At 36.5% G+C, this 72,089-nt stretch overlaps 5 protein-coding genes and 2 pseudogenes across 5 annotated transcripts; all 7 read left to right on the forward strand.

The window, feature by feature from the left end:
• Window positions 1-9,849: 9,849 nt before the first annotated feature.
• Window positions 9,850-10,812, forward strand: LOC122431009. The gene has a single exon (XM_043452033.1). It carries the CDS (start codon window positions 9,877-9,879, stop codon window positions 10,810-10,812), a length of 936 nt encoding a protein of 311 aa, XP_043307968.1. The 5' UTR covers window positions 9,850-9,876.
• A 17,080-nt stretch (window positions 10,813-27,892) lies between these two features.
• On the forward strand, window positions 27,893-28,861 carry LOC122431055. Its single transcript, XM_043452103.1, has one exon. It carries the CDS (start codon window positions 27,926-27,928, stop codon window positions 28,859-28,861), a length of 936 nt encoding a protein of 311 aa, XP_043308038.1. The 5' UTR covers window positions 27,893-27,925.
• Window positions 28,862-40,976: 12,115 nt separating this feature from the next.
• LOC122431018 (olfactory receptor 8G1-like) lies at window positions 40,977-41,938 on the forward strand. The gene has a single exon (XM_043452041.1). The coding sequence runs from the start codon at window positions 41,003-41,005 to the stop codon at window positions 41,936-41,938; it is 936 nt and encodes a 311-aa protein (XP_043307976.1). The 5' UTR covers window positions 40,977-41,002.
• A 4,662-nt stretch (window positions 41,939-46,600) lies between these two features.
• LOC122431408 lies at window positions 46,601-47,525 on the forward strand (annotated as a pseudogene).
• A 4,829-nt stretch (window positions 47,526-52,354) lies between these two features.
• Window positions 52,355-53,327, forward strand: LOC122431008 (olfactory receptor 8G1-like). Its single transcript, XM_043452032.1, has one exon. It carries the CDS (start codon window positions 52,386-52,388, stop codon window positions 53,325-53,327), a length of 942 nt encoding a protein of 313 aa, XP_043307967.1. The 5' UTR covers window positions 52,355-52,385.
• Window positions 53,328-56,815: 3,488 nt separating this feature from the next.
• LOC122430708 (olfactory receptor 8G1-like) lies at window positions 56,816-59,594 on the forward strand. The gene is made up of 2 exons (XM_043451543.1): window positions 56,816-56,857; window positions 58,656-59,594. Exon 2 carries the CDS (start codon window positions 58,659-58,661, stop codon window positions 59,592-59,594), a length of 936 nt encoding a protein of 311 aa, XP_043307478.1. The 5' UTR covers window positions 56,816-56,857; window positions 58,656-58,658.
• A 5,012-nt stretch (window positions 59,595-64,606) lies between these two features.
• Window positions 64,607-65,527, forward strand: LOC122431294 (annotated as a pseudogene).
• Window positions 65,528-72,089: the final 6,562 nt, after the last annotated feature.

A 72,089-nucleotide genomic window follows, 5' to 3' on the forward strand; every position in this document is an offset into this window, starting at 1 on the left:
CTCTCCTCTTTCACATAAAAATTAATTTTTAAAAATAATCAAAAATAATCAAAATATTTCTAATTTACCTAATCAAAGCAATAAAAAGGAGACTTACTGTAGTCTCATATTGGAGATTTGAAAAAGTGAAAATGAAATCGCTCAGTCGTGTCCAACTCTTTGCCACCCCATGAACTGGAGCCTACCAGGATCCTCCGTCTATGAGGTTTTCCAGACAAGAGTACTAGAGTGGGTTGCCATTTCCTTCTCCAGGGTATCTTCCCAACCCAGGGATTGAACCTGGGTCTCCAGCATTGCAGGCAGATGCCTTACTACCTGAGCCACCAGGGAAGTTCCAATTAGAGACTTAAATTACTATATTTGATAGAAAAAGATTTTTATAAAAGCAGTCTCAATAACCTTGACTTATCTTCTTAGCAGTAAAGCTATAGCTACTTACAGAACAACTGCTGATATGCTAAGTTCTATCACTGTGATGTGATTAATGCTCTTTTGATCCATAATATACAAATAATTTTCAATTCATGTTGACTTTGTCTTTGAAACATCTCTTCTCCCCTACTTGAATTATGGCTTTTCTGTTTCTGGACATTTCTCTTGTAACTATGAATTCACATGATATTTTAGATACTCAATTGTCTTCTGTCTTTTCCCAAATAAACCATCTTACTCATTAAGATAATGTTCTTTGGACAGTGTGCTATCTTATTCATCTGATATAAGAAGTTGTAGTGTCTGTCTATAGTACCCATATATAGTACAAATATATATAACTTTACTATCCTTTTATTCCATTATCCATTTATTCGTTGATGTCAGACATTCCTTTTCAAAGAACCCTCTCATTTATTGTTTGACTTAGTTTTCATTGGTCCAGGAGAAGAGTGGAAAGTGGCTACAATTTCAAGTCTTGTCCTAGGGATGATTCCCAACTCAGCACTTTGTCCAAAAGACACAAGTGGGATAACAGAGGACAAACATACAGAGTCCTGGTAGATAGACCCTTGAATTACTGGGGTTTGAGTGCCTAAATAAAATATAGGCTAAGTGATGAAAAAATGGTCTTATTAGAGATGAAGAGCCTATGAGGATCCGGAAAAATCAGGTCATGTTTTAGGCGATATAATCAAGTCACGAGGATAGAAAAGTGGACAGAAGACGGTTCATGAATCATGTGTGGATCACTGTAAGCATCACTCTTATTTTAGTGAAGGGAGCTGCTAAATGTTTTTTTAAGCAAGGAAGTGATCCAGTTTTCTGCATTAGCAATACCACAATTAAGTTGTATACAACATGGATGAAAAGAGGATGAACCTGAATTCAAGATCACCAGTCGGCATCCACTTTGTTATTTTAGGCAAGATATTGCATGTCAGTGAGAGTGGAGATTTTTCAGACCTGTCTGAGTGAAGTGAGTTGAAGATACAGGAAAGCTTGAAGATGAATGCAAGTGTCTAGCTTGAAATCCTAAATAAAAGATGGATGACAGTGAAACTCTCAAGATGAAGCTCAATAATTCTAGGAGAGAAGCTACAGCAGTACAATTGGGTCCCATCAGTCAGTGTATAGCTCAAATTTTATGTTTCTTTGTCTCATATATACAGATATATGAGACACATATACATATACATATTTTTTCTCTCCTGTTAGTACACATACACTGACAGAATTGAAACAATGACTTCTGTGAATCTCTAAGATGCTATTATTTTTATCTGAACACCATTATTTTTCTAAGAAGCCATTATCTTTATTTGAAGGCTGATATTTCTTTTTCAAATTTATTGAAGCAATAGCTTCTATGAGTCTCTAAGAAGCCATTATTTTACAATTTATTATTGTATAATGATTTATAAAGGCCAGTTTATATTCTTCCCATTTTTGTCCTCAACCAAGTTCCAGCACTCAAAATGTTATTTCCAAACAGATAAAATAATTTAATATTTATATAGAACCAAAATAATTTGTATAACACATACATCTCTATAGTTTTCCTCACCATTTCCCATTTAATAGTAGAGGAAGATAAAGTCATCAGTTTCATGGTTAGTCTTTTTAAAAGCTTTTCATGGAGTGTCAATATCCAGCTGATGCAGCCCACACATTAAATATTTTTAATATTACTATGTGTCAAGTCTTATGAATACATTTTAATATCTAGAGTTAACAGAGATCAATGAAAATAAAAAGTTCTAAATCTGACACCCAAAGGTTTTTCCTTCTATTTTCTATTTAGTGCTCGTGGGCAATTACTTTAGAAAATTCCTTTAGTATATGTCTTTAAAATTTCCTAAAGATTTGAATTTTAAGTTAGCTAGACAGGGAAGTCCCTGGAACTCAAACAAAATCTATTGCATCCTTTTTTACAATACATAATCTGACAAAAGCAAGGCACCATACCTATTAAACACTGGTGAGTCAATGGGGAAAAGAGAAATTCTAATTGTTTCTAAAGAGTTGATACTTGTGGGATAAGATTCTAGTGGGAGATCATTATCATTATTTATTCATCAGACTCTTAGCATCAGTACCAGAGAATATAAAACCATCACTCATAAGAACCAGCATTTACAGAAGGCTGCCGACATACTGAGAGATCAGGACCAGTGAGTCACAGTAGAGACTATTAGACCCTGGGCCTCAACAACAAGGAGTCGTGCAAGGTTAGTACTCAGAACTCTCCACCAGAATCACCAGAATAAGTTTTTCCTTCAGAAAAATGGGGGAGAAAAATACAAGGTACTGACATCTTGGAGAGTAGCTGGGCTGTGTCTGAATCCCAACTTTTAACTATCAAAATTTAGAGTCCTTTAATTTGGCTCCCTCCCACAGCATTTAGAGATGCTCACAGTTATTTATCTATCTCTACCCGTCATCACTCTAATATTCACACTCCTTCATGAACAGAGATTTCCTCATTATCTACTTGTTCCTGCTGATAAAATGATGCAAAGACTTCCTTGTTTACTCACTTCAACTCAGGCAGGGTAAGCATTTCATTCACTTCTGTTTAGACTGTAACTTATCTCTAACTTTCTTTCAATATTTGTATTAAAAACACAAGCTTATTAGTGCTTGTTGTAAGTCCAGAACTGTGCCAAACACTGTGTTGAGTGTACAGTTTAATACAAAAGAAGAGCCAATTAAAAAATAAACTCATAATAAGTATATACTATTAAGTGTGTGCTTAATGTAATCATAAGAAACACATTCGTGGGCACAGAGTAAGATTTTTGTGACTGTTATACTATTAAAGCCCTTAACTAAGGGGCCTTAACTATGAAATATATTGCAAAGGATAAGGGGAATAGGATGAGAGGAAAGTTAAAGAAATATGATGAATTGTAGGTGAAAATCTAATTTTTTTAAATAAAAATAACAAAATGTGATACTTCTTGAAACATAAAAGTAAAAATTTTTTGTTGTTATTAGGTGATATACATCTTCAAATGACAAAGAAAATCATTTAAATTTATTTGGGGACCATGGATAATATCTATATTTAGGAAGTTAACATTTACTTAAAAATTTCCAAATCTCTGTTTTACTGTTTCTAATTGTGTACAAAAGAACAACAAGAAAGTGTGCTAAAGAAAGGGAAAAATTAAATGATGCTATAATTAATGAATGAGAATGTTGACTAAGTAAAAGACAAAGCATAGAAAAATGAGAATATTGTTTCAGTAAGATAAAACAGAAAAATGAAAGGAACTGACATTCTGGAGAGCAGGAGGGGTGTGTCTGAATCCTAACCCTTAGCTATTAAAATTTAGTAGTTAAGTTATCTCTGGCTCCCTCCCATGGCAGTCAGAGATGCACATATTTATTTATCTATCTCTGTCAGTCATCAGTCTAATATTTACACTCAATGGATACACCAATGTTCATTGTAGCACTATTTACACCTATTCATTGTCACTATTTATTTTCACCCTGCTCACTTAACTTATATGCAGAGTACATCATGAGAAACACTGGACTTGATGAAGCAAAAGCTGGAATCAAGATGGTCGGGAGAAATATTAATAACCTCAGACATGCAGATGACACCACCCTTATGACAGATAGTGAAGAACTAAAGAGCCTCTTGATGAAAGTGAAACAAGAGAGTGAAAAAGTTGGCTTAAAACCCAACATTTAGAAAACTAAGATCATGGCATCTGGTCCATCACTTCATGGCAAATAGATGGGGAAGCAATGGAAACAGATACAGACTTTATTTCCTTGGGTTTCAAAATCCCTTGCAGATGGTGACTGCAGCCATGAAACTAAAAGACACTTGCTCCTTGGAAGAAAATTTATGACCAACCTAGACAGCATATTAAAAAGCAGAGACATTACTTTGCTGAAAAAGTTCTGTCTAGTCAAAGCTATGGTTTTTCCAGTAGTCATGTACGGATGTGAGAGTTAGACTATAAAGAAAGCTGAGCGCCAAAGAACTAATGCTTTTGAACTATAGTGTTGGAAAAGACTCTTGAGAATCCTTTGGACTGAAAGGAGATCCAACCAGTCCATCCTAAAGGAAATCAATCCTGAATATTCATTGGAAGTATGATGTTGAAACTGAAACTCCAACACTTTGGCCACCTGATGCAAAGAACTGACTCCTTGGAAAAGACCCTGATGCTGGGAAAGACTGAAGGCAGGAGGAGAAGGGGAGACAGAGGATGGGATGGCTGAAAGGCATCAGTGGACATGAGTTTGAGTAAACTCCGGAAGTTGGCGATGGACAGGGAGGCCTGGCATGCTGCAGTCCGTGGGGTCAATAATAGTCAGACTCAACTGAGCGACTGAGCTGAACTGAACTGATTTACAATAGCAAGGACATGAAAGCAACCTAGATATCCACCAATGGATGAATAGATAAAGAAGCTGTGGTACATCTATACAACAGAATATTACTAAACCGTAAGAAGAATATATTTGTGTCAGTTCATATGAGGTGAATGAACCTGAAGCCTATTATACACAGTGAAGTAAGTCAGAAAAAGAAAGACAAATGTTGTATATTAATGCAAATATATGGAATTTAGAAAGATGGCACTGATGAAACTATTTGCAGGGCAGCAGGGAGATGCAGATGTATAGAACAGACTTGTGGACACAGTGGGATAAGGGGAGGGTAGGACAAATTAATAGAGTTGCATGGAAACATGCCTGTTGCTATATGGAAAATAGATAGCTAGGAGGAACTTGCTATTATGATACAGGGAGCTCAAATCCGGTGCTCTGTGACTACTTTAAGAGGAGATTTAGAGTGGAAGGTGGGAAGGAGGTTTAAGAAGGAGGGGACACATGTATACCTATGGATGATTAATGTTGATGTATGAAAGAAACCAACACAATATTGTAAAGCAATTATCCTGCATTTAAACATAAACAAGTTTTTTAAACACGGGTGGGGGGCGGGGGAAAGCCATTGTTTAGTTCTTACCAAAAACCAGGAACTGTGCTAAACAACAAGTTCACTTCAGTTCAATCACTCAGTCATGTCCAACTCTTTGCGACCCCATGGACTGCAGCACACCAGGGCTCCCTGTCCATCACCAGCTCCCGGAGTTTATTCAAACTCAAGTCCATTGAGTCAGTGATGCCATCTAACCATCTCATCCTCTGTTGTCCCCTTCTCCTGCCCTCAATCTTTCCCAGCATCAGGATCTTTTCAAATGAGTCAATTCTCATGAGGTGGCCAAATTATTGGAGTTTCAGCTTCAGCATCAGTCCTTCCAATGAATATTCAGGACTGATTTCCTTTAGGATGGACTTGTTGGATTTCTTTGTAGTCCAAGGGACTCTCGACAGACTTCTCCAACACCACAGTTCAAAAAAATCAGTTCTTCAGCGCTCAGCTTTCTTTATAGTCCAACTCTCACATCCATTCATGACCACTGGAAAAACCATAGCTTTGATTAGACAGACCTTTGTCAGCAAAGTAATGTCTCTGCTTTTTAATATGCTTGTCTAGGTTGGTCATAAATTTTCTTCCAAGGAGCAAGTGTCTTTCAATTTCATGGCTACAGCCACCATCTGCAGTGATTTTGGAGACCAAAAAGATAAGGTCTGTCACTGTTTCCACTGTTACCCCATCTGTTTGCCATGAAGTGATGGGACCAGATGCCATGATCTTAGTTTTCTGAATGTTGAGTTTTAAGCCAACATTTTCACTCTCCTGTTTCATTTCCATCAAGAGGCTCTTTAATTCTTCTTCACTTTCTGCCATAAGGGTGGTGTCATCTACATATCTGAGATTATTAATATTTCTCCTGGAAATCTTGATTCCAGCTTTTGCTTCATCCACTCCAGTATTTCTCATGATATAATCTGCATATAAGTTAAGTAAGCAGGGTGAAAATATACATACTTGACATACTCCTTTCCCAATTTGGAACCAGTCTGTTGTTCCATGTCTAGTTCTAACTTTGCTTCTTGACCTACATACAGGTTTCTCAGGAGGCAGATGAGGTAGTCTGGTATTCCCATTTCTTTAAGAAGTTTCCACAGTTTGTTGTGATCTACACAGTTAACGGCTCTGAGATAATCAATAAAACAGGCAAATTTGGCCTTGGAGTACAGAATGAAGCAGGGCAAAAGCTTGTAGAGTCTTGCCAAGAGAATGCACTGGTCATAGCAATCACCCGCTTCCAACAACACAAGAGAAGGCTCTACATGTGGACATCACCAGATGGTTAATGCTGAAATCAGGTTGATTATATCCTTTGCAGCCAAAGATAGAGGAGTACTACACAGTCAGATAAAAAAAACAAGACCCAGAGCTGACTGTGGCTCAGATTTTGAACTCCTTATAGCCAAATTCTGAGTTAAATAAAGAAAGTAGAGAAAACAACTAGACCGTTCAGGTATGACCCATATCAAATCCCTTACAGTTATACAGTGGAGTGGCAAATAGATTCAAGGGATTAGATCTGATAGACAGAGTGTCTGAAGAACTATGGACAGAGGTTTGTGACATTGTACAGGAGGCAGTGATCAAGTTCATCCCCAAGAAAAAGAAATTTAAAAAGGCAAAATGCTCATCTGAGAAGGCCTTACAAATAGCTGAGAAAAGAAGAGGAGCAAAAGGCAAAGGAGAAAAGGAAAGACATATCCATTTGAATGCAGAGTTCCAAAGAATAGCAAGGAGAGATAAGAAAGCCTTCCTCAGCAATTAATGGAAAGAAATAGAGGAAAACGATAGAATGGGAAAGACTAGACTTTTTAGAAAATTGAAAGACTCTAATTTTCCTCAAGAAAATTAGAGATGCCAAGGGAACATTTCGTGCAAATATGGGCTCAATAAAGGACAGAAATGATATGGACCTAACAGAAGCAGAAGATATTAAGAAGGGGTGGCAAGAATACACAGAAGAACTGCACAAACAAGATCTTCATGACCCAGATAATCACGATGGTGTGATCACTCACCTAGAGCCAGACATCCTGGAATGCGAAGTCAAGTGGGCCTCAGGAAGCATCACTACGAGGAAAGCTAGTGAAGGTGATGGAATTCCAGTTGAACTATTTCAAATCCTAAAAGATGATGCTATGAAAGTGCTGCACTCAATATGCCAACAAATTTGGAAACTCAGCACTGGCCACCGGACTGGAAATGGTCAGTTTTCAATCCAGTCCCAAAGAAAGGCAATGCCAAAGAATGCTCAAACTACCACACAATTACACTCATCTCATGCTAGCAAAGTAATGCTACAAATTCTCCAAGCCAGGCTTCAACAGAACGTGAACTGTGAACTTCCAGATGTTCAAGCTGGTTTTAGAAAAGGCAGAGGAACCAGAGATCAAATTGTCAACATCCATTGGCATCCATGGCAAAAAAGCAACAAGTAAGCAACACTTAATTTAGTTTTCAAACAAAGCAGACATTTAAGTTTTTGTTTTTCAGAGAGTTGAAGGAAAGAAGGGATTATCCCCAGGTCAGACAGCAAGTATAATGTTGAATTAATTTTTCAATTCACTACTGTGCAACTTAGTATAATAACCAATAAGAATTATGAAATCATGAAATTTGGGAACTGGAATAAATGTTAAACCTAAATGAATTCAACCAGGTGCTTGTATCTTTAAACAATATTTGCTATGCAATTGACCATTCGGGATGACCACAAACATTTTGACTATAAGATCATAGTCTGATGATTGGAATGTTAAACCTTTGTCGTGAAACCAAATAATTCTTCCTATGGTTTCAAGCAGTTAATGTTACTTTAAACTCTTAAGACATACAAAGACATACCTCTAAAATAAGTCAATACATTTAATATTGAGATGACTGTTATGTGCCATGTGCAGTTTTGCTCTGCTAAAAAAAATGTCTTCAGCTATTTCAGTCATTCTAAAATGCCTATTTCTATATCATTTTTATGAAGCTGTCAAGTTTTTCCCTATCATATAAACTAGTATACCTCAAATTGAGCACACTAATCCAACTATTGCTTGAGCATTAAGTAAGAACATGAGTTTCCATTTTCTGTGATCCTATTAATCTTGGCATCACCAATTCGATGGACATGAGTTTGAGTAAGCTCCAGGAGTTGGTGATGGGCAGGGAATCCTGGCCTGCTGCAGTCCATGGGGTTACAAAGAGTCAGACATGACTGAGTGACTGAACTGAACTAAAACTTCTTCGTAAATTTAAACTAAAAACACATTGCTTTTTTTTTTTTAATACTCTAGTTAATATAACTGTTGCTAGTTAATGTAACTCATTGGTCTTTATAAAAATAATCTATTTAATGTTGACTAATGTTTACCAAAATTTCTACTTGTGTTTTTCATATGTTCTACTAATTCATATCCCCACCATCTTTGATTTCTATGGAGAACATATGCAAAACACATGATTATTGAAAAAAAAAAACACATCATAAGTGACCCTTAGTGTTTGTCTTCAAAAGCCATTATTATATTTTGGAAATATGAATAATTATCTGACTGCCAGTACTTCAACCATGAAGCTCAAATCGCCTAAACCATTCTTAGTGCACTGCTCCCAGGGTCAGAGTGGTGGAATATATGACTTAAATTTATGCTGTTACATTATGTTCCCTTGGAGTATCCAAATTAGAAATAGGAGCAGGGTTCCTGGAACTTGGAAAAGCTGTTGAGATATAAATACTATGCCTGCTAATCAGTTGTGTTTCTAAACTCCTGGGTCATGGTCCAGGCTGGAAGAAGGTGACCACTAAAGCAGCAGATCTCAGATGGAATGAAGCTGATAGTTGCCTAGTCCTTTTGAAATTATAGAGCTCCCCTGGTAGCTCAGCTGATAGTCTTCCTGCAATACAAGAGACCCTGGTTCAATCCCTGGGTCAGGAAGATCCCCTAGAGAAGGGATAGGCTACACACTTCAGTATTCTAGGGCTTCCCTTGTGGTTCAGCTAGTAAAGAATCCATCAGCAATGCAGGAGACCTGGGTTTGATCCCTGGGTTGAGAAGATCCCCTGGAGAAGGGAGAGGCTACCATTCTGAGTGAAATGAAAATACTGGCCATTTGACATGCATTATATTAATAGAGACACATTGGATATGAAAGGAAAAGAAAAACTCCTCAGAAATAAGAGTAGTAACATTTGTTCTGACTGACTTTAAAAATCCAGGATTGGTGTCTTCTTTTAAAATAGTATTCGATATCTTCATTATAATTTTCTTGAAGTCTATACTTTCTATTCTAGTACAACCAGAATCATTGATTTTCATGAGAACCCCACATTATGAACCTTCTCTGATGAGGGATGAAGTAATGATCTCTCCAGAATTACTCTCCCTCACGCACACACATGTACATACATACACACACACAGAGGAACACAAAAATACACTCATCTTTTTTTTTTTTTAATACTTAGAATTACGGAGAGAATAATGGATGCTGGAAATCACTCCTCAGTGACTGAGTTCATCCTCGCTGGGCTTACAGAACAGCCACGACTCCAACTGCCCCTTTTCTTCCTCTTCCTAGGAATCTATGTGGTCACGGTGGTGGGGAACCTGGGCATGATCACACTGATTAGGCTCAGTTCTCACCTGCACACTCCCATGTACTATTTCCTCAGCAATTTGTCCTTTATTGACTTCTGTCAGTCCACTGTCATTACCCCCAAGATGCTGGTCAACTTTGTGACAAAGCAGAACATCATTTCTTACTCTGAATGCATGACTCAGCTTTACTTCTTCAGCACTTTTGCTATTGCAGAGTGTCACATGTTGGCTGCAATGGCATATGACCGCTATGTTGCCATCTGCAACCCCTTGCTTTACAATGTCATCATGTCTTATCACATCTGCTTCTGCCTCACAGTAGGAGTTTATATTTTGGCCATCATTGGATCCACAATCCATACAGGATTTATGTTGAGACTCCTTTTCTGCAAGAACAAGGTGATTAACCATTATTTCTGTGATCTCTTCCCACTTTTGGAACTATCCTGTTCCAGCATCTTCATCAATGAATTATTGGTTCTAGTCTTGAGTGCATTCAACATCCTGACTCCTGCCTTAACCATCCTAACATCCTACATCTTCATTCTCCGCAGCATCCTCCAAATCCACTCCCCTGAGGGCAGGTCCAAAGCCTTCAGCACCTGTAGCTCTCACATCTCAGCTGTTGCTGTTTTCTTTGGATCTGCAGCATTCATGTACCTGCAGCCATCATCTGTGAGCTCCATGGATCAAGGAAAAGTGTCCTCTGTGTTTTATACCTGCATTGTTCCCATGCTAAATCCTCTAATTTACAGTCTGCGTAATAAGGATGTCAGATTTGTCCTGGAGAAAATTCTGGAAAGAGGAAAATATATATGATTAGAATCAATAGCATGATATCATATAACTCATTTGGTTAGCTGAGATATGCAGTGTGTTAGATTTATTGTTCAAATTTTTGGAAATTTATTGATACTTCTCTATATAATTCACCTCCAAAATTCTCCTCCTGGCAACTTCTTTGAACATACATTACAATGATTATATAAGGAGAAATACAATAATAGATTTTTTTTTGGCAGATATCAGAGAGTTTAATCACAAGTTATAGCAAATTGACACTTCGTTAGTGAGGGAGAGACTCAAACTTTTAGACTCAGAAGAAGAGCAAATTGTATTGAAAACCACCAGGTACAGAGGTCTGACTACAAGCTGGTTTCCTCCACATTCTTGCTGCGGCCATAATTCTTAAAAATACCTGTAGCTACTTATCATCTTGCCAGTTTACCCATGTAGGTTTACCCATGTAGGTTAAATGGAGAAATATTTTTAAAATCAGAACAAATTAGAATCCTTTTTGTGAACTATTTAAACTTTTCTTTGGAAGTGTGAACTTAGTAACTCAATTTTAATGTTTGTGTTTCCAGGTTCACAGAGCTTAACGGTGTCTTTTTTTTTTTTTTTTTTAACTTTCCAGGTACCATATGCATTCTTTATTCTGAGGAATTCTTTATTCCTATCTTGTCTTACCGTCATGCTCTCTCACTCTTTCTAATGAAAAAGAGTTCCCTTTGAGGGTTTTGCTTAGGCAGCAGGTTAAAGTGTTCAGAGAAAAACATGGATTTGCCCTTTAGATATCTAGACTAATTTCATTCTATCATGATGCTGCAACTTTGAGTGGTAATTCCGGGAGCAGCCAGGGGTCTTAAAGGGTTATATGATATTGAGAAGTTTGCATCCCTCCCCACACCGCGCCCCACATTCTTTTAAAACTAACTCGTTTCATAATGAAACTACATCTGAATCATGCCTAAATAAAATGTAACAATGCCCTTAGATATTCAGAGACTCCTTTACTTTCTAATAAAGTGGTAAGAAACTGAATACAGTTGACCCTTGAACAACATGGGTTTGAACTGCATGGGTCCACTTAAATGTGGATATTTTTCAGTGGTAATTACTAGAGTGCTACATAATCTGCAGCTGGTTGAATCCACGGATTTGGAGGAACTCTGGGTATGGAGGGCTGACTATAAGTTACATGAAGATCAACCTCTGCCTTATTCAACAGCCAAATGTAGTTTATTTTTTCAAATAATTTTGAATAATTTTTTTTCAGAGTTGAAATTCTGATTAAAATTCTTATTTATTTATTTATTTTACTTAACAATATTGTATTGGTTTTGCCATACATTAACTTGAATCTGCCATGGGTGTACATGTGTTCCCCATCCTAAACCCCCCTCCCACCTACCTCCCTGTCCCATCCCTCTGGGTCATCCCAGTGCACCAACTCCAAGCATCCTGTATCATGCATCAAACCTGGACTGGCAATTCATTTCACATATGATAATTTCCATGTTTCAATGCCATTCTCCCATATCATCCTGCCCTCGCCCTCTCCCACAGAATCCAAAAGACTGTTCAATACATCTGTGTTTCTTTTGCTGTCTCGCATACAGGGTTATCATTACCATCTTTCTAAATTCTATATATATGCGTTAGTATACTTTATTGGTGTTTTTCTTTCTGGCTTACTTCACTCTGTATAAGAGGCTCCAGTTTCATCCACCTCATTAGAACTGATTCAAATGCATTCTTTTAATGGCTGAGTAATATTCCATTGTGTATGTGTACCACGGCTTTCTTATCCATTCATCTACTGATGGACATCTAAGTTGCTTCCTTGTCCTGACTATTATAAACAGTGCTATGATGAACATTGGGGTACACGTGTCTTTCAGTTCTGGTTTCCTGGGTTTGTATGCCCAGCAATGGGATTGCTGGATCATATGGCAGTTCTATTTCCAGTTTTTTAAGGAATCTCCACACTGTTCTCCATAGCGGTTGTACTAGTTTGCATTCCCACCAACAGTGTAAGAGGGTTCCCTTTTCTCCACACCCTCTCCAGCATTTATTGCTTGTAGACTGTTGGTTAGCAGCCATTCTGACTTGCGTGAAGTAGTACCTCATTGAGGTTTTGATTTGCATTTCTCGAATAATGAGTGATGTTGAGCATCTTTTCATGTGTTTATTAGCCATCTGCATGTCTTCTTTGGAGAAATGTCTGTTTAGTTCTTTGGCCCACTTTTTGATTGGGTCTTTTATTTTTCTGGAATTGAGCTACAGGAGTTGCTTGTGTATGTTTGAGATTAATCATTTGTCCATTGCTTCGTTTGCTATTATTTTCTCCCATTCTGAAGACTGTCTTTTCACCTTGCTTATCGTTTCCTTTGTTGTGCAGAAGCTTTTAATATTAATTAGGTCCTATTTGTTTATTTTTGCTTTTATTTCCAATATTCTGGGAGGTGGGTCATAGAGGATCCTGCTGTGGTTTATGTCAGAGAGTGTTTTGTTTATGTTTTCCTCTAGTTTTACAGTTTCTGGTCTTACATTTAGATCTTCAATCCATTTTGAGTTTATTTTTGTGTGTGGTGTTAGAAAGTGTTCTAGTTTCATTCTTTTACAAGTGGTTGACCAGTTTTCCCAGCACAACTTGTTAAAGAGGTTGTGTTTACTCCGTTGTATAGTCTTGCCTCCTTTGCCGAAGATAAGGTGTCCATAGGTGCGTGGGTTTATCTCTGGGCTTTCTATTCTGTTCCATTGATCTATATTTCTGTCTTTGTGCCAGTACCATACTGTCTTGATGACTGTGGCTTTGTAGTAGAGTCTGAAGTCAGGCAGGTTGATTCCTCCAGTTCCATTCTTCTTCCTCAAGATTACTTTGGCTATTCGAGGTTTTTTGTATTTCCATACAAATTGTGAAATTATTTGTTGTAGGTCTCTGAAAAATACCCTTGGTAGCTTGATAGGGATTACATTGAATTTATAGATTGCTCAGGGTAGTATACTCATTTTCACTATATTGATTCTTCCAATTCATGAACACGGTCTATTTCTCCATCTGTTTGTGTCCTCTTTGATTTCTTTCACCAGTGTTTTATAGTTTTCTGTATGTAGGTCTTTTGTTTCTTTAGTTGAATCTTGAGCTTTTGAATTCAAATTTGAATTCAAATTTGAATTCAAATCTTGAATCAAAATCTTGAATATTAAAGTAGCTTAGCTTTATTTTTAATAATAGTATATCTAGGAAGAACAACAACGCTTATGATGATTATGGTGAAAACCACAGCAATGCATGTTATCAAGATTTATGAAATGTAAAGCACTATGCCCAGTAGTTAAAATGTATAGCTTTACTTACTGTATTCCTTCAGGACAAATTCTAGTATTATTTTCCTTTGAAAAGAAGAAATAGGAGGCTTTTTCATTTGTTTATATGCCACAGTCCCAAACATAATAAATTATAGATCAAAACAAGTGTACTTTTGCACAAGAAGATTGTGAGTAGATCCAATGCCTCCCTGAGAATTCCCTTTTATATATCAAGCAACATCACTTTCCTATAAGACTGTGTTTCTTTCCTGTAGATATCTTCTATGCTATTTTCACTTTTATTTCCTTTAATATAATGAAAGTAATCAAATCTTTCAAACTGGTCAAAGCAAAAAAAAAAAAAATGGAGATTAATCACAGAGATTCACAGTAGAGAGTCATTAAAGAGATTCAAATTATAACTGATATGAACAAATTTATAAAAGCAGCATAAACAACATTGCCTTTTATTTATACCAACAATGCTATAGATATTTATGAAACAACTGTTCATGAAAGCCAAAAATCCTGCTGAGTTATATCCCTTTCATGTTGTTAATGCTCTTTTGCCCCATAATTTACACAGTTGCCATTTCATGTTCAGTTCAGTAATTCAGTTGTGTCTGACTCTTTGTGACCCCATGGACTGCAACACGCCAGGCCTCCCTGTCCATTGCCAACTCCCAGAGTTTACTCAAACTCATGTCCATGGAGTCGGTGATGCCATCTGACCATCTCATCCTCTGTCGTCCCCTTCTCCTTCAATCTTCTGCCTTCAATCTTTCCCAGCATCAATGTCTTTTCAAACGAGTCAGTTCTTCGCATCAGGTGGCCCAAGTATTAGAGTTTCAACATCATTCCTTCCAATGAATATTCAGGACTGGTTTCCTTTAGGATGGACTGGTTGGACCTCCTTACAGTCCAAGGGACTCTCAAGAGTCTTCTCTAACACCACAGTTCAAAAGTGTCAATTCTTCAGCACCCAGCTTTCTTTCTTTCTTTCTTTCTTTCTCTCTTTCTTTCTTTCTTTCTTTCTTTCTTTCTTTCTTTCTTTCTTTCTCTCTTTCTTTCTCTCTCTCTTTCTTTCTTTCTTTTAATTGGAGGCTAATTACTTTACAATATTGTAGTGGTTTTTGCCATACACTGACATGAATCAGCCATGGGTGTACGTGTGTTCCCCATCCTGAACCCCCCTCCCACCTCCTTCCCATCCTTATAATCCAACTCTCACATCCATACATGACTACTGGATAAACCAAAGCTTTGGCTAGATGGACCTTTGTCAGCGGTAATGTCTCTGCTTTTTAATAAGCTGTCTAGGTTGGTCATAACACTGTTTCCAAGAAGCAAGCGTCTTTTAATTTCATGGTGGCAGTCACCATCTGCAGTGATTTTGTAGCCCAAGAAAATAAAGTCTGTCTATTTCCATTGTTTCGCCATCTATTTGCCATGAAGTGATGGGACCAGATGCCATGGTCTTAGTTTCTTGAATGTTGAGTTTTAAGCCAGTTTTTTCACTCTTCTCTTTCACTTTCATCAAGAGGCTCTTTAGTTCCTCTTCACTTTCTGCCATAAGGGTGGTGTCATCTGAGTTTCTGAGGTTATTGATATTTCTCCTGGAAATCTTGGTTCCTGCTTGTGCTTCATCCAGCCCTGCATTTCACAGGTTGTACTCTGCATAAAAGTTAAATAAGCAAGCTGACCTTATACAGCCTTGGCGTATGTTAATGCTCTTTTCATGTTATGTTCTCCTTAAAACATCTCTTCTTTTCCCTCATACTATTGCTTTTTGATTGTTTGTCTTTAACATCTTGTAGTTATAAATTCTCATGTTATTCTAAATACTCAGTTGTCTTCTGTCATTTCCTAATTCAAATAATCCTATTCATTATTGCCATATCAATATATTTTAGATAGTGTGCTGTCTATTCACCTGATAAAACAAGTTGCAGTGTTTACTTATAGTATCCAAATATGGGATAAAATATATAATATAGCTTTGCTGGTGTTTAGCCACTAAGTTCTACCCAACTCTTTGCAACCCCATGGACTATACCCTGCAAGGCTTCTTTGTCCATGGGATTTCCTAGGCAGAAATACTGGAGTGGGTTACTATTTCCTTCTCCAGAGGATCTTCCCAGAGGATCTTCCCAATGTATTGGAAGATGCATGTCTTCTGCATTGACAGATGGATACTTTACTGCTGAGCCAGCAGTGAAGCCCATAAATAAAACTTTACCTCCTTGTATTTTATTAAACATCCATTAAATATCAGATAGTCATTTTCAAAGAACACTCATATCTATCATTTGACTTAATTTTCATCAGTCCTATGGCCTCTGTTGCTTAGTTGTGTCTGACTCTTTTTTGCAGCCCTTTGGACTGTAATCCACCAGGCTCTTCTGCCGATGGAATTTTCCAGGCAATAATAATAGGGTGGGGTGCCATTTCCTACTTTAGGAGATCTTCCCAAATCTGCATCTCCATCTCCTGCATTGGCAGGGAGATGCTTTATCCCTAGAGCCACCTGGGAAGCCGGTCGTGTAAAAGAGGGGAGATGGCTACAATCACAACTCCTGTCATAGGCATGATTCCTACTCCAGTGCTTTCCCAACAAACACAAATGAATTAGTGGAGGACAAATGCTAAGAGTCCCGGTGGAAAGATCCTTGAGCTACTGGGGCTTAGGCTCCTAGATAAAACACAGACCAAGTGACAGGAAATGGTCTCACTAGAGAAGAAAAGCCTATGCAGATCCAGAAAAAACAGGTCACGTTTCAGATGATATGACCATTCTACCAGGCTAGAAAAGTAGATAGCAGACTGTTCATGAATCACTTGTGGATCGCTGTAAGATGTCACCATTTTATTTATTTATTTATTGTGAAGGGAGCTGCTAAATGTTTCTTTTTTGTTTGTTTGCTTGTTGTAAACAAGGAAGTTATGCAGTTTTGAATGTTAATAATATCACACCTAGGTTGGGTAGAGGACAATGGATGGAAATGATAACTTATGGTGAACAATGTCGAATTTATGATTTTCAAAGATAAAGATGAAGATGAAGATTTAGCTTCAGGACCAGGAACAAGACTTGATTACTCAAAAGCTTTTGTGCAGCAGAGTTTTATTAAAGTAAGAAAAGGTACTGAGAAAGCTTCTGACATAGACATCAGAGGGGGAATGCCATGATGATCAGGATGGTGTGATCACTCACCTAGAGCCAGACATCCTGGAATGTGGAGTCAAGTGGGCCTTAGGAAGTACTACTATGAACAAAGCTAGTGGAGGTGATGGAATTCCAGTAGAGCTATTTCAAATCCTAGAAGATGTTGCTGTGAAAGTTCTGCACTCAATATGCCAGCAAATTTGGAGAATTCAGCAGTGGCCATGGGACTGGAAAAGGTCAGTTTTCATTCCAATCCCAAAGAAAAGTAATGCCAAAGAATGCTCAAACTACCACACAGTTTCACTCATGTTACACACTAGTAAAGTAATGCTCAAAATTCTCCAAGCCAGGCTTCAGCAGTACGTGAACTGTGAACTTCCAGATGTTCAAGCTGGTTTTAGAAAAGGCAGAGGAACCAGAGATCAGGTTGCCAACATCCGATGGATCATTGAAAAAGCAAGAGAGTTCCAGAAAAACATCTATTTCTGCTTTATTGACTATGCCAAAGTCTTTGACTGTGTGGGTCACAATAAACTGTGGAAAATTCTGAAAGAGATGGGAATACCAGACCACCTGACCTGCCTCTTGAGAAATCTGTATGCAGGTCAGGAAGCAACAGTTAGAACTGGACATGGAACAACAGACTGGTTCCAAATAGGAAAAGGAGTACATCAAGGCTGTATATTGTCACCCTGCTTATTTAACTTCTATGCAGAGTACATCATGAGAAAAGCTGGGCTGGATGAAGCACAAGCTGGAATCAAGATTGCCAGGAGAAATATCGAGAACCTCAGATATGCAGATGACACTACCCTTATGGCAGAAAGTGAAGAAGAACTAAAGAGCCTCTTGATGAAAGTGAAAGAGGAAAGTGAAAAAGTTGGCTTGAGGCTCAATGTTCAGAAAACTAAGATCATGGAATCTGGTCCCATCACTTCATGGGAAATAGATGGGGAAACAGTGGAAACAGTGGCTGACTTTATCTTTTTGGACTTTATCTTTTGGACCAACATCACTGCAGATGGTGATTGCAGCCATGAAATTAAAAGACGCTTACTCTTTGGAAGGAAAGTTATGACCAATCTAGACATCATATTAAAAAGCAGAGACATTACTTTGTCAACAAAGGTCCGTCTAGTCAAAGCTATGGTTTTTCCAGTGGTCATGTATGTATGTGAGAATTGGACTGTGAAGAAAGCTGAGCGCCGAAGAATTGATGCTTCTGAACTGTGGTATTGGAGAAGACTCTTGAGAGTCCCTTGGACTGCAAGGAGATCCAACCAGTCCACACTAAAGGAGACCAGTCCTGGGTGTTCATTGGAAGGACTGATGCTGAAGCTGAAACTCCAATACTTTGGCCACCTGATGTGAAGAGTTAACTCATTGGAAAAGACCCTGATGCTGGGAGGGATGGGGGCAGGAGGAGAAGGGGACGATAGAGGATGAGATGGATGGATGGCATCACTGACTCGATGGGCATGAGTTAGAGTAAGCTCCGGGAGATGGTGATGGACAGGGAGGCCTGGCGTGCTGTGATTCATGGGGTCACAAAGAATCGGACACGACTGAGTGACTGAACTGAACTGAACTGATTATTACTACCGGATGTTGCTTCCTTCTCAATATTTTAGAAGGAAATCTATAAGATTACTTTCATTAATTTCTTCAACTAAAGACCAGTGAAAACATTTGAAATGGTATTGTAGCTTGAATAATGAACCTACATGCAAATAATTTTGTAAAGTGCATACAAATAACTTTTAAAGTTTCTATGTGCCCTTAAGAAGAATACATGTCAATTAACTGCTGCATGCAATGGAATTATGCTTGTATTCAAATTTATGAATCTTGTTGAGATTCTCCTTAATCCTTGCCAATTTTTTTTAGATTTTCTATTTTAAAATTAATATTATTAATTTATTTTAAAATGTATTTTGGTATGTTAATATTTTTTCATGCTTATATCAAGATACAACATTATCAAGATTATTTAAAGAATTATGTACTCATTCTAAGAATAAATTTCACCTACAGGAGTTTTGAGAGTTGCATACTCTCTGCACTGGTGAAAGCAACATCTCAGTAATGACATGAAATATTTTTATCATCTTAAAATCTTTTCTCATGGCCTTTGCCAGTTATTCTCCCATGCCCTGTGCTGTCAGTTACTGATCTCATTTTTATCTCTTTATAGATTATTCTCCTTCTCTAGAGCTTTATATAAATGGAAATATACATTTTCTCTTTTATACATATTGGCTCTTTTGAAGATACTATTTTCAAGATTAATGTGCATATATTTGTGATTTGTTGCATTTTGTCGGTGAGTTGTATTCCACTCTGTGTGTATACATATCACAATTCATTTATTTTTAGTTGATTGAATACTTGGGTTTTTTCATGTTTTTGGTTGTTAGTAACAAATACTTTATGCCCATTTTTGTACAAGTCATTGTGTAGGCATATGTCTATTTTTATCTTGGGTAAAACACCAAGAATTAGAGTTATTAAATTATAAGTGTTATCTTGACTTTCTAAAAATTGTTGGTTTTCCAAATTCATTGGAAACATTTATGCCTTTTTTAACTATCTGTATTTGAGACCTCTGGTTGCCTTACATTGTCTCTAAACTTTGGGCTGTAAGTTTTCATTTCTATGTTTCCTTTCTTTTATTTTATTTTTTATTTTTTGTAGATATGTAGTGTTTTTTATTAATGTTTTAGTTTAGTTTTAATTTCCCTGATGAATAGTAATTTCAGTATCTTTTCATATGCTGATTAATTATTCTTTTATCTTCTGTGATAATATCTGTTCAAATAGTTTTCTTCTTTTTTAATTTGCTTGATTGACTTCATTTTATTATTTTCAATATTAATTTATATTTTTCAATAACAGTCTGTAGTCAGTGGTTTGCTTTTAGTGTTCTAATAATGCACTTTGGAGAACAATGTTTAATTTGGATGTAACAGATCAATATTGCATAATATTGTATAGTTACCATGTGTTCTGTTAATTTGTAGGCTCAAAGATTAATAGAACACATACTAACTATACAATGTTGTAGTTTAGTATTTAAACTATAATTTATACTTTAGTGTTTTTCCCAGAAGTTTAATAGTCTTTTACTTAGAATTAAAATTCATTTCAATTATATTTTTATTTAGCTGTGAGGTAGAACATTTTAGATTTTGTTTCTTCTTTTTAATTTTAATTCAAGTGTAATTTATTTCTAATTTGCTTTGATCCATATGTAAAGATAAAAATAATCTATTACTTAATAGAATAGGAAACTGCATCTAGTATTCTATATCCTCTAATTTTATGGCTGTTTTTATACCCCCGTAGTTAAAGAAAGATAAAAAAAGTTTAAACATTACAATCGCTTTTATTGAAGTGTATAATTATTTTGAAGTGTATAATTATCTTTTGTTTTCAATTGATAACATGTTGTAACAACAATAACAACAACTATTATTATTACCATTTTCAGAGTGTTCAGTTCAATTCATTTCAGTCACTCAGTCACGTCCGACTCTTTGCGACCCCATGAATCGCATCACGCCAGGCCTCCCTGTCCCTCACCAACTCCCAGAGTTTACTCAAACTCATGTCCATTGAGTTGGTGATGCCATCCAGCCATCTCATCCTCTGTCGTCCCTTCTCCTCCTGCCCCCAATCCCTCCCAGCATCAGGGCCTTTTCCAATGAGTCAACTCTTCGCATGAGGTGGCCAAAATATTGGAGTTTCAGCTTCAGCATCAGTCCTTCCAATGAACACCCAGGACTGGGATCTCCTTTAGGATGGACTGGCTGGATCTCCTTGCAGTCCAAGGGACTCTCAAGAGTCTTCTCCAACACCACAGTTCAAAAGCATCAATTAAACATTGCTAATTAAATAATGAGTTTATTTTACTTGTCCAGGTTTATCAACTGTAAATGACAGGTCAGTAGAAGAACACATACACTTGGACTTTAAGGCATATTCACTTAAGCACTATATTTCTTCTCTCAAGCAAAGCAGAGGCATTTGAACCACAAGCAAGCTAACAGTGGAACAATTCAGGTATCACATCCGCACAATGAATGCTGTTTGTGTTACTTTAATTCAAGAACAATATTAAAAATCTGATGATTTTATGTATAAACCCAAATTTTTGATTCTCAGAAAAATAATTATCAAATCTAATAATAATTTGTCTCTTTTCACCTCTGGCAGAAATCAGTTGTTGGTGAATAAAAGATTCTGCACTTACATGGGATTTGCTTTCTCTAGGTTGATGCTCAGTCAGCTTCTGTCATTTTTAATAGGTCTTCTAAATTTTCAAGTCTGCAAATTTCACTTTGGAAAAAATGTTTAAACATAAGTGAAAAAAAAAAAATAAAGATAAGTGAAATGTTCAAACTAGGGAGTAACCACTCAAATTTTTAAACTGGTAATCAGCCAGAAGGCTGAAATACTTTTAAATTAGATAATTTAATACCTTTAATATAAAGGTGTGAAAACATTTAATTAAGAAAATATTACTTATTTAATTAAGAAAATATTACTTAATTAAGAAAATATTACATATTACTTATGTAAACTTATCCAGAGTTAAAATTATTCACAGAAACCAAGAGAATATTCAAATGACTAATTTTCTATATGATATACCATTAATAAATGGGGCAAAACAAAGCCATGAGTCCAAAAACTGTCCCTTACTCTCTCCCCTTCAGAAACCACCCAGAGAGAAATGGCTGCAGGAAATCAGTCCTCAGTGACTGAGTTCATCCTTGCTGGGCTGACAGATCAGCCACGACTCCAGCTGCCACTTATCCTTCTCTTCCTAGGAATCTATGTGGTCACGGTGGTGGGGAACCTGAGCATGATTATACTGATTGGGCTCAGTTCTCACCTGCACATTCCCATGTACTATTTCCTCACCAATTTATCCTATATTGACCTCTGTCCATCCTAAAGGAGATCAGTCCTGGGTGTTCATTGGAAGGACTGATGCTGAAGCTGAAACTCCAATACTTTGGCCACCTCATTCTTTTTAATGGCTGAGTAATCATTTTATTGAAGATATATAAGCATGTGTTTCTGCAAATAAGGTACCCTTGTTTCACTCGAGACTTGGGTCCCCTGCATCCCTCTTCTCCTCGACTCCAGTCCCCAGATCCCGGTCTACAAACACCATGACATCCTCCCACCTTCATTCTTTCCCAGCATCAGGGTCTTTTCAAATCAGTCAGTTCTTCGCATCAGGTGACCTATGGTCTGCAGAATAAAGATGTCAAATTTGCTCTGAGGAAAATTCTGGACAGTAGAAAACATTCATGAATAGAATCTGTATCATGATGTCATACTAATCATTTGCAGTGAGTTAGATTTATTATTCAGATGTTTACAGTTTTAGTGACACTTCCTCATATAACATCTCCAACATTCTCTTCCTGGACACTTCTTCAAAAGTATATTACAATGACTATGTATGGACAAATGGATTAATAAAATAAAATGTTCTTAAGGATTAACAGAGCCTTTATTTTATTTTTAATGAACTACAATAAAACAAGAACTACAGCAATGATGATGATGAAGAAACTTATAGTAATATATTTTATTAAGCTTTTATTTGTAGAGATGTGGATTGACCTAGAGTCTGTCATATAGAGTGAAGTAAGGCAGAAAGAGAAAAACAAATATCAATTGCTGTAAAGGAAAAACTAACACAACATTGTAAAGCAATTATACCCCAATAAATATAATAAATAATAAAAGATTTTGTGAAATGTAAACACTATGCCCTATTTTCAAATGGGTAACTATTTACTGTCTTCCCTCAAGGCAAGCTCTAGTATAATAGAAGCTTATTTCAGTTGAGTAAATGCTTGAGTTTTTCCAGTTTCAATGTGGAAAATTGATTGAGAAGCACTGTGTCACCCAACTGTAAATTCTTTCAAAAATAATTGAACCTAATTCATTTAATCATATTTTATAAGTGCTCCCTGATGTGAGTTTCCAATTTATCTTACATCATGCTACAGTCTAAGACTACTACAATCTAAATTATTCCAGCTTTGGAAAAAAAGTAAAAGTATATAAAAAAGAAGAATTATGAAACATAATTACCTAATAATAAACTATTTCATTAAATACACAGTTTAACAAGTAAAATTATTATTAGTGACCACTTTTTAAAAATTGCATCAATATTCTGAATTCTTGCCTCATAACTCTAAAACTCAGTTATATATAGATTTCATTGGAACAGGATGAGAAACACATGTAAATCCACGGCTGATTCATGTCAATGTATGGCAAAACCACTACAATATTGTAAAGTAATTAGCCTCTAATTAAAATAAATAAATTAAAAAATAAATAAATAAAATGAGTAAAAATAATTTTTTAAAGATTTCATTTTTGAATCAATTATTTATATTATCTATTTGTATAAAAATTAAGTATATTTACTACATGAAAAATGGCAATTCATTATTAAAAATGTCTGCCTTTATTAACAGTAGGATACATTTTTAGAATATGTCCTGATCCTCTAAATCTACTATTCACAGTCTAGATGGTGAATCCACAGCATTGGTAGGAGCTTGTAATAAATGTAGAATCTCAGATCCAACTTAGACTGGCTGGATCAGAATCTGCATTTTAACAAAATCCTTAACAGAGACTATGAACAAATCTTTGTTGCTAGTTGATAAGTTCAGGATTGATAATTCTAACAACAACAACAAAATACTATGTTTTGAAAGAAAATGTTTGACAACTGGGGACACGTCACCTGCAATTGCCTCTTTCCTCAAGAGCCAGTCTCTTGAGAAATGAAAATCCTTGGAGAGAATTTGAATCTATGTTATTTATTGCCTGCCATAACTAAATCCAGGACACACCTTCATAGCACGGTGATCGCAATCGCTCAGGGGAGAACTGAGAAAGTTCAGGATGTTTGCTACCTTGAAGCTAAAAAAATGTACACTGAAGACTCAGAATTGGAGATGCTGATCTGTGATGCACAATGGCTTCAAAAGTGACTCTTGAGACCAGGGCTGCCAGGTCCGCCCTCCCAAAACTAAAGACAACAGAATGCTGGGTACCTATCACTCCCCACACTAACACTAGTGCTATTCTTCTCTGAGAAGACATTGTGAAGCAGATTTGGTGTTGAGATTTCCAGGAAGAAAAAAAGGTGAGTGTGTTGATTTTATACTTGGTATTTGAGACTTATGAAAGTAATAACCATTGACATTCAGGCAAACATTCCACAACATCTTCATTCATAAAATTATCAGTTTATTCATAAACTATGGTTTTAAACTTGTTGTGATGTGCCAGATGTGGAATATTTTCTTGGATACAGAGGAGACTAAGTCAGATTTGTTCATCATTTTGATTTATAGTGCAGCTGGAGTCTGAAAATGTGCTGTTTAGAAATGGAAGTTTATTGAGCTTGTAGTAAAAAAGTCTAATCAATTGGGAGGAATTTGAGGTTTTCATGATTATATTCTGCTTTTCTGGTGGCTCAGGAGGTAAAGAATCTGCTTGCAGTGTGGGAGACCTGGGTTTGATGTCTGGGTTGGGAAGATACCCTGGAGAAGAGAATGGCGACCCACTCCAGTATTCTTGCCTGGAGAATCCCATGGACAGAGCAGCCTGGTGAACTACAGTCCATGGGGTCCCAAAGAGTCGACATGCCTGAGCAAGTAACACTACTACTGCTATGATGACATTAATTGTAAATGAGATTAGTAAAGAAGAACTATTTAGCAGATAATAAAGATGAATGGGGTTGGTGAGACTATTATTTCACATGAGTAAGTAAAAATCTAGATAAGTTGAGAGAATTTGACTTATTCCAGAAAATGAACATTTTCTGAATTTGAATGTAAGTTTCTGAAACTGGGAGGAATCAGATGTGAACTGAGTCTGATTGAGTGTATTCAGTGATTAAGAACAGACATTTCTAAGAACTCAAAAGTTTAGAATATTTCCCCTTGCATTCTTAGATCTTTCAAATGCCGTACATAAAATGTCTTTTGTCTCTTTAGAGTCCCTTGAGATATATAACAACATCTGTTAATTATCCCAACACCCTCAAATATTTTTCAAGTTTTACACAGTCTTTATTTGCCTTTTATCTTGTCAATATCTCTCCTTAAAAAGAATAGCCATAACTAAACTCCAAACTCATTTATAATTTAAGTGTGGCGTAGTGCTTCCTAACCTAATCACACTCACAGAAAATGATAATATTTGTGTGAAGTGACAGGTTAAGTGACTCAGGCTGCATGTGGCCAGTGGGGATCAGCTTAACACATGAGGAAGTATTGGTTCTATCACACTTCCTCGTATCTGTGGCTTTGTAGTTCCATGAACTAATATTAGAAAATCATGTTACTGGAATTATTACTGATTATACTCTAGACATTGTGTTTCTACAAGTGCAATCTGAAACTAACTTGTTTATTAACCAGTCACTTACTTTGTGAATTTTATTGAGTTAGTAAAGAATTGACCCCTCATTCTTTTCAAGTGAATGGCACACAAAGCTATATCCAGTGTTCAAAGGATCAGGGTCTTTTTAATCTAAATTTTAAACATAAATACTCTTTACTTTGCTAAATTTCAATTTGTTTGCTTTAACTGTTTTCAGTATCTCTATTCATTTTTCCAGTTGCCGTCACCCTCAGGGTCTAAGTTGTACAAAGTTGGAAGTTTTTGTTGACCACAGAGTGTGCACTAATCAGGGGGCACTGGCAATTTTCAAGCCCAAGCTTCACTGAGAAAAGAAAAATTTCAGCAGAGAGTTTGAGTACCAACTGCTCTTTTCTAATTGTATTCCTACCTATCCCCATTAAAAGTCAAATAAGCTAAGGCCAGTAAGTAGTAACTTTGTCATTTTTAATATTCAGTGATACCATCTTATATTCTGATAAATGACTCAAACCCCACATAAACAGGGTTTATGTCATTGCTATATACACCTAATTCTTACATTAGGTGTATAAGATGGACACTGGATCAAGACTAATAAATAACAGAAGACATTTTGAAACAAAAATTACAAAATATTCAGTTCCCTAGCTCTGAATCCATTAAGAGAGCTGTTCAAATTTGCATACCCCTCTGAGTTTCCATTCCAATTTTATTTTCATATTATGCTTCTTTATAATGAATATTAGGCCTTCTTACTATCAAAATTTGAATTTCATGAGGTAAATAACTGTGTTTTTTTAATTTTTATACTCTAGACTAAGTGTAGACACTTCATTTTGAAGTGAAGGGTTCAGCAATTTTTGCTAAACTATTGAAGAAAGAAAGAAGGAAGGAGGTAGGGGAAGAAGGATGAAAAACAGGAAAGGGAAGAAAGGGGGTAAAGAAATAAGACGATAAAAGGAAAATAAAGGATAAAAAAACACCTCTCAAGTTCTCCACCTAAAACACGCTGCTACATGAATGTTGTGTCTTCTAACCCAGTACTTCCCAAACCTCGCTGATCATCAGAATTACACTGGCAGTTGTGTTGGCTTATTTGTCTTATATTATTTTGATTATAAATGTTGATATAGATGTTAAGATCTTTAAATTCTTCCAAGATTCTAAACACTTTTGAAAACATTTTTAAAGATAAAGAGCAAAAAGGAAAAACATTTTTTAAAAATACAAGTATCAAATATTAGACTAGAAAGGAAGCAGTGGCAATGATTTAACTAAAGTAACAGCATATATAATAAAAGAGAAATTTGATAAAATGTTCATGCTTGGTAATTCTGGAAGTACCAAGGTTTGTGAATTATTTAGAGTTGTAGAGGCAATCTTTTGAAGAGACAGAAACAAAAATGATTTATCAGAGCTATTCTACAGAGATTAATCTATCCCTGGAGTAAAGAATGTTAAGGAAGATGATCCAAGACTTTCATTTTTAATTATATGTTTACATTTTAACTCTCATTATTTTTATAAATGTTGTAATCTCTCTAGGTGACTCTGATGATCAACCATATTGGGGAATCCTGAATTAACAGACCATCTTTGTGTTCAGATATGTTCTTTTACATCTGATTGTAAAGTGACCAGCCCATAGAACTCCATCTTACCCACGAGCATATCATGAGAGCCAGTGCCACTTGACTATGTGAAGTGATGATGTTATTATATCATTTCATGTTCATAAACTAAAATCTTGGCCTTGATGTAAAATTCTTCTGACTTAAAATAGGTTGGAATCCAGAAATTTGGAGGAAAGAAGAGTGCTCAAATAATAGTAGAAATGTTTATTTTGACTGCCTTTAAAAGTCCAGACATCAGTGTTTCTCTTAAACTTTATGAAATATCTTAATTATAAGATTGTTGAAGTCTATAATTTCTATTCTAGTTCAACAAGAATCATAGTTTGTCCTAGAATGACAATAGATGCTAAAGAAATCCCCACATTATGCATGTCCTCTGATGACCATTAAAGAATTATCTCAGCAGGATTACTCTCTGCCTCACACACATGCACATGCATATGTTCATAAGTCTCTCTCTCTCTCTCTCTCTTTCTCTTTCTCTCTCTCTCTCTCTCTCTCTCTCTCTCACACACACACACACACACACACACACACACACCAACACAAAAGTACACTCATTTCCTTACTTTTAAATTTAGAACCTGCTGAGAAGAAAATGGACCCCGGAAATCACTCCTCAGTGACTGAGTTCATCCTCGCTGGGATCACAGAGAAACCAGAGCTCCAGATTCCCCTTCTGGTCTTCTTCCTAGGAATCTATGTGGTCACGGTGGTGGGGAACCTGGGCATGATCACACTGATAGGGCTCAGTTCTCACCTGCACACCCCCATGTACTATTTCCTTACCAATTTGTCCTTTATTGATTTCTGTCAGTCCACTGTCATTACCCCCAAAATGCTAGTGAACTTTGTGACAGAGAAGAATATCATCTCCTACCCTGAATGTATGACTCAGCTCTATTTCTTTATTGTTTTTGTTCTTGCAGAATGTTATATGTTGGCTGTAATGGCATATGACCGCTATGTTGCCATCTGTAACCCCTTGCTTTACAATGTCGTCATGTCTTATTATAACTGCTTCCATCTCACAGTGCCAGTTTATCTTTTGTGCATCTTTGAATCTGCAATCCATACAGGCTTTTTGTTGAGACTTTATTTCTGCAAGGCCAATGTGATCAATCATTATTTTTGTGATCTCTTCCCACTCTTGGAGCTATCCTGTTCTAGCATCTCCATGAATGAATTACTGGCTCTAGTCTTTAGTGCTTTTAATGTCCTGATTCCTGTTTTAATAATCCTTGCTTCCTACATCTTCATCCTCTCTAGCATCCTTCAAATCCACTCCACTAAAGGCAGGTCCAAAGCCTTCAGCACCTGCAGCTCCCATATCTCAGCTGTTGCTGTTTTCTATGGATCTGTAGCATTTATGTACCTGCAGCCATCATCAGTCAGCTCCATGGACCAAGGGAAAGTGTCCTCTGTGTTTTATACCTGCATTGTACCCATGCTAAACCCTCTGATCTATAGTCTGCGCAATAAAGATGTCAAATTTGCTCTGAAGAAAATTCTGGACAGTAGAAAATGTAGATGAATAGATTCAAGGCCATAGTGTCATATCAGAAATATCCTTTTTTTGCTGAGATATGCAATGCTTTAGTTTTGTTGTTCAAATTTTTGGAAATTCAGAATCATTTTCTCTTATAATACCTTTCCCAAATTCTCTCTGGGCCACTTCCATTGAACCTGTGTTACAGTGACTATGTATGGAGAAATAACAAGAATAAAGTAAAAGATTCTTAAGAATTAAAGAAGTTCCAGTTTGATTTAAAAAAATACAAACAATTATGATGATCATCATAAAATAATAACATACATGATTGAGATGGTATAAAATATCAAGTACAAAGCCCAGTACTTGAAAGTAGATAATGCCATTTAATATTTACAGTTTTCTCTCAGGGCAAGCCCTAGTATTATTTTATTTTAAAATCTGAATAAACTGACATTTAGTTTCAGTAAATGTCCAAGTTCCCAAACATAATAAATGACAAGAGTCTAGAATGTCTGGCTCCAGGATCCGTGATTTGACTCAAAGTGATATATTGGCCCCAAGTAATCATGGGTAAGTCTAAGGTCTTCCCAGTAATTTTCTTCTGCACTTTAATCTACAGTTCCTTATAAAACTGTGTCATTTTCTTCTCTCTCTCCAATCTTAGTATCACTTTTGTTTCATTTGATATAATGAAAATAATCAAAATATTTCAAATCTGTCCTAATCAAAGGAAAAAGAAATCAGTTGGAGAGTTACTGCAGAATCTTATGATAGAAACTCACTAAAAAGACTCAAATTTTCATGCTCAACACCAACAATTTTTATAAAAGCAGCCCAACACATTTTTATCTCTATACAAGTAATGCTGTATTATTTATGGAAAAACTACTCATAGGAGCCAAAAAAGCCATAATTTACAAATAATTGCCATTCCACATCAGTTTTATCTCAGAAACATTTCTTCTTTCCCCTTATATGATTCCTTATTTGCTTCTGGGCATTTTACTACCTGGTTACTATAAATTCGGGTCTTCCCTGGTGCCTCAGTGGCAAAGAATCTGCCTGCCAATGCAGGACAAGTGAGTCTGATCTCTGGGTCAGGAAGATCCCTTGGAGAAATAAATGGCAATCCACTCCAATATTCTAACCTGGGAAATTCCATGGACATAGGAGCCTGGTGGACTATAGACTATGGGTGTCAAAAAGGAGTCAGACATGACTCAGAGACTAAACAACAGCAACTATAAATTCTCATGAAATTCTAAACACTCAACTGTCTTCTGTCTCTTCTCAGTTCAAAATATTTACTCATTAATAACAGGTCAATGTTCTTTGGAAAGTGTTTAACCTTATTCACCTGTAGTGTCTGCTTATGGAACAAAAACTTTTATAACATAATATTATTTACCACCCTTGTATCCCATTATCCATTAATTAATTGAGGTCAGACATTCATTTTCCAAGTTCTCTCATTATTTGACTTAATTTTAATCAGTATTTTAAAAGAACATAAATGGCTACAATTAAAACTCCTATCCTTCCAATTAAAATTAATTTTTAAAAAAAAAACCTATCTCAGACATGATTCCTACTCTGCTATATATGTATTCTAGAATATATACGTGTGTATACACACACACACACACACACATATATATATATATATTCACATACATATATATATATATATATATTCCTTCAGCTTGTGCAATCTTGATTCCATAAGCTGGAAGCACAAACTTAAGAACTGATGCTTTTGAACTGCTGTGTTGGAGATGACTTAAGAGTCCTCTGGACTGCAAGGAGATCAAACCAGTCAATCCTAAAGGAAATCAACCCTGAGTATTCACTGGGAGGACTGATGCTGAAACTGAAGCTCCAGTAATTTGGCCCCCTGATGCGAAGAGTTGACCTATTAGAAAAGACCCTGAAGCTGGGAAAGATTGAAGCCAGGAGGAGAAGGGGACTACAGAGGATGAGATGGTTGGATGGCATCACCAATTCAGTGCACATGAGTTTGAGCAAGCTCTGAGAGATGTGGAAGGACAGGGAAGCCTGGTGTGCTGCAGTCCATAGGGTCAGAAAGAGTTGGACATGACTGAGCAACTGAACAACAACAATATATATATTCATCTAAGTCAGAGCATATAGCTATTAGAACTGAAAGAAAGGAGTCTATGGGTATCTTAACACTTTTCAGGATGTACAGTAACAGAAAAAACATCTGTTTTTACTTTTTGTTTACATCTTTTCTGTGTCTGACTTTTTGTTGTTGTTGTTGTTGTTCAGTTACTCAGTCATGTCCGACTCTTTGTGACCTCAGGAACTGGAGCACGCCAGGCTTCCCTGTCCTTCACCATCTCCCGGAGCTTGCTCAAACTCATGTCCACTGAGTCAGTGATGCCATCCAACCATCTCGTCTTCTGTTGTCCCCTCCTTTTTCTCATATGTTCAATCTTTCCCAGCATCAGGGTCTTTTCCAATGGGTCAGCTCTTCACATCAGGTGGCCAAAGTATTGGAGCTTCAGCTTCAGCATCAATCCTTCTAATGAATATTTGGGATTGATTTCCTTTACGATTAACTGGTTTGATCTCCTTGCAGTCCAAAGGACTCTCAAGAGTCTTCTCCAACAACACAGTTCAAAAGTATCAATTCTTTGGCACTCAGCCCCTATGGTCCAGCTCTCACATCCATACATGACTACAGGAAAAGCCAAAGCTTTGACTAGACAGATCTTTGTCAGCAAAGTAATGTCTCTGCTTTTTAATATGCTCTCTAGGTGGGTCACAACTTTTCTTCCAAGGAGTAAATGTCTTTTAAATTTGTGGCTACAGGCATCATCTGCAGTGATTTTGGCATCTACTGTTTCCATTTCTTCCCATCTATTTGTCATGAGGTGATGGGACTATGGACGGAAGTTCATGACATTGTACGAGAGACAGGGATCAAGACCATCCCCATGGAAAAGAAATGCAAAAAAGCAAAATGGCTGTGTGTGGAGGCCTTACAAATAGTTGTGAAAAGAAGAGAAGTGAAAAGCAAAGGAAAAAAGGAAAGATATTCCCATTTGAATGCAGAGTTCCAAAGAATAACAAGGAGACATAAGAAAGCCTTCCTCAGTGATCAGTGCAAAGAAATAAAGGAAAACAACAGAATGGGAAAGACTAGAGATCTCTTGAAGAAAATTAGAGATACCAAGGGAACATTTCAACCAAAGATGGGTTTGATAAAGGACAGAAATGGTATGGACCTAACAGAAGCAGAAGATATTAAGAAGAGGTGGCAAGAATACACAGAACTGTACAAAAAAGATCTTCATGACCCAGATAATCATGATGGTGTGATCACTCACCTAGAGCCAGATATCCTGGAATGTGAAGTCAAGTGGGCCTTAGAAAACATCACGATGAACAAAGCTAGTGGAGGTGGTGGAATACCAATTGAGCTATTTCAAATCCTGAAATATGATGCTGTGAAAGTGCTGCACGCAATATGCCAGCAAATTTAGAAAACTCAGCTGTGGCCACAGGACTGGAAAAGTCACTTTTCACTCCAATCCCAAAGAAAGGCTATCCCTAAGAATGCTCAAACTACTGTACAATTGCACTCATCTCACCCACTAGTAAAGTAATGCTCAAAATTCTCCAAGCCAGGCTTCAGCAATACATGAACCGTGAACTTCCAGATGTTCAAGCTGGTTTTAGAAAAGGCAGAGGAACCAGAGCTCAAATTGCCAACATCAGCTGGATCATCAAAAAAGCAAGAGAGTTCCATAAAAATATCTATTTCTGCTTTATTGACTATGCCAATGCCTTTGTCTGTGTGGATCACATTAAACTGTGGAAAATTCTGAAAGAGATGGGAATACCAGGCCACCTGATCTGCCTCTTGAGAAGCATATATGCAGGTCAGGAAGCAACAGTTAGAACTGGACATGGAACAACAGACTGGTTCCAAGTAGGAAAAGGAGTATGTCAAGGCTGTATATTGTCACCCTGCTTATTTAACTTATCTACAGAGTACATCATGTGAAACACTGGGCTGGAAGAAGCACAAATTGGAATCAAGATTGCCAGGAGAAATATCAATAACCTCAGATATGCAGATGACACTACACTTATGGCACAAAGTGAAGAACTAAAGAGCCTCTTGATGAAAGTCAAAGAGGACAGTGAAAAATTTGGCTTGAAGTTCAACATTCCGAAAACTAAGGTCATGGCATCTGGTCCCATCACCTCATGGGAAATAGATGGGGGAACAGTGGAAACAGTGGCTGACTTTTTTGAGGGGTCTCCAAAATCACTGAAAATGGTGATTGCAGCCATGGAATTAAAAGATGCTTACTCTTTGGAAGGAAAGTTATGACCAAACTAGATAGCATATTAAAAAAACAGAGACATTACTTTGCCAACAAAGGTCTGTCTAGGTCAAGGCTATGGTTTTTCCAGTAGTCTTGTATGGATGTGAGAGTTGGACTGTGAAGAAAGCTGAGCACCGAAGAATTGATACTTTTGAACTGTGGTGTTGGAGAAAATTCTTGAGAGTCCCTTGGACTGCAAGGAGATCCAACCAGTCCATCCTTAAGGAGATCAGTCCTGCCTGTTCATTGGAAGGACTGATGCTGAAGCTGAAACTCCAATACTTTGGCCACCTCATGCCAAGAGTTGACTCATTGGAAAAGACCCTGATGCTGGGAGGGATTGGGGGTAGGAGGAGAAGGGGACGACAGAGGATGAGATGGCTGGATAGCATTACCGACTGGATGGGCATGAGTTTGAGTAAACTCCGGGAGTTGGTGATGGACAGGGAGGCCTGGCGTGCTGCGATTCATGCGGTCGCAGGGAGTCAGACACGACTGAACGACTGAACTGAACTGAACTGATGGGACCAGATGCCATGATCTTAGTTTTTTGAAAGTTGAGTTTTAAGTCAGCTTTTCACTCTCCTCTTTCACTTTCATCAAGAGGCTCTTTAGTTCCTCTTCTCTTTCTGCCATAAAGGTGGTGTCATCTGCATATCTGAGATTATTGATATTTCTCCCAGCAACCTTGGCTCCACCTTGTGCTTCATTCAGCCAGGCATTTTGCATGATGTACTCTGCATGTAAGTTAAATAAGCAGGGTGACAATATACAGCCTTGACCTTTACAAAACTCCAAAATCTCTTTCTCACTTTTTTCATTTGGCACAGTGAAGTAACTGTAAACCATTGCCTGCTCACCTATAAGGTGGCATTCCAGACACACATATTGCCCTTCAAACAGCCCAGAATCCTGCAGCCACAGCAAATCCAATGCTAAAGAAACCTTTTAATTGGGGGCACTTTGCTTGAATCTGAAAGAACTCTAGGGAAGTTATTCAAAACAAGAGATCTTCTACCCTTCATTTCTCTAAGAAGTCCATAGACGAGCAGTGACAAGATCTGAGAGATTTTCTTTAAAACGCATAATATCAAGCCATTTATGAGACTTACTGTCACAAACTGCTTTTGATCAAGATTCTTAGGTTATTCCTGTGCATATTAAAGTTTAGAAGTTTTCAAAAAATACTGATATCTTATGTTATACTCTTTTTTTTTTATGTTATACTCTTAAAATTTTGACTTTATTGACATGGGGTATATCCTGGGTATTGAAATAATAATAAAATAAACTCCCTTGTTAACTTGAAATGAGTTTCCAAAATTGAGAAACACTAATGCATGAAAATGTAAACTGATAATAATAATTGAACTGATATATTTAACTATATTTTATAGTATTTCTCCTCTCCTGAATGCCCAATTTACTTTGATTCAGTTAAACCTTATATTATTTCCCATTTTCTTATTTTGGAACAAAAAATGAAAATATACAAGAAAATGCAAAAATAGAAGGAATAAGAAACAAAGGTGCCTAATAAAATGTTTCTTTATATATAGCAACTAGAATTTTTAATAGTGAGGACCTCAAAAAACCAAGTATAACATAAATATTCTGAGTTCTTACCTGAAAACTTTAAATCCAATTATATACAGGTTTGACTTTTGAATCAATATTTATATTTGCTATTAACAATTAAATGAATTAAATGCATTTTTATACAAGCTTAATTAATTTACTTCATTATTTTAAAATCTATTGTCCTATTACCATTAAGACAACTTGTCAGGAGGTTTTCCAGGTGGTGCTAGTGGTAACGAACCAGCCTGCTAATACAGGAGATATATGAGATGCAGGTTCAATCCCTGGGTCTGGAAGATCTCCTGGAGAAGGGCATGGCAATCCACTCCAGTATTCTTGCCTGAAGAATCCCAGGGACATAGAAGCCTGGCAGGCTATTGTCTGTGGAATTTCAAAAGAGTCAGACACGACTGAAGTGACTTAGCATGCATGCTTGCAACTTGTCAAGATGAGCCATGATCCTCTAAAACCTTTTATTCACAGAGTGAACTGGGAACCAGTAGCATTGGCAAGGAGTTTGTAAGAGATGCAGAATCTCAAAATCTCAAATACTCCTCAGAACCACTGGATGAGGATCTACATTTTAAAAAGCTCCCCAGCTGATCCTGTCTAGAAATCTTTATCACTAACTGATGAGTTCAGGATTGACAAACAATCCCTGTTGAAGGAAAAAATTAGACAACTGGGATCATGTCAACGGCAATTGCTTCTTTTCTCAAGAGCTTGTCTCCTGAGAAATGGAAATCCTTGGAGAGTATTTGACTCCATGCTATTTAGGTTGCCTGGCATAGCTAAATCCAGGACACACCTTCATAGCACAATGATCACAACTACTCAGGGGAGAACTCAGAAAGGTGTAGATGTTTGCTACCTTGAAGCTAAAAACACACACTGAAGACTTAGAATTGGAGATGCTGACCTGTGATGCAGATCAGCTTCAAAAGTGACTCTGAGACCAAAGTTGTCCCTGTCCCCTCAGCACTAAAGATAGCAGAATGCTGGATACCTATTACTCCCAACACTCACACTAGTACTATTCTTCCCTAAGAGCACGTTTCCAACGAGATTTGGCATTATAGTTTCCAGAAGAAAAAAGGTGTGTTGATTTTACATTTTCTTTTTGAGACTTTAACTATGAAAGTAATAACCATTGGCATTTAGGCAAATATTCCACAATATAGTCATTCACATAATTATCAATTTATTCATAGCATATTTTTAACTTGTTATGATGTGCCAGATGTGGGCTGTTTACTGACCAGAGGAGAACAAGTCTGATTTGTTCATCATCTGATTTATAGAGCAAATGCAGTCTGAAAACATGCTATTTAGAAATGGATGATTTGTTGAGCATGTAGTAAGAAAGTCTAATCAATTTCAAGGAATTTGAGGTTTTATGATGATATTAATTGTAAATGAGATTAGAAAAGAAAAAAAATATTTAGCAGACAATAGAGATAATGGGATTGTAAGACTATTTTTTTTCATGTGAAATAATGAAAACATGAGTAAATAAAAGTCTAGATAGGTTGAGAGAATTTACTTATTCTAGAAAAAGAAAATTTTCTGAATTTGAATATAAGTTTCTGAAACTGAAAGGAGCTCGATAAAAATTGAGTCTGGAAAGTGGAAAGAGGTGGTGTAGATATTCATACTTTGTCTTAAAAGCCATGAATAAAATCCTTTCCCTAATGTCCCTGAGTGGTTCATTATCTGATTTATTGTTGAGTGTATTCAATGATCAAGAACTGCCATTTCTAAGAACCCCAATTTTTAGAACATTTTCCCTTATATCTAGTGAAGGGTATATTCTTTGATCTTTCTTTTTAAATTAATTAATTAATTAATTTTACTTTACAATATTGTATTGGTTTTGCCTCCATACATAAAATGTCTTTCTTCTGTTTAGATCCCCTTGAGAAGTTGTTGCTTAGTTGATAAGTCCTATCCAACTCTTTGTGGCCCCATGACTGCAGCATGCCAGGCTTCCCTGTCTTTCACTATCTCTTGGAGCTTACTCAAATTCATGTCCACTGAGTCAGTGCTGCTATCTAACCATCTCATCCTCTGCCACCCCCTTCTCCTTTTGTTTTCAACCTTTCCCAGCATCGGGGTCTTTTCCAATGAGCTGGCTCTTCTTAACAGGTGGCCAAACTACTGGAGTTTTGGCTTCAGCATCGGTCCTTCCAATGAATATTCAGAGTTGATTTTCTTTAGGATGTATCTCCCTTGAGCTATATCTGCTAAGATAGACAGATAGACAGATAGATAGATCTGTTAAGTATCCCATTACCCTCACATACTTTCTAAGTTCTTCACAGGTTTTATTTGCCTTTTATCTTGTCAATGTCTCTCCTTAAAAAGAATTTCTATAACTCCAAACTCCAGATATAATTTAAGTGTAGCACAGTGCTTCCTAACCTAATTGCACACATAGAAAAGGGTAATATTGTGTGAAATGGCAGGTTAGGGATCAGGCTGCATATGGCCAGTGGTGACCAACTTAGCACATGAGGAAGTAGGTTCATCCCCACTGCCAGATATGTTAAGAACCCAAGACCTTTGAACCCATATGATGATTTGTGGCTTTGTAGTTCCATGGAACTAGTGTTAGAAAGCTATATTATTAGGTTACTACTGATCATACTGTAGATATTGTGTTTCTACAAGTGTAATCTGAAACTAATTTATTAACCAGCCACTTACTTTGTGGGTTTTATTAAGTTAATAATGAATTGACCCCTTATTCTTTTCAGGTGAATTGCACCCAAAGCTATAACCAGTATACAAAGAATTGGGTTTTTTAAAATCTAAATTTTAAACATAACAACTCTGCTTGCTAAATTTCAGTTTATTTGTTTTAAGTGTTTTCAGTGTCTCTATTCATGTTTCCAGTTATTGTCCTTCCTCAGGGTCTAGGTTTTGGGAACTTCAGCAGTTTTGTTGACCACAGAGTGTGCGCTACACTGGAGGGGATTGGCAATCTTCAAGCTCAAGCTTCACTGAGAAAAGAAAAATTTCACAGACAGAGTTTGAGCCCCAACTGCACTTTTCTACCTTGACTCCTTCCTATCCCCTTTAAAATTCAAATATTGAAAGGCCAGTAAAAAGTATTTTGTCATTTTTAATGTTTAGTGATCTCATCTCATATTTTGACAAAAGACTTAACCCTACTTAAGTGGCCAGCTACTTAATTGGCATTGCTATACATATCCAATTCTTAATTTTTCTACTATATCTAATCTATCTATATACAATAGGGAAATCTCTATCTTTAATTGATTCTTATGTAAGTAGGATTTAATAACTTGTTTCAAAAGAAATATAATATTCAGACTCTCAGAGGTAGATCCTACGGACGTTGTGTCAGGACTAATAAATAACAGAAGACATTTTGAAATAAAAATTCCAAACTATTCAGTTTCCTAGCTCTGAATCCATTAGGAGATTTATGCAAATTTGCATGCCCGTCTGAGTTTTCACTCCAGTTTTTGCATATTATGCTACTTTATGATGAATATTAGGCCACCTTAATATCATCTTTAATTTTATGATATTAGTAACTATGTCTTTGTAGCTTTCATACTCTAGAATAGACCTTGCTGTGTGGTAAAACGCTGTCTCATGAATTTTTGCTAAATTATTGAGAAGAGAAAGAAGGAAGCGAAGAAGGATAAAAGGGAGGAAAGGGAAGAAGGGAGGAAAAGAAATGAGAAGACAAAGGAAAAAAATAGGAGAGAAAAAACAGAATGTTTCAAATTCTCCACCTAAAGCATGCTGCTACACTGACTTTATGTCTTCCAATTCAGTAGTTCCCAAACCTGGCTATCATCAGAATTACATTGGCAGTTTTATTGGCTTGCTTGTTTTAAATTACTTTATTAAAAGTTCAGATCTTTTCAAATCCTCAAAGATTCTGAATCCCTAATTCTGATGTTAGGTTAGAAAATGTATAATAAATATTTCTCCAGATGAGTTGAGCGAATTTGGAGAGCTGATGAATAAAAACTTTTGAGAACATTTTTAAAGATAAAGAAGAAACTAAGAAAAGATATTTTTTAGTATAAGTATCAAATATTAGAGTAAAATGTAGGCAGTGGTACTGCTTATGCAATAAAATGGAATTTCAATAAAATGTTGAAGGTTGTTAACTCTGGAAGTACCAAGAGTTTGTGAATTATTTTGACCTGTAAAGGTAACCTTTAGGAGAAGAAATAGATGCAAAAATTGTTTATCAGTGATCTTCTGCAAATATTAATATCCCAGAGCAAAAGAGTATAAGGACAATGATTCAGGAAATTTTATTCTTAATTATAGTCATGTTTACATTTTTGCAGTCAGTATTTTTGCAGATACTTTAAGTTCTCTAGGTGACTCTGATGATCAAACCATATTGGGGAATCCTTGAATTAACAGGCACTCTGTGTTCAGATATGTTCGTCAATATCTGACTGAAAAGTGACCAGCCCACAAAACTCCATCTTACCCACAATAACATCATGAGAGCCAGTGACACTTGGCTGTGTGAAGTGAAGTGAAGTTGAGTCTCTATCATGTTCACATCGAGAAACTAAAATATTGTCCTCACTGTAAAATTCCTCTGACTTGAGATAGCTTGAAATCTAGAAAGAGAGTTATTTTCTGATGGTATATGTATATTTTAAATGAACCCAGATACAAGGAGGAATGGATATAGGAATGAAAGCCAGACATGAACATGTTAGACATGCAGTTGTTTCTCATTATGGTTTAGGTTAGTTTTAATTTCTCTGGTGAATAAGAATTTCAGTATCTTTTTTTTTTTTTGAATTTCAGTATCTTTTTATATTCTTGTTAATTATTATTTCATCTTCATCTGTGATATATTTGTTCACATAGGTTTCTTATTTTTAACTTGTTTGACTGTCTTCATGTTATTGTCTTTTCAATATTATTTTTCATACTCTTAATAACAGTCCATAGTGCTTTTAATATTCTAATAATGTATTTTGAGAAATAGTTTTTAATTTTAACAAAAAGAATTTATCAATATTGTTTGGTTAGTATGTGTGTGTGTTCTTTCTAACAAATTCTTAGACTAGTCCAATACGTTATATATTCTTTAGTGTTTTCTCACAAAGTTTAACAGTTTAGTCTTTATGCCTAGATTTAAGATTCACTTCAATTTTTTTATTTAGCTGTGAGGTAGAACAATTTAGATTTTTTCTTTTTAATTTGTATTCAAGTAGAAATTTTGCAATTTTATTTCAATCCATATGTGATTATAATCTACTTACTGCTTAACAGAATAGGAGACTGCATTTCTGATTCTATATCCCCTAATTTTATGACAGTTTTAATACCCTTTTAGTTAATGAAAGATGAAAAAGAAAATGTTTAACCATTATAAGTGCTCTTTCTGTATTTTGAAGTGTGTAATTATCTTCTATTTTCCAAATAATAGCATAGTATAACAACAATAAAAACAGTTATTGTTATTATTACCATTTTCAGATTGCCAATCTTTTCTAATTAGACAATGAGATTATTTTACTATTCAAAGATTATCAAGTAGTAATTGATGAGTCAGTAGATGAATGCAGACACTTGCACTTTAACTCACAGGCACAATTCATATATCTTTTCTTAAAGCATTTAGTCCACAAACATGCCAACAGTGCACAGTGAATGTTGTTTGTGCTGTTTTATTTTAAAAATCACATTAAAAATTGAAGATTTTTACATAGAAACCCTGTTTTATAATTATCAGAAAAAATAATTACAAAATCTGTTTTGATGTGTCTCTTTTCTCCTCTGACAGAAATTAAATTCTAGTTAATAAAAGGTTCTGCACTCACATGAGATTTTTCTCACTCCAGGTTGATGCTTAACCAGCTTCTGTCATTTTTAATAGGTCCTGTAAGAGTTCAATTTGCAAACCTCAGTTGGAAAAAAAGTACTTAAAACAGATGAATGTTTGAATTAAGGAATAGCCATTCAAATAGGTAAAATGATCACTATTATGGCTGAAAAATGTGTAAGTGAAATAGCTTAATACATTTTCTGTCAAACTGTAAAAACATTTTATTAAGAAAATGTTATTTAGAAAATTTATCCAGAATTTAAACTTTCCACAGAAACCAAGGAAATATTCAAACAGTTAACCGTCTGTGTGAGGTAACTTTAATAAACAAGGCATAAAAAAGACACATCTTCAAAACTGTCCCTTTCTCTCTCCTTCAGAAACTTCCTAGATAAAATGGCAAAAGGAAATCACTCCTCAGTGACTGAGTTTATCCTCGGTGGACTAACAGAACAGTCACAGCTCCAGCTGCCCCTGTTCCTCCTCTTCCTAGGGATCTATGTGGTCACGGTGGTGGGGAACCTAGGCATGATCACACTGATTGGGCTCAGTTCCCACCTGCACACTCCCATGTACCATTTCCTCAGTAGCTTGTCCTTCATTGACCTCTGTCATTCCACTGTCATTACCCCCAAAATGCTGGTGAACTTTGTGACAGAGAAGAACCTCATCTCCTACCCTGAATGCATAACACAGCTTTACTTCTTTCTCCTTTTTGCTGCCTCTGAGTGTTACATGTTGGCTGCAATGGCATATGACCGCTATGTTGCCATCTGTAGCCCCTTGCTCTATAATTCCATCATGTCACATCAGGCCTGTTCCTCCCTCATTTTGGGGGTGTATACGATGGGACTGGTATGTGCATTCTCTCACACAGGCTGCATGCTTAGGGTTCATTTCTGCAAATTAGATGTGATCAACCATTATTTCTGTGATCTTCTGCCCCTCCTAAAGCTCTCCTGCTCTAGCACCTATGTCAACGAATTACTGGTTCTATGCTTTGGTGCACTTAACATCTTTGCCCCCATCCTGACCATCCTCAGCTCCTACATCTTCATCATCTCCAGCATCCTCCACATTCGTTCCACGGAGGGCAGGTCCAAAGCCTTCAGCACATGCAGCTCCCACATCTCAGCTGTTGCTATTTTCTATGGATCTTCAGCATTCATGTACCTGCAGCCATCATCTGTGAGCTCCATGGACCAAGGGAAAGTGTCCTCTGTGTTTTATACTATTGTTGTGCCATTGCTGAATCCCCTGATCTACAGCCTCAGGAATAAAGATGTCAATGTTGCCCTGAAGAAAATGCTTAAGAGAAGAATATTTTTGTGACCAGACATGAAATGAGCATGATATTTTAGATCACTCATTGCTCATTACATTGTATGAATGTATAGTTCTCTTACATCAAAATCCTTACCAAAGATTAATATCTGAGCTAAGAACCCCTTCATGCTTTGTAACACTGATAAAACCTGTATGCCTCCTACAATGCCATTTATTGTTTTAGGTGTGTACTTGCTTGCTTACTGTCCAAAATGTACTATCTACTGTAATGTTCATGAAGGTTATCCCCATGCATGTATTTCACTGCAGTATATGCAGGACCTAAGATAGTTCCAAGCATTAGAAAGACATTGATAATTTTTTATTTACTTTTTAAAAATATTTATGGGAAGCCATATATATATTATAATACCAATATCCATTACTTTCTCTAATAGCTATATATGACTTTCAAAAGTTAGAATTAGTTAAATTTATGTTTGAAGAGTTCTTCAAAGATCTGTAATAAAACTGATGATATCCTAAATTACTTCTATACAAAAATTTGAAGCATGAACTTGAGTAACTTCAGTATCAAACCCCAATACAGGTAAGATAACTTGTGAACACCTGATTTTTTAAGTCATTAAATAAAGTCAACAACTCAAAATCCTTGAACCAAAACTCTTGGTTTTCAAGCATGCAGTATACATGTGTTAAAAAATAATATGTATATTTCCTATCTGATGGATCAACATAGCAAATGTGGAGATACAGTGGTATCTGGAACTCAATTACTCCAGCCTAGATTAACAGGGTTTCCCACACCCAGACTAAAATAGAACTTGATCTATATTGACACTGAGAAAATTCTCAGTATGTAGGATTTTACCACATGCAAATTATAATTCAAAAAATTTAGTTTCAAGATAAAGAGAAAATATGATAACCTATATTGTTTCAGTCAGAGTTGTGGATCTTCCTAGATTGTCACCTTGAACCAGAACATGAATTCTTTATTACTCTATACATTAAGCAAAAAACATCTAGTGAATTTTTTCACATTAAGTGACAGGTATCTATATTATTCCTCAATATATTTTATTTATAGGGTTAGATAAAGTCATTAACTTATTGTACCTAGAAGGAACTTTTCATGGGGTTATGACAATAACCAGTTGAAACCTTCCTGCAGCCTATATGTTAAAATATTTTAAGTACTGCTGTTTTATAAATACATCATGGCCTCTAAATACAGTTAATATAGGTCATGAGAAAAAAATCGATCAAATATTGCACACAAAGATTGTTTTTCTGATTTTTTATTTATCTCTTGTGTGAAATCACTTTAGAGTGTTCCTTTAGTGCAGGTCTTAAAAATTTCCTAAGATTTTGAATTCTTATATAGCTTGACATGAAATTCACCAGAGTTCTAATAATATCTATCCCAGCCTTGCTTCCAACCTATAATCTAACAAAGCAATAAATTACAATGAAATGACACTATTAAACATTTGAGAGTCAATGGGAGAAAAGGGAATTGCTAATTGTAACTTTTCCCAAGAGTTGATATTTGTGGGATATGATCCTAATGGGAGATCACTAACATTATCCGTTCCTCATCTGACTCTTAGCATCAATACTCAGATTATAAGTCACCATCCACATCAACCAACATTTGCAGGTGGCCATCAACTTCAACAGAAGTCAGGAACAGTGACTCGAAATCATTACAATAGTCTTCTAGATTATGACCCTACAACAACAAGAAGTCCTGCAAGGTTAGTACTCAGAACTATCTACCAGCATCACCAGACCATTTTTCCCTTCAGAGAAATAGAGGAGATTATACACAGCACTGGCGTTTTGGGGAGCAAGAGGGATGTATCTGAATCCCAGTCCTAGACTTTAACAAATTTATCTTCTGTTCTAGCTCCCTTCAGATCAGTTCAGTTCAGTTCAGTCGTGTCCGAGTCTTTGCAAAGCCAAGAACCGCAGCACGCCAGGCCTCCCTGTCCATCACCAACTCCCAGAGTTTACCCAAACTCATGTCCATTGAGTCGGTGATGCCATCCATCCATCTCCCGTACAGTGCACGAATAGATGTGAGTAGCTATTTTTCTGTCTCTATTTGTCCTCACTTTAATATTCATACTCTCTGAGGAACAAAGTTTCCCTTATCATTTCTCTGTCCCCGCTGGAGAAACTTATGGCCAGTATTTCTTTGTTTACTCACCTCCACTCAGGCAGTGTAAGAGCTTCACTCACTTGTGTTGGGGTCTATGTTAACTTATCACTACACTACTTCCAATAATTTTATTAAAAAATCATATTTATTGATACTTGTATATAAGGCATTGTACCAAGCACTGTATTGAGTTTACAGTCTAGTACAGAAGAAAAGCCAATAAATAACTGATAATAATTGATACAGAATTAAGCATGTGCTAAATGTAAACATAAGAAGTGTATTCCTCAGCACATAAAAATGGTCTCATTAACTGGGGTTTTCATTATTAAAGTCCTTAACTTAAGGACCCTAACTGTTGAATAAATTTCATCAGATACACTGGGAATGTGTTAAGAGAAGATAAAGAAATATAATGAGTCAAAAAAAGAGATTCTACCAAATGCTGTTTGTGTAATTGTTAAATCATGTGATACCTGGTGGGACATAAAAATAAAAGATTTTGTTGTTGGGTGATATAAATTATTGAATGACAGAAATTTATTCAAATTTATTCGGAGACCTTGGAAAATATTGATGTTTAGAAGTTAATATTTAGTAAAACATTCAAATTTCAGTATCATTGTATGTATTTAGGTAGAAAGGAGGAATAAGAAAATGTCTTAAGGAAAAAAATAAAAAATCCCAGCCATCATAGCAGGAATGAAAATGCTGCTGAAACAAAAGATATAATGGAAAGAAATTCAATAGATTAAAAATAAGTTAACAGTGACAAAAATTCTGTTCTTACCAAGGGTATGAGACTGTGCTAAGCATCTCATAGGAATCATTTATCTGAATATACACAGAAGGTAGATTTTAGTATTTCTGTTTTTCAGAGAGTTGGAAAGTAGACATATTGTCTCAAGACTGCACAGCAAGAATGGGGTTGAATTGAGGATTCAATCCTCTAACATCTACCATATTCATGATCCATTAGAAAGAAGATAATAGAAGTACATTTAATCCAACTACCCATAAAATATGTGTCCTTAAAGAATATCTGCTATGTACGTGGTTATTCAGTCTGTGCTCCAACTTTTATGACTGTCAGCTCAGGGTGTGTCTGATGATAGGGATGTTTGTCTTTGCTGTGAAACCAAATATTTCTTCCCATAGTTTGAGGCACTTAATTTTACACAGTCTTTTGAATGTATACAATAAGTTCAGTATCTCTCACTGCCATATGATGAACGTTGAAATAACAGTCCTGTGCCACATGAATTTTTGCTTTGCCAGAAAAAAATATTCTCAGTTGTTTTAGTCATCTTAAAATAACTGATTTCTAGATCATACTTAGGAAACTGTGTAGCTTTTCCTATATCACACACAGTATTTTACTTCAAACTGAACACAATAGCCAAATATCACTTGAGTGTTAAGAATATGAATTTCTATTTTCTAGAACCTATCCATTTCCTTTGCCAATATAAACTAAAGATACATTGGTATTTAAAAAATACATCACACTATTGACTAGTATTGAATTGACACTAAAATTATTTACTTTATTTTGCATGTACTTTACTCATCCACATCTCTACCATCTTTGAATTCTATTGAGAGCACATGCAAAATACATGATTATATTTTTAAAAGGTTGGCATACCAAACACTTAGTGTTTGTGTTCAAAAGAACTTTATGATTTGGAGAATAGAATCATTTTCTCACCTCCACCATTTAAATCATGAAGTCCAAATTGAATAGATCAATCTTGGTACACTGATGCCCCAGTCACAGTGTTGGAGTACATGACTTGTATTTAGGCTTTTATACTCTCACCCCTAAGATTATCCAAATTAGAATAAGAAGAATGATTCCTGGTGTGGAAAAACTTTTTAGGTATAAGCATGATGTCTACCAAGCAGTTGTATTTCTGCCCTTTGGAGTCAAAGTCCAGGGAGAAGCAAGCTGGGACATTAGAGCATCAGATCTCAGGTGAAGTGATATTGGTTGTCACATTTCAGGTATCTTCAGTTGAGACGTTACTAACGACAGCCCCAACTAATATAACTACTTTCCACTGAATTGTGAATCCTTCTGCATTAATTATAGAAAGCATACACTACTATTACTTATTATAAATGGAAGGGAAATACTATGTCATTTGACATGCATGATATTAATATATCAACAGAGAAACTTGGTGGAAAGAAGAGTACTCAGAAATAATACTAGAAATGTTCATGTTGACTAACTTTAAAAATCCATAAATTGTTTTTTCTCTTAAACTTTATGAAATTTCTTAATTATAAAGTTCTTGATGTTTATAATTTCTATTCTAGTTCAACCAGAATGATTGTTTGTCCTCAAGTAGTAGGAGATACTGGAGAATTCCCTGCATTATGTATGTTCTCTGATGAAAGGTAAAGAATGATCTCCGCAGAATTACTCTGCCTCTCTCTTTCTCTCTCTCATGCGCGTGCACACACACACACACACACACACACAGAAATACATTCATTTTCTGTTTTTTTAATTAGAATCTGCTGAGAAGAAGATGGACCCTGGAAGTCGCTCCTCAGTGAGTTCATCCTCGCTGCCTCACAGAACAGCCACAACTCCAGGTGCCCCTTTTCCTCATCTTCCCAGGAACCTATGTGGTCACGGTGATGGGGAACCAGGGCATGATCACACTGATGGGGGTCAGTTCTCACCTGCACACCCCCATGTACTATTTCCTCAGCAACTTGTCCTTTACTGATCTCTGTCAGTCCACTGTCATTACCCCCAGAATGCTGGTGAACTCTGTTACAGAGAAAAATGTCGTCTCCTACCCTGAATGCTTGACTCAGCTCTATTTCTTTCTTCTTTTTATTATTGCAGAGAGTTATATGTCGGCTGAAATGGCATATGACTGCTATGTTGCCGTCTGTAACCCCTTACTTTATAATGCCATCATGTCTTATTATAGGTGCTTCCAGCTCACAGCAGCAGTTTATGTCTTGTGAATCATTCAATCCATACTTGCCTTATCTTGAGACTCTATTTCTGCAAGGCCAATGTGGTTGACCATTATTTCTGCGATGTTTTTCCACTCATGGAGCTATACTGTTCTAGCATCTATTTCAATAAATTTTTGGCTCTAGCCTACAGTTCTTTCAACGTCCTTCCTGCCTTAACTATTCTCATCTCCTACATCTTCATTCTCTACAAAACAGTCCACATCCATTCCACGGAGGGCAGGTCCAAAGCCTTCAGCACCTGCAGTTCCCACATCTTGGCTGTTGCTGTTCTCTATGGATCTGCAACATTCATGTACCTGCAGCCATCATCTGTGAGTCCCATGGACCAAGGGGCTCATATAAAGATAATGGTTTTATACTGGCACTGTGCCCATGCTGAACCCTCTGATCTATACTCTGCAGAATAAGGATGTCAAATTGGCCCTAAATAAAATTCTGGACAGTGGAAAACATAGATGAATAGACTCAGTGTTGGTGTCATATCAGAAATAAACCTTTGCATTGTTGAGATATGTAATGATTTAGTTTTATTCAAATTTTTGGAAATTCAGGATCATTTTCCCATACAATACATTTCCCAAATTCCCTTCAGGCTAATTCCTTTGAATTTGTGTTATATGACTATGTGTGGAGAAATATCAAGAAAAAAGTCAGAGACTCTTGAGAATTAAAGTTTCAGTGTAATATTAAAAAATAAAAAGAATAACTATGATGATCATCATAAAGTAATGACATTATTTTTGAGATAGTATAAAATATCAAACACTGTGCCTAGCACTGTATATTAGATGACTTTCTTTAATATTTATGATACTCTCTCAAGGCAAGCCCTATAATTGTTTCCATTTGAGAGATGAATAAATTGAAGCTTGTTTACTCTGAGTAACTGTCCCCATAGTCCTAAACATAATAAAGACAGAGGCTAGAATGTCTGGCTCCAAGAACTGTGATTTTACTCAAAGTAATCTATTGACCCCAGGTAATTGTGGGTAAGTGTAAGGCCTTTCCAGTAATTGCTTTCTACACATTATGCATCTACCTTTTCTGTGAGATTGTATTGCTTTTTGTTAGATCTCTCCAATGTGATTTTCACTTTTATTTCATTTGATTTAATGAAAACAATCAAAATATTTCAAACTTATGTTGATTAAGCAAAAAGACCAAATGCAGAGTGACTGCAGAATCTTATGATAAGACTTAGCGAAGAGATTCAAATTATCATGTTCAATACCAACAATTTCTACATAAGTAGCCCAAAACATTTTTATCTTTAAACCATTAGTGCTCTGCTGTTTATGTAACAGGTGCTTCCCTGGTGGCTCAGTGGTAAAGAATACAGCTACCAATGCAGGAGACGTGGGTTCAGTCCTTGGGTGGGGAAGATCCCCTGGAGGAGGAAGTGGCAACCCACTCCAGTATTCTTGCCTGGGAAATCCCATGGAGAGAGGAGCCTTGCAGGCTACAGTCCATAGGGTTGCAAAGCGTCCATCCAACACAAACTTGCCACTAAACTACAACAATAAACGTATGCTAACAACTACTCTTAATAACCCCAAATTCTGTAAGCTATATTACTTCCATGAGGTTCACGCCTTTTGCCATGTAAGTTATAAACAATTGCCATTTCTTGTCAGTTTTATCTTGGAAACACCTCTTATCTCCCCTCATATTGCTCCTTTTTAGCTTTTGGGCATTAACATCTGGTAACTACAAATTCACATGAAACTCTGAGTACCCTGTTGTCTTCTGCCTCTTCTCAGTTCAAACCATCTTACTCATTACTGACACATCAACATTCTTTGGGTAGTGTGCGCCTTATTTAACTATAGTGTCCAAATATAAGACTATGACTATATATATATATATATATATAATATTAATATATATTAGTGTATGTTATATATTTACAATAATATTATATATTAATATATAATATAAACATATATTATATAAATGAAATATAAATATATATACAAAACATAATTTTATCACCCATTTATTTCATTATCCATTCGTTCATCAATGTCAAACATTCATCTTTAACTATTTCATATTATTTGACTTAATTTTCATATTATTTGTCTTATTATTTTCATATTATTTGACATAATATTCATCAATACTATAAAAGAAAGTAGATTGGTTACAATTACAGCTTCTATCTTAGGCATGATTCCTAGTCGGTTATATATAGTCCAGAATATATAAATATATATATAAATCAGCTAAATCATAACATATAACCTGTCAGAAATGAAAGAATGGCTTGTATGGATCTCCTCATATTTTTAATTTCTGAATAAGTGTAGGAATGATCTCTTTACTCCTTGTTTACATTCTTTCTATATCTGACCTTTACCAAACTCCAGCTCTCCTTCTCACTTATTTTACTTGGCACACTGAAGCAGCTTCAATCATCGTCTGTTCATTTATAAGGTGACATTCCAGACACACAGTATTCTTCTCCAAACATGTCAGAATCCTGCAGCCATAGCAAACCCAAGCTAAAAGATTTTTGATGCATGGGTATGGTGGATTTTCCTTAAATCTGAAAGAACTCCAGTGGGAGGTATTCAAAACAAGAGATCCTCTAGAACCTTCTTCTCAGAGTGGTCTGTAGATGAGAAATATTGGCAAAAATCTAAGAAATTTTATTTAAAATCTATAATCTCAAACCATACACGAGACATACTATCAGAATCTGCTTTTGATCAAGATCCTTAGGTTATTCCCATGAACATTAAAAGTTGAGGAGCTTTTGAAAAATATTGATATCTGACCTCACACCCTAAAATTTTGACTTAATTGGCATAGGGTTCAACCTTGGTATTGAAATTAAAAGAAAAAAAATTTCCCTGATAATTTTTTTAATGAGTTTAAATGAGTATCTAAAATTGAGAAGCATTAGCTTCCCTTGTGGCTCGGCTTGTATAGAATCCACCTGCAAACCGGAAGACCTGAGTTCGATCCCTGGGTTGGGAAGATCCCGAGGAGAAGGGAAAGAATAACCAGTCCAATATTTTGGCCTGGAGAATTCTGTGGACTCATAGTCCATGGAGTCACAAAGAATCAGAAACAACTGAGTGACTTTTACTTTCAATGTAACACAAGTATAAACTGGTAAAAATAAAACTGAATCTTCTTATATTTAACTATAAGATTTCGCCTGACTTGAGTGTGCAATTTACCTTGATTCAATCATTTCTAAGTATGTTCCTAAATTTCCTGTTTTAGAACAAAAAGTGAATATACAATATATAAGAAGAGAGGAAACATGAAACATAAGTGCCTAATAAAATATTTTATATATGCAGCTTACCACTAGAATCATTAATAGTGAGCACCTAAAAAATCAAAAATTAAGTCAATATTCTGAATTCTTACCCCATAACTTTAAATCCAATAACATATAGCTTTGACTTTAAATTAATATGTGTATTTTGTATTTATATGTAAAATGGATTAAATACATTTTTGCAAGGATAAATGATTTACTTCATCATATTAAAAATTGTTGCCATTTTAACATTAAGATAACTTGTCAGAATGTTGCCCAATCCTCTAAAACTGTTTATTCACAGAGTGGACTAGGAACAACTAGAACTGACCGGGAGCTTGTATCAGATGCAGAATCTCAAAACCTCAAATGCTCCTCAGAAGGATCTGATGCTGGTGGAGGATTTTATTTTGAAAAAACCTCCAGGTGATCGTGTGGAGAAATCTTGGTCACTAATTGTTGAGTTCAGGATTTACAGAGAATCCCTCTTGAAGGAAAAAGTGAGACAACTAGGGACATGTCAACTGCAACTGCTTCTTTCTCAAGACCTTGTCTCCTGAGAAATAGACATCTTTGGAGAGTATTTGACTCCATGTTATTTACTGCCTGGCTTATATGAAATCCATGACACACCTTCATAGCACAGTGATCACAACCACTCAGGGGAGAACTGAGAAAGGTGCAGATGTTTGCTACCTTGAAGCTGAAGAAACACACACTGAAGACTTAGAAAGAGATGCTGACCTGTGATGCAGACCAGCCTCACAAGGTGCTGTGCCAGCCCTCTCAACACTAAAGACAGCAGAAAGCTGGGTACCTATCATTCCTGACACCAATACAGAGCTATCTTCTGAGTCAAAAGAAGCATGTTGCAAACAAAATTTGGTGTTGTGATTTCCAACAAGAAGAAAGGTGAGTGTATTCATCTCACATTTGTGGCTTGAGACTATTAAGTCTGGAAATAATACTGTGAAAATTCAGGTAAATATTCCTCATACATTCATGTATGGAATTACTTATAAAATCCCATTTATATCCTCCTAGGTTCTAAACACTATGCAATTTTGTTATACAGAGGAGAACAAGTCTGATTCGGTGCATCAGCTGACTTACAATATATCTCAAGTCTAAAAATGTGCTGTTTAGAAATGACAGTTTTCTGAATGTAAAGTGGGAAAGTTAAATCAATTACAAGGTGTTGGAGATTGTTTTCATGATGATTTCTAACTTAAGTAAGATTGAAAAGAAAAGAGAATATATTTACCACACAACAGAGACAAAGAGAGTTGGTAGGATTATTTCATGTGAAAAAAGCAAAAAGACAGACAGCTGCTGCCTGCTTCTCCTTTAGCCTTCAGTCTTTCCCAGCATCAGGGTCTTTTCCAACAAGTCAGCTCTTTGCATCAGGTGGCAAAAGTATTGGACCTTCACCCTCAGCAACAATCCTGTCCAATGAATATTCAGAGTTGATTTTTATGGCACAAACAGAAAATGGTAATACTGATATGGCATCATAGGGTAGATGGATGAAGCAGTTTGTGGCTGATGACGATGAATTAAGACTCTGAATGCCACACTTTAAGTCCCATCTATAGATACCATCTCTATATGTTGCTGTATATGTTTATATGTTTATATATGCACATACATATATGTATATATGTATATATGCATATTATTATGTATGTACATACTATACTATGACTCACTCAACTATTCATCAGTTGATGGACATAAATTTGAATTATTTCCAATTTGCATTGTTATGCATAAAGCTGCCATGCATGTTTTCATGGTTATAAACTGACTAAATGCTTTAATAGAAAATATATTTATTATATTTGAAAATGAGGCTTTATAAATATTGAGTTTAGATGTACTTTCCTTCCATAAATAGACCCAGAGTTAAGTGATTATATAGGTGGAAAGGATGCCAAAACTGTGAATCATTTATATGGAGCACTCTACTCCAAATGAAAAAGAACATAATGAATTCCCTCCAATGACACTGTTTTACTCTTTCCCCTCCAGAGACTACGCAGATGGAAATGGCAGCAGAAAATCGCTCCTCAGTGACTGAGTTCATCCTTGCTGGGCTAACAGAGCATCCAGGACTCCAGCTGCCCCTTTTCCTCCTCTTCCTAGGAATCTGTGTGGTCACAGTGGTGGGGAACATCGGCATGATCATACTGATCGGGCTCAGTCCTCGCCTGCACACTCCCATGTACTATTTCCTAAGCAGCTTGTCCTTCATTGACCTCTGTCAGTCCACTGTCATTACCCCCAGAATGCTGGTGAACTTTGTGACAGAGAAGAATATCATCTCCTACCCTGAATGCATGACTCAGCTCTTTTTCTTTCTTGTTTTTATAATTGCAGAGTGTTACCTGTTGGCTGCAATGGCATATGACCGCTATGTTGCCATCTGTAGCCCCTTGCTCTATAATTCCATCATGTCACATCAGGCCTGTTCCTCCCTCATTTTGGGGGTGTATACGATGGGACTGGTATGTGCATTCTCTCACACAGGCTGCATGCTTAGGGTTCATTTCTGCAAATTAGATGTGATCAACCATTATTTCTGTGATCTTCTGCCCCTCCTAAAGCTCTCCTGCTCTAGCACCTATGTCAACGAATTACTGGTTCTATGCTTTGGTGCACTTAACATCTTTGCCCCCATCCTGACCATCCTCAGCTCCTACATCTTCATCATCTCCAGCATCCTCCACATTCGTTCCACGGAGGGCAGGTCCAAAGCCTTCAGCACATGCAGCTCCCACATCTCAGCTGTTGCTATTTTCTATGGATCTTCAGCATTCATGTACCTGCAGCCATCATCTGTGAGCTCCATGGACCAAGGGAAAGTGTCCTCTGTGTTTTATACTATTATTGTGCCATTGCTGAATCCCCTGATCTACAGCCTCAGGAATAAAGATGTCAATGTTGCCCTGAAGAAAATGCTTAAGAGAAGAATATTTTTGTGACCAGACATAACATGAGCATGACATTTTAGATCTAGTCATTGCTTATTACATTGAATAGATGCATGATTCTCTTACTTCAAAATCTTTACCAGAGCTTAAAATCTGAGTTAAGAACAAAGTTTCATGCTTTGTTACATTGCTCAAACCAGTATGCCTCCTACTATGCCATTTATTGTTTTCGGTGGGTACTTGCATGCTTACTGTCCAAAATGTACTATCTACTGTAATGTTCATAAAGGTTACCCCCATGCTGGTATTTTACTGCCATATCTGCGGGACCTAAGATAGTTCCTGACACTAGAAAGACCTTGATAACTTTGTTATTTCCTTTTTAAAAACATTTATGGAAGCCATATATATCTCATACTGTGTTTGTCCATTACTTTCTCTAATTAGCTACATATGACTTTTAAAAGTTAAAATCAATCAAATTTATATTTGATGAGTTCTTCAAAGATCTGCAATAAAACTGATGAGATAATAAATTATTTCTATACAAAAATTTAGAAGCATGAATGTAAGTAACTTCTGTATCAAACCCCAGTGCAGGTAAAATAACTTGTGAACAGCTGATTTCTTAAGTCATTAAATAAAATTAAAAACCCAATATCCTTGAAACAAAACTCCTGGTTTTCAAGCATGCAGCCTACATGTGTTAAAAAATAATATGTATGGTTGGTATCTGATGGGTCAACATAACAAATCTGGAGATACATTGGTATCTGGGACTCAAATACTCCAATCTAGATTACCATGGTTTCCTATACCCAGAGCAGAAGAACTTCACCTATATTGATATTGAGAAAATTCATAGTATGTAGAATTTTACCACATGTAAATTATAGTACAATAAATTTGGTTCAAGATAAAGAGAAAATATGATGACCTATATTGCTGCAGTCAGAGTTGTGGATCTTCCTAGATTTCTACCTTGAACCAGAACATGATTTTTAATTACTCTATACATTAAGCAAACAACATCTAGTAAACTTTTTCACATTAAGTGGTATATCTCTATATTATTCCTTAATATTTATTTTTTATAGAGTTAGATAAAATCATTAACTTATTCTACTTGTTAGGAACTTTTCATGGGGTTATGACAATAACCAGTTGAAACCTTCCTGCAGCCTACATGTTAAAATATTACAAGTACTACTGCTTTATAAACACATCAAAGCATCTAAAAACAGTTAGTATATGTCAAGGAGAAAAAAAAAATTGTTCAACTATTGCACACAAATATTTTTTTCTGTTTTGTTTTGTTTTTTTTTTAATCTCTTGTGTGAAATCACTTTAGAGTGTTCCTTTAATGCAGGTCTAAAAATTTTCTAAAATTCTGAATTCTTGTATAGCTTGACATGAAATTCATTGGAGTTCTAATAAGATCTATCCCAGCCTTGCTTCAAACCTATAATCTAACAAAAATGATAAATTACAACTATATGACACTATTAAACACTAGAGAGTCAATGGGAGAAAAGGGAATTGCTAATTGTAACTTTTCCCAAGAGTTGATACTTGTGGGATATGATTCTCATGGGAGATCATTAGCATTATCTGCTCTTCATCTGACTCTTAGCATCAATACTCAGATTATAAATCACCATTCACATCAACCAACATTTTCAAGGGGCCATCAACTTCAACAAAAGTCAGGACCAGTGACTCAAAATTATTACAACAGAGTTTTCTAGGTCATGACCCTACAACAAGAAGTCCTGCAAGGTTAGTACTCAGAACTATCCCCCTGCATCACCAGAACCATTTCCCATGCAGAGAAATAGAGGAGAAGAATACACAGCGCTGGTGTTTTGGGGACAAAGAGGGATGTATCTGAATCCCAGTCCAGGACTTTAGAAAGTTGAATCTTCTGTTCTAGATCCCTCAGACGAAAAGATATGAGTAGCTATTTTCTGTCTCTATCTGTCCTCACTCTAATACCCACATCCCCTGAGGAGCAAAGTTTCCCTTATCCTCTTTCTGTCCCTGCTGGATAAAAGTATGGCCAGTATTTCTTTCTTTACTCACTTCAACTCAGGTAGTGTGAGAGCTCTATTCACTTGTGTTGGAGTCTGTGTTAACTTATCACTACACTCCATTCAATAATTTTATTAAAAAATCATATTTAGTGATACTTGTATATAAGGTATTGTGCCCAACACTGTATTGAGTTTACAGTCTAGTACAGAAGAAAAGCCGATAAGTAACTCATAATAACTGATACAGAATTAAGCACATGCTAAATGTAAACATGAGAAAGTAATCCTCAGCACATAGAAAATGGCCTTATTAACTGGGGTTTCCATTATTAAAGCTTGTAACTTAAGGACCCTAACCATTGACTAGATTTCATCAGATACACTGGAAATGTGTGAGAGACAGATAAAGAAATATAATGAGTCATAAAAGAGATTCTATCAAATGCTCTTTTGTATAATAGTTAAAATACGTGACACCTGGTGGTACATAAAAGTAAGTTTTTGTTGTTGGGTGATATAAATCATTGAATGACAGAAATTTATTCAAACTTCATTTGGAGAACGAGGAAAATATTAATATTTAGGAAGTTTATATTTAGGAAAAACTTCAAATTTCAGGATCATTGTATGTGTTTAGGTAGAAAGGAGGAACAAGAAAATGTCTTAAGGAAAAAAAAAAAATTCCAGCCATCATCAGTTCAGTCGCTCAGTTGTATCCATCTCTTTGTGACCCCATGGACTGCAGCACGCAAGGCCTCCCTGTCCATCATCAACTCCCAGAGTTTACTCAAACTCATGTCCATTGAATCGTTGATGCCATCCAACCATCTCATCCTCTGTCATCCCCTTCTCCTCCCGCCCTCAATCCTTCCCAGCATCAGGTCTTTTCAAATGAGTCAGTTCTTCACATCAGGTGGCCAACTATTGGAGTTTCAGCTTCAGCATCAGTCCTTCCAATGAATAATCAGGACTGACTTCCTTTAGGATGGGCTGGTTGGATGCAAGTCTCCTTGCAGTCCAAGGGACTCTCAAGAGTCTTTTTCAACATCACAGTTCAAAAGCATCAATTCTTCAGTGCTCAGCTTTCTTTATAGTCCAACCCTCACACCCGTATATGACTGCTGGAAAAACCATAGTTTTGACTAGACCAACCTTTGTTGGCAAAGTAATGCCTCTGCTTTTTAATATGCTGTCTAGGTTGGTCATAACTTTCCTTCCAAGGAGCAAACGTCTCTTAATTTCATGGCTGAAGTCACCATCTGCAATGATTTTGGAGTCCAAGAAAATAGAATCTGTCACTCTTTCCACTGTTTATCCATCTATTTTCCACGAAGTGAGGGGACCAGATGCCATGATCTTAGTTTTCTGAATGTTGAGTTTTAAGCCAGATTTTTCACTCTCCTCTTTCACTTTCATCAAGAGGCTCTTTAGTTCTTCTTATCTTTCTGTCATAAGGGTGGTGTCATTGGCATATCTAAAGTTATTGATATTTCTCCCAGCAATCTTGATTCCATCTTGTGCTTCCTCCAGCCCAGCGATTCTCATGATGTACTCTGCATATAAGTTAAATAAGCAGGGTGACAATATGCAGCCTTGACGTACTCCAGCCATCATAGCAGAAATGAAAATGCCACTGAACCAAAAGATATAATGGAAAGAAAATCAATAGATCAACATTAAAATAACATTGACAGTATTAAGGTGTTTCCAAATGTATGGACCATGCTAAGCATCTCATAGGAATCATCTACCTGAATTTACACAGAAGGTAGATTTTAGTGCTTCTGTTTTTCAGAGAGTTGGAGAGTAGACATGTTATCTCTAGACCACTCAGCAAGAATGGGGTTTAGCTGAGGATTCAATCTCCTACTGTCTAACATATTCAGGATCCATGAGAATGAAGGTAATAGAAGTACATTAAATCCAACTACCCATTAGGTGTGTCCTTAAAGAATATCTGCTATGTAGACTGTTACTCAGTCTGTGCTCAAATTTTTATGATTGTTAGCTCGGGATGTATCTGATGATAGGGATATTTGTCCTTGTTGTAAAACCAAATATTTCTTTCCATAATTTGAAGCAGTTAAGTTTACTCAATCTCTTGAACATATAAAATAAGTTCAGTACCTTCACTGCCATATAATGAATGTTCAGATAACTGCCCTGTGTCACAAGAATTTTTGCTTTGCTGGAGAAAAATATCCTTGGTTGCTTTAGCTATCTTAAAATACCATATTTCTAGATCATATTTGTGAAACTGTGCAGCTTTTCCTTTATCACACACAGTATTTTACTTCAAACTGAACACAATAGTTCAAATATTGCTTGAGTGTTAAGAATATGAATTTCTATTTTCTAGAAACTACTCATTTCCTTTGCAAATCTAAACCAAAGGTACACTGGTCTTTAAAAAAACATATCACTGGTGACTAGCATTGAATTGACACTAAAATTACTTATTTTACTTTGCATGGACTTTACTCATCCACATCTCTACCATCTTTGAATTCTTTTGCGAGCATGTGCAAAATACATGATTATATTTTTAAAATGTTGGCATACCTAACACTTAGTGCTTTGCATAGATCAATCTTAGTACACTGATGCCCTGGTCACAGTGGTGGAGCACGTGGCTTGTATTTAGGCCATTATACTCTCACCCCTAAGATTATCCTAATTAGAATAAGAAATGGTTCCTGGTGTGGGAAAACCTATTGAGGTATAAACATGATGTCTGCCAAGCAGTCGCATTTCTGCCCTCTGGAGTCAAATTCCAGGGAGAAGGAAGCTGAGACATTAAAGCATTAGATCTCAGGTGAAATGATCCTGGTCATCAGATATTTTCAGTTGAAATGTTATTAAAGACAGCCCCAGCTAATATAACTACTTTTCAAAGACTTGTGAATCCTCTCATTAATTATAGAAAGCATACACTACTATTACTTACTATAAATGAAAGGAAAGTTCTATGCCATTCGACATTGATAATATTAATATATAAACATAGAAACTTGGAGAAAAGATGAATACTCAGAAATAATACTAGAAACATTTCTTTTGACTGACTTTAAAAATACATAAATTGTTATTTCTCTTACTTTATGAAATATCTTGTTTATAAAGTTCTTGAAGTTTATAATTTCTATTCTAGTTCAACCAGAATGATTGTTTATCCTACAGTAGCATGATATGTTGGAGAATTCCCTTCATTATGTGTGTCCTCTGATGATGGATAAAGAATGATCTCTGCAGAATTATTCTCTGCCTCTCACACCCATACACACACACACTCACATACACACATACACTCATTTTCTGTTTTTTAAACTTAGAACCTTCCGAGAAGAAAATGGACCCTGGAAATCACTCATCAGTGACTCAATTCATCCTTGTTGGGCTCACAGAACAACCACAACTCCAGCTGCCCCTTTTCCTCCTTTTCCTAGGAATCTATGTGGTCACAGTGGTGGGGAACCTGGGCATGATCATATTGATCGGGCTCAGTTCTCACCTGCACACCCCCATGTACTATTTCCTAAGCAGCTTGTCTTTCATTGACCTCTGTCAGTCCACTGTCATTACCCCCAGAATGCTGGTGAACTTTGTGGCAGAGAAGAGCATCATCTCCTACCCTGAATGCATAACTCAGCTTTACTTCTTCCTCCTTTTTGCTATCTCTGAGTGTTACATGTTGGCTGCAATGGCATATGACCGCTATGTTGCCATCTGTAGCCCCTTGCTCTATAATATTATCATGTCACATCAGGCCTGTTTCTCCCTCATTTGGGGAGTGTATATGATAGGACTGATATTCGCATTCTCTCACACAGGCTGCACACTTAGGGTTCATTTCTGCAAATTAGATGTGATCAACCATTATTTCTGTGATCTTCTGTCACTCCTAAAGCTCTCTTGCTCTAGCACCTACGTCAACGAATTACTGGTTCTATGTTTTAGTGCACTTAACATCTTTGCGCCCAGCCTGATCATTGTCAGCTCCTACATCTTCATTATTTCCAGCGTCCTCCACATTCCTTCCATGCTGGGCAGATCTAAAGCCTTCAGCACCTGCAGCTCCCACATCTCAGCTGTTGCTGTTTTCTATGGGTCTGCAGCATTCATGTATCTGCAGCCATCATCCGTCAGTTCCATGGACGAAGGGAAAGTGTCCTCTGTGTTTTACACTATTGTTGTACCCATGCTGAACCCCCTGATTTATAGTCTACGGAACAAGGATGTCAATGTTGCCCTGAAGAAAATGCTAGAGAGAAGAATAGTCTTCTGATCAGAAATAATATGAGAATGAATTTTTAGTCTATGTAACTAGCTATTTTATTGTGCAAGTTGATATTTAATTTTAGCCCACATGTCAATATATATATTTATTAACATATATTCATGCATTTAGTGGCATTCTATTGACATTATTTCACATTCATATGGCCTGTGATGCCATTTGTCTCTGAATTTTTCTCTCATAAACATCACTGAGATACAGATTAAAGGAAATAGGATGATCTGGATACATGGGCCCACTAAAGCAATCTACACCGTCCCTCCCTCTGTTCTTGTCTACAATTGATAAAAATCTCCTGTCAACAAAATATCTTCTAGCAGTTATCACTAATGTTCTTTCTTCTGTCTGAAAAAAAAAAAAAACAGCAAAACTGCTATAAGTATAATGATTGTAATCTCTAACTTTTGCACATCTAATCTGGAAAAGTATCTTTCCCAAATCCTAACTTGTGAATATCTGATTTCTCAAGTCATTAAGTTGTGTTGGCAACCAACCTTGGGCTTGGAAAAAATTTCTAGATATGATCCCAAAAACATAACTCATAAGAAATTGATAGTGCAGATTTCATCAAAATTAAAATATTTTGCTTTTCAAAGACAGTGTTAAGAAAATAAAAGATGGTTTTAGATAAGTGTATACACTTTTATTTTTACATCTAATATATATGTAGATAGATGGATAAACAGTAATTTCCAGGTTTCATATTTTCCTTTCTTAAGCGGCACTTTTTTATGATAAATGAAAACCACCTGACCTACTATAATTCATTATCCAGCTTAGAGTATCACGCATTCTCTTTTAGTCTTTTTACAATATTGTTTTTTGCTAATGTTAGGTGATACTTAAAGAATCCTAGAGTTTTCCTTGTTTCTGATGTGTGACTGGACTCTAGAAAACAAGTGTGAATCTATTGCATAATTCTGGCACTATACCAGAAGGCACATCAGCCACAATACCTAGAGTGAACCCTCGATCTTCCTTTCCAAACTCAGATAATTCTTCCATATGTATGACCTTTCATATTTACAAATCATAAGAAAAATACTCTTCCCTTCTGAGTCACATTCAATTCAACATCTTTGAGGTATCAGGGTTCAAAGAACCATGCTTGACTTTTTCCTCTTTGCTTTTCTTGACCAGTTTCTACCACCCACCCATACACTTATAAAAGAAATAATATGTGAATACTTACTTTATATTCTGGGCATGTCAGGCTTACCATTATCAAGTCAATGGGTTGCTAAGCCAGGCAACTCAGGGTTACAATTGAAGATACTGTCACTGGATGTGTGTGTGTGTGTGTGTGTGTGTGTGTGTGTGTGTGTGTGTGTGTGTGTGTGTTTGCATGTGTGTGCTTGCTCAGTTGCTCAGTCATGTCCAACTCTTTGAAGCCCCATGGACTGTAGCCTACCAAGCTCCTGTGCCCATGGAATTTTTCAGGTGAGAATACTGAAGCGGGGTGCCATTTCTTACTCCAGGGGATCTTCCAGATCTAGAGATCCAATGCACATCTCCTGTGGCTCCTGCATTGGTGAAACCCCAAAAGAGGAGCATCAAATTTATCATTCTGTTTGACTTAATAATAGCTTCAATTGCTTTTTCACAAGCAGTTATTTATGCTGATGAGAGAGAGTTGATTTACAAGTGGATTTTGAAGGTCATTTTAATACATGAAGGAAGTTAATTAGTATAAAGTATTTGTGAAAATTTATTTCCTGATGCTGGATTTAGGGTGTTTAAATGCTCGTATTCATAATTCATAAATCATTATTGATTCAATCAAGTCTGTTAGAATGTGAGAACCAGAAACATTAATTTCTATACTTTCCTTGTTACCTGTATTCAAAACTACTGGGAAAAGTCTTCAGAGATTTAATCAGAACCAGATGAAAGTTCATATTCTGACACATTTGGACTGAAATGCATTGATGAGCAGGTCTTCCTCCTTCAGCTTTCTCATATTCTAAGAAGGGTTTGTTAGGTCAGTCATACCCATCCTTAAACATTTTATTACATAATATAACTTCTGTGATCTTCAAAACATGTAAGAGAATATGAAGAAGATCTACACAAAATGTACTCTGTATAGATCTAGAAGACAGATCTATAGATTCTTGAAAATAACTTTATTGTGCCTAGTGGGTATGTGAAAATAATAAGATTTATAATAGATGCTACACTGTTTCATCGGCACACTAAGGCAAGTTATTATGAACCAATGGTGTCTCAGGAATTGTTGGAAATGTTGTATAACATTTGAGATGTTATAGTTTATGAAATGTGGAAAGAAGATGGCTTAAAAAGGGCAAATACAAACATTTGCCCCTGCAGCCTCTTTTGATGATGAAATTAAACATTTATTATAAATGAGTTCCTACAATGACAAAATGAGAGACATTTAGGGAAGATAAGTATTATAATAATTAATAAAGTTTTATACTTAAATGTTTGTGAAAGTTTCCTTTTCTGAATTGTGCAAGAAACACTACACTCAACAGTTCTCATGATGTTGGTTAGAATCATAAGAAAATATCATCACTTATGATGATTTAGACAGATCAGCCCATATTCTTTTTGCTTTTCAGGAATGCTTGAAGTCTATAAGCCAAGGGAAGAAGAACTATGGCTTTAGTTGGTATTAATTCTGCAGTATGCTCATTCAGAGTTTCAGCTCTTACCCTGGAGAGGATAACATACAAATCTATTGCATCATCCACAATACCTAGAGTGAACCCTAGTTCTTCCTTTCCAAACTCAGATATTTCTTTCATATGTATAACCTTTCACATGTATGAATCATATGAAAAAGTATCCTTCCCTTCTGATTCACATTCAGTTCATCAGTCTTTGAGCCATGCTTGACTTTTTCCTCTTTTGATTTTCTTGACCAATTTCTACCACCCACCCATGCACTTACAAAACAAATAATATGTGAATACATACTTTAAATAAATGCTTTTGTGTTCATGTAAACAGGAAGACTTGCAAAAGTAAAAATCAACTCCCAATTAGAGGTAGAATTTATTTCTATGAGTGAGACTATTTCAGGCCAGTTAAGTGGGGGAAATATCTGTAAAATTTACAGAATATTGGAACACATAAATAGAAGTGAAATAAAGACATAGGCTGATATTTCTTAATAATGCAAATTTTCATTGATGCTGCACCATAATCCGAGATATCCCCTTGGGGATTGTCCTCAAGAAATGAAATTTCTCTGTAGCTATGAAAGTGAAAGTGAAGTCTCTCAGTTGTGCCAGACTCTTTGTGACCCCATGGACTGTAGCCTACCAGGCTCTTCTGTCCATGGGATTTTCCAGGCAAGAGTACTGGAGTGGGTTGCCATTTCCTTCTCCAGGAGATCTTCCCAACCCAGGGATTGAACCCAGGTCTCCCACACTGCAGGCAGATTCTTTACCAGCTGAGCCACAAGGAAAGCTCAAGAATACTGGAGTGGGTAGCCTATCCCTTCTCCAGGGGATCTTCCCAACCCAGGAATCGAACTAGGGTTTCCTGCATTGCAGGTGGATTCTTTACCAACTGAGCTATCAGGGAAGCCCAATAACTCAGCAGATGTTCCTACTGTTCTTTGTGGGAGATCCAACTTTACCATCTAACAGCTGTAGGAACTTGGTCAATTTTCTTAACTCTTTGTGCCTCAGTTTCCTAATGTAAACAGGAATTAACCCTACCTATCTCAGAGAATTGTGGTAAGGACTAAAGGTGTTAATGTACATGAAGCATTCAGCAGTGCCTGGACATATTTCTATTAACATAACTCAGGTTTTGTCTCTTTTTAAGTTAATTAATTTTTATACTTTAAAAGAATTGGAGCATAATTACTTTACAAGCACGTTGTGTTAATTTCTACTATATAACAATATGAATCAACTATATATATATATACACACACAACAGATTCTTACTTCCTTTAAAAAAAAAAAAAACTACAAACCAAACACAAAAGCATCCCAATGAGTTTCCGCCAATTAAAGGGACTCTTGCTCAGTGGTATTCTGACCTTCCCCATGGCACGTGTCTATCTTTTATTAAGATACATTAAGAATGGTATTAGGTTATTATTGTAACTTTTATACCTATATTCATAATTCTTATTGTTATAGAGGTAGATAGATTTATCATATTTAAATCAAAGCCATCTGTTCACCAGGAGAATCGTTTGTTAAATGTGTGCCTCTTCAGATATATTTGAGAAAATGAACAATGTAATAAAGGCAAAGAACTTCAGAGGACATTAAGGGTGCAGGTAGGAAAAAATAGCATTTAAATTGGGAATGCAAGTTCTTCATATTTGAAAGAATATCATTCATCCTACAAATAATCAAACCCTTATCATGATGAGAACACAACACTTAACAAGGCAACTCAGCCATTAATTTTTTCCTATACTGAAACAAAATCTAAATTTTAACTAGTTCCACTTTTTTTCACGTTATTCACCATGGATAAGCATACAACACATCAACATAGCATCTCTTCGATTATTTGAATATGAGCATCAGGTCTCTGCTTCTCAAAGTAAAATTTCCTGGGAGCTTTCACAGCAGAGATGTTAGAAGTTTAACTGCAATCAGACCTGAGTTTTAATCTCAGATCAGTTATTTGCTAGCTACATGATCAGGTTACTAAAAACTCCCCATGCTTTTTATGTCTTCTTTCATTTAATAAAGTTGTTTCTAAGACTTAAATTTAAAAATAAAAGAAATTAGCATAACACTTGCAAATATTTAGTCAAAAGCTATTATTTTAACTAAAGCATTTTCATATGGAATGATTTAAAGTCACTTTACACATTTATAATCTTCCTTTAAAAATACTTAGTTTATTAATGATGTTTTTTAAATTACACTTGCTAGAAGGACACATAAGGTGATAATTAAATAATTGCTTATCCTTTATTAAATAGCCTCTCAGTTTGACATCAGTGCTGACAGTTTGGAGACCTGTGTTCTATGTTGAAGTCCAACATTCTAACACAGATGAGGAACACCTCACTGGTGACTGAGTTTATTCTGCTGGGCATCCCGCACACAGAGGACCTAGAGACCATGCTCTTTGTCCTGTTTCTGTCCTTCTACATCTTCACCCTTATGGGGAACCTGCTCATCCTACTGGCGATTGTCTCCTCCGCTCGGCTGCACACTCCCATGTACTTCTTCCTGTGTAAACTGTCTGTGTGTGACATATTTTTCCCTCTGTGAGTTCCCCCAAGATGCTCTTCTACCTCTCAGGGAACAGCCGAGCCATCTCCTACACAGGCTGCATGTCCCAGCTTCTTCTACCACTTCCTGAGTTGTACCAAGTGTTTCTTGTACACGGTAATGGCCTATGATCACTTTGTTGCCATATGTTACTCTCTGCGCTACACAATAATCATGAGTCACAGAGTGTGTGCCATCCTGGCCATGGGCACCTCGTTTTTTGGATGTATTCGGGCCACCTTTCCAACTACGCTCACATTCCAGTTGCCCTACTGTGGCCCCAATGAGGTGGACTATTTCTTCTGCAATATCCCAGGGATGCTGAAGTGGGCTTGTGCAGACACCCCCGCCCTGGGGTTCATCAGTGTGGGTCTCATGCCCCTCAGCTGCTTCCTTCTCATCCTCACTTCCTACAGCTGCATCGTTTACTCCATTCTTCAAATCCGATCGACCGAAGGCCAACGGCGTGCCTTCTCCACCTGCAGCGCCCACCTCACTGCCATCCTCCTCTCCTTTATGCCAGTGGTTCTCATCTACCTGCAGCCCACCCCTAACCCCTGGCTTAATGCAACTGTTCAGGTCCTGAATAACATTGTCACCCCCATGCTTACCTCCTTGATCTACAGCTTGAGAAATAAGGAAGTGAAATATTCTCTGAGGAAGGTGCTACAGCAGGTGGCCCTAATTCCTGAAAAGTGATAGAGCTGACTCCACATTGCTTGTGAGAGTAATTTGCACAGATATTATCTCTGTTCCCTTTTACTACAGATGAAGAAGCTAAGATTTGAAGATATGAAGTGAATTGCTCCAGGTCACATAACTAATAAATTACCCTACTCAGGAGGGATAATAGGATATCCTACTGCTCCCATTTAGCAATAAAAAACCTAGGCCTTCTGTCCCTCACTCTTTGTCTTCCTCTCCTCCTAATCCTCTCCTGTTCCCTTCTCCCTTACCCTAGCCCTTCCTCAACCTGGCTGACGTGATTATATGATTAACCTCTCAAATGCCTGCATCAGATAAGCCCTCATTTGATGGTCTAGGGATTGTAGAAAAATGGGAAGGTTTCAACCATATGGCTTCTAGTGGTACTCTATGACCTCTGAAATGAAAAGAAATTGTGTAGAGGAAAAAGACCTCTGGGTGAGACCTCAGGACCTTTGTCTCCTAATGACTGAATCATAGGTATCAATGTGCTGTTTCACCCACAAAGTCTGCCTATTGGTCTTCAACCTGAAAACAAGCCTTGACTGGGATTTGAAGCTGTAGATAAAAGAGAATGTGAAGAAGGTAGCCAGGGGTGTCTGTGAAGCGGTGACTAGCTCTATTGCCTTTCAGTATTCATAATTTTAGTTTGTCTCTATAATTCTAAGCACAACCAGTAGTCCATGCAAAATCTGAACTGCCATTGGTCTATGGTTTTGGAAACTTTGCTTACCAGAAAACTGTAACTTCAGTACTGTCCCCTAACTTTCCTTTTTCTTTAGTCTAATGAGCTCAGCATGAGATATATGCTATTCAATCCAGGCAGAGATTTGAAGGATAGTGAAGGGGAAGATGAGAAGAGAAGAGGGTGATGGGAAGAGAAGAGAGTGATTGGTGATTGGAAGAGAAGGGGATAATGTGAAGAGAAAGGCATGATGGGAAGAGAAAGGGGTGATGGGAAGAGAAGAAGGAGAGGTAGAGGCAACTCAGCTCTGCTTTTTTTTTATTTTCAGGATCAGAGTTCAGTGAGGGATTCTCCCACACCTGAACCAGTCACAACATTGTGTTTAAAAATTCATATCAGGGTGATGAGATGATTCATGTTTTTAAAGGGGAGAACATTTCTCCTGCTCATTTCTCTTAAACCCTGTGCCTTTTATTCTCTCTAACAGAAATGCTCCTTCCAGAGTCTTTAACTTCTCAATTGTGCAGTGTTAGCACACTGTACCCCACCAGGACTCCTCTGTCCATGGAATTCTCCAGACAAGAATACTGGAATGGGTAGTCATTCCCTTCTCCAGGGGATCTTCCTGACCCAGGGATTGAACCTGAGTCTCCTACACCACAGGCAGATTCTTTACCATCTGAGCCATCAGGGAACCCACTAAAGACCCAGTTAAAATATTTTCTGTGTGAAACTTACTTTATGCTAAGCAAGTCAGGCTCTCATTTCCCTGTGTTTTAAATCAGACTTAACAAAAACACCCCTGCATCATGCTAGGATAAGTTTTAGCAAAGCCATTTTCGACACTGAAAGTAAAGTAGGTTCAGGGAGGGTAATGAGAAAACAAGAGTTAGTTGCGGACTGACTAAATAAAATCAACAGTTTATTTGCTGAAGAAATTCTGAGTCCCAGATGAGTTTTTTATTTAGTTGAGGAAGCAGAACCTCAGTAACATATCTGTCAGTTATTTCTTTTATTTATTTAGTTATTTTTTGGCTTTGCTGGGTCTTCATTGCTGCACGGGTTTTTCTCTTGTTGTCGTGAGTATGGCTTACTCTCCAGTTGGGATGTGTGGGCCTCTTGTGGTGACTTCTCTTCTTCTGGGCTTAGTTGCTCCATGGCATGTGGTATCTTCCTGGGTTATGGATCAAACCCATGCCTCCTGCATTGACAGGTGTTTTCTTAACACTGGATCACCAGGGAAGCCCCTGTCAGTTATTTCTAATCTATCAAGTATCTTGAGAGTCGAAAGGGCAGAAACATCTTCTGGCTCTTGGGATGAAGCTGGAATGGTAGTCATAGCCCTTGTCCTCTAAAGTGTTTTTACCAAACAGAGGAAACTTGGCAGCAATCATGTTTTCTTCTCATTCAGTAATAATTTTTGGATACCACATTCCTACCTTGTTTTCCTAGATGAGATGATTTGCTTTCATTGCCAACTGGAACTCTTCCCAGAGCTGGACTTCTCTCTTCTGTTTCAGGACTTTAAGGAAATAGAGTCCTGATTCTTTTCTGCAGACTCCATTGTTTTCCATTAATTTGACTCTATGCCTTGATCATACTTAACTACATCTGTGGAGCCAAACTCTTCTAACTCTATTGCCACCTCTCATCTCAGACATCCATTTGGAAGCTATCAGCTATCACTGTCATTGATTACCTAACTGTTTTAAATGTCTTTGGTTGCTTAGTCCAAGGATTATCTAAAATACCAGCTCCAAACCAATAGATTACTCTTAGCCTTTCACTAAAGTTTCCTACCTACTTGTAGCCCTTGTTCTGGTTACAACAGAAATATTTAACACAGCTTGTTAAGTGAGGCATGTTAAACTCTAAAAGTACAATGTGAGGCAGAATTATATCATGACTCAGTATTAAAACCAGTTCTGTAATGAAAAAGAACAAAATAAGTTGCATTGCTTAGTTTCTGACTATGTGCCAAGAAGTTCTCTTTTAAAATTCCATATAACATTATTAACTGTTTATATTAACACCTCAGAATGTGTATTATCATTCACATTTTTCCAGATGTGGGAACTGAACTCCAGAATGGGAAAATAACATCCCTAAAATCATATTGAATCAGAGGAACTGTAACTGGAGGTGTGCATGTGTTTTTAATAGCTCAGACATCTCCTACTCTTTGTGACCCCATGGGCTGTAAGAATACTGGAGTGGGGTGCCATTTCCCTCTACAGGTAATCTTCCCAACCCAGGGACTGAACCCAGTTCTCCAGCATTGCAAGAAGATTCTTTAATGTCTGAGCCACCAGGGAAAGTAGGATATATTTTACTGCAAATGCAAGATATTTTGTGAATTATATATGAAATACTAGTGTATAAGTAAAATCATGATGAAACAGAAAGAAGTATGTAAACTTTGTCTATGATTTTTAATTTGTGTAGTTCTGTGAGAACAAGCTACTTGAGAGTTTTCAAACTGAGTAGACAACATAGATATCAAAATAAAATACAGCGTTACTTGCCATTTACATCAAGGACCTAGTGTATAGATATAGATATATACAATAAAATACATATACAATTTTAACAATTTGATAATTTTCAAAACAAGTAACATTTTCAAGTACTTACCATCTACCAGCCAATAAATTGAATCAGTCATGTCCGACTCTGTGATCCCATGTAGTGCAGCATGCCAGGCTTCCCAATTCATCACCAGCTCCTGGAGATTTCTCAAACTCATGTCCATCAAGTTGGTGATGCCATCCAACTATCTCATCTTCTGTCATCCCATTCTCCTCCTGCCTTCAATCTTTCCCAGCATCAGGGCCTTTTCAAATGAGTCAGTTCTTCGCATCAGGTGGCCGAATTATTGGAGCTTCAGCTTCAACATCAGTCCTTTCAATGAATATGCAAGACTAATTTCCTTTAGGATTCACTGGTTGGATCTCCTTGCAGTCCAAGGGACTCTCAAGAGTCCTCTCCAACAACACATTTCAAAAGCATCAATAATTTTGCATTCAGCTTTCTTTATTGTTCAACTCTCATATCCACACATGACTCCTGGAAAAACCATAGCTTTGACTATACAGACCTTTGTTGTACATATATTAAATAATACAGTTTATCTTTTTTAAAATATATTAATTTTAGTAATATTAAGTATATTTAATACATTAAATACTCCACTCTATTTTTCTCTTTTAGTTCTTACGAATACTTTGTAGAGTGAGAATTGTTACTATTCAACATTTAAATGGTTAGGAAATCAATATTTAAGGCAGTAGTTTCAAGAAAGAACTTAGCAGTGCTCAAAATTAGGAAGTGTAAAACTAGTCATCATACACAGGTATGTCTAATAATAATGTTGACAACATTCTGTAGTGTTCTTTACACTATAATGGATTTTAAATAAGCTGGATAGGAAATCTATCACCTTCCTTTTCTACTGTTTCTTTGAATATTAAAGGAGGTCAGGAGAGAACAAGATGGCAGAAGAGTAGGTGGACGTGGAGTACATCACTCTCCATGGATACATCAGCAATACACCTTCAGACACAGAAGTTCATGCAAAACACCATCTGAGAGTGGACAGGAGTACCTGACCAGCTGACAAATATATATAGAACCATGCAAAACTCAATAGAATGAAGGAACTAGGGGGAAAAACAGGAGTATTAATACAACTTCAGGGCAACATCAGGAGCAAACCCCAGTGGATGACCCACATGCACAGGTGGAAATAAAACCACAATGAAACCCATGGGCTGTGCGGCTAAGGGAGATGACCCAGAACCTTCCCACCAGCAGTATAAGCAGCAGATTAAATCCACACAATCAACTAGGCAGACTCCATGTGTGTGGAATATACAAAAGGACATTGAGAGCTCCCAACAAAAGAAAACACACTAGTTCTGATAATTGTAGATGTTGGAGGCAAGAACACACAGGAGTACAACCAGATTAGAATCTGAGCTGCCCCCACAGCAGATCCAGAGTTCAGTACAGTGTTGGAGGGCATCCTAGGAAGGAGAGGTAGTCTGTGACGCCCAGCAAGGGAAAGGACCCTGACAGCAGTAACTCAAGAAAAACATTATGCTTATGTAGTTTTGTAGATTCTTTTGGATTTTTTTCTCTATTTTTCCCCCCTCTGTTGTAGTTGTTTATTTTATTGGCACTATGAAATCCAATCACACTTTTGAGCTTTTTTTTTCTTTTTTTCTCAGTCACATTTTATATTGTTGCTACAAACCTCTGCCTCTACATTGGGCTTTTACAGTTCTGTGAAATTTAATTTTTTTTCTTTTCTCTTTTTTAATTTTAATTTTTAATTTTTTAAACCTAATTTTATTTTTTCTGCATTTATTCATTTGTTTGCTTTTCTGACTGTTCTTTTCCCCTTGCAGTTAATCTTTAATGTATATAAATCTTCTTTATTTGCCTCTATTTAACTTTGCATATCTATTCTTTCTTTCCTATCTTCTCAACATATTTGTTAGTTTTATTTTCATTGCTTTATTCTTCAATTGGCACCTTGCTTTAGTTTTGTTTTCCAGTTTATGCTTTAGTTAGGTTTGTTCTGGTAGATATAATTTTGGTTTCCTTTGTTTACTGTGTCAATCTATTGTACTTTATTTTTGTTGGACTGTTTTGTATTTGCTTAATGGTGTTTTTGTATATGTGTATATTCAGTCACACTTTTTATTGTTGTTATAAACCACTGCCTCTACATTGGGCTTGTGCAGCTCTGTGAAGTTTTCTTTTTTTCCTTTCCTCTTCGTTTTTTTCTTTTCTCTTATTTATAATTTGAATTTTTAATTTTTTAAGCCCATTATAATTTTTCTACATTTATTCCTTTGTTTGCCTTTCCTACTGTTTTTTCCCCTTGCAGTTAATCTTTAATGTGTATAAATCTTCTTCGTCTACCTGTGTTTAACTTTGCATATCTATTTTTTCTTTCTTTACTTTCTTCTCAACATATTTGTTAGTTTTGTTTTCATTGCTTTATTCCCCACTTGGCACTTTGCTTTACTTTTGTTTTCTAGTTTGTGCTTTAGTTAGTTTTGTTTGTAACTGATAAATATACCTTTTTACTTCCTTTGTTTGTTGGGTCAATCTATTGTACTTTTTGTTGAACTGTTTTGACTTTGCTCATGGGTGTATATGTATAGGTGTATATTCCAGTATTTTAATTATTATTTGTCTGATTTTGTAACTTACATTTTTCTGTGGTTCATCTTTGATTTCTGCTTTTTGGGTATTTGCTTTAATCTCACTTAATGCCATAACAAACCACTTGTAGAATCTTTGTTCCTGACCAGAGATCAAGCCCTGAGCCTTTGGAGTGGGAACACTGACTCCAAGATCTGAAACTACCAGAGAACTAACCCTAGGGAGAATCAAATAGTGAGAACTCACACAAAGGAAACCACTTGAATACAAGACCCGGCATCACCCAAACAGCAGTAGCATTCTGTGCCTGACACCTCATCTAAACAACAAACAAAACAAAAATACAAACCAAATCATCAACAGACAGGATTACAACCTCACTCAGCCTTGCCCATTAGAGGCAAAACAAAACAAAAAAACATAACAAGCAAATAAACAAAAACTTTAGCACAAATCTCTATACTAAGCTTACACAAACCACTAGACCAGGCTTAGAAGGGCAGAAACCAAAAGGAAGAAAGAATTCAACCTTGAAGACTGGGAAAAGGAGACCTCAAACACAGTAAATTTTAAAAAATAATAAATAATGTAGGCAGAGAAAGACTACACAAATGAAAGAACAAATTAGAAACACTGAAGTACAAATAAATGAAGAGGAAATAGGCAAACTACCTGAAAAATAATTCAGAATAATGA

This window comes from Cervus canadensis, chromosome 29 (assembly GCF_019320065.1).
Source record: "Cervus canadensis isolate Bull #8, Minnesota chromosome 29, ASM1932006v1, whole genome shotgun sequence".
Classification (NCBI taxonomy): Eukaryota; Metazoa; Chordata; class Mammalia; order Artiodactyla; family Cervidae; genus Cervus; species Cervus canadensis.

What these genes read in the sequence shown, in the direction of transcription:
- LOC122431008 (XM_043452032.1), top strand. Translation starts at nt 52,386, where the DNA reads ATGGAAATGGCAGCAGAAAATCGCTCCTCAGTGACTGAGTTCATCCTT.
- LOC122431018 (XM_043452041.1), top strand. Translation starts at nt 41,003, where the DNA reads ATGGCAAAAGGAAATCACTCCTCAGTGACTGAGTTTATCCTCGGTGGA.
- LOC122431055 (XM_043452103.1), top strand. Translation starts at nt 27,926, where the DNA reads ATGGACCCCGGAAATCACTCCTCAGTGACTGAGTTCATCCTCGCTGGG.
- LOC122431009 (XM_043452033.1), top strand. Translation starts at nt 9,877, where the DNA reads ATGGATGCTGGAAATCACTCCTCAGTGACTGAGTTCATCCTCGCTGGG.
- LOC122430708 (XM_043451543.1), top strand. Translation starts at nt 58,659, where the DNA reads ATGGACCCTGGAAATCACTCATCAGTGACTCAATTCATCCTTGTTGGG.